This window comes from Pseudopodoces humilis, chromosome 9, assembly GCF_049639895.1.
Source record: "Pseudopodoces humilis isolate 2021_Gansu_Grassland_sample_001 chromosome 9, ASM4963989v1, whole genome shotgun sequence".
In the NCBI taxonomy this organism is placed as follows: domain Eukaryota; kingdom Metazoa; phylum Chordata; class Aves; order Passeriformes; family Paridae; genus Pseudopodoces; species Pseudopodoces humilis.
In genome coordinates, this window is record NC_142208.1 from 21,983,386 (window position 1) to 22,055,474 (window position 72,089).

Sequence of the window (72,089 nt, forward strand, 5' to 3'; positions counted from 1 at the left end):
GCATAATTCACAAAACAGATTTGGTGCAGACTTGTTTTGCAAGATTTCCCATAATTGACAAGAGCACATGAACAATAAATAACTTAATTAAACCACTCTGATCTGCTTAAAGTTTTGGTCTGCATTAACTTCCCATTTTGCTGCCCTCTGACCAGAATTAGTCTCTGTTTTCTTTGGCGATAGGAATTTTTGTGGAAATCTTCATTACATTGACTAAAAAAGTAGTTCTATGCTGAGGGATTTTACTACTTGCCCCTCAACCTGTAGTGCAAGGTACCTAGTCTGCATTCAACCTATAAAAGTGTGAAGAATAGTAATAGTAATTCAGAGGGGAAAAGTACTTGTATCTGAACAAGGCAAGTAAAACCATTATAAAGTCTGCTGAGGCTAAGCTAAATAACACGAGTCATTTCTCAGCAGGGACCCAGTGATGTACACGGAGCACGGGGAGGCTCAGGCCAAGAAAGCTCCTTGAAAATACCTGGGCTCAGAACTGCTGCAAGGCAGACCTTTACTAAATATATCATCAGTTAAAAAAATAACAAGACAAAACACCACCATCAAGCAATGCAAACCAAGGAAGCAGAATGATGGCTGATGAATGTCCTCATCAGGCTATGGCTGTGAATCACCAGTGGCACCAGGACTCCTTCCTGGAGGCTCATGAGAATACTTTGGTCACCTGGGGCTGGACTTTGGGTTTTCAGCTTCTAAACCCAAATAAAATATAGCATAAACAGGATGAAGTATGGCCCTGTTGCTGTGATTCTGGCAGCCCCCAGCACAACCACCAGGGAGAGAAGAGAGGACAGCCCACACCTGGGGGGTGCAGGAGCTCTGGCTCTGGTCTGCAGCCTTTGGGGCAGGCACGTAGCTCAATCTGTTTGCTACCTCTGAAAAACCTGCCTGTTTCAAAAATTAATGGTATCAAGTGACAAGATCCTGTTGCAAGACAAAATATTTATGCCACTAAAATTTTATATATTATATATATTATTTATATATGACAAATATTTTTATCACTGTTGTAATTAATAAAAAATATAATAAATATTTTCCTTGAAATTAAGGTAATTGCTTTATCAGAATTGCATGCCCTTCTGATGTATGTGCAATAACATTAATTAATATTGACTAAACTTTGCATTGAAGATAAAGTTTAAAAAATAAACAAAAAACCCCCACTAATACAGGACAATTTATGGTTTTGTATTTGATAGAGGGATAGTGCAGTAAAACAGGAGCCCGTCTGAATAGTTCATGAGACCAATAACAAGGAAACAACAGCTCCACAGAATCCTGCCAAATAAAAATAACATGGAATTCTAATGCTGTACAAGAAGTTCACCTATAAAAAATGTTCTGTGCTTTCTAAAGGAATTGAACTGAGCATCTACAGCTTGAACTTTAGTTGGTAAAGGCTAGCTAGAACTTGTTAGTATGGACAACCAGACCTCAAATAGCACTGACAGTGCAGAAGGGGTGGGTGGTTTGTAGGTTGTCTTGGAGCTGAGCAGTGACTTCTGATGGATTTGTCACATATAAATCCATCAGAATTTTGATCTTTTGACAAAGATAAGAATCTTTGTCTTTTTTGTTAAGAGAGTAGAATTGAGGAAGAAAAACAACATAGGAGGATACACTGAGCATGAAGAAATTTTGGGTTATTCTTATCTTTATCTTGCATTTTCTGTGGGCCTCAAAGCACAGATAAACTTCAGGAGCTCTGCTGTGACTGCCCAGGTATATCCTTGCACAGTAAAAAATTCAAGGTTATTTGAGATAGAGGGAAAACCTTTTGAAGAGAGAAACTCTGAGAAGTCTTCTTTCCACCCACATAAACTATACTCCTGTGTCAGCTAATTTGTGGAAAATTATAGTTACCAAGTGCTGGGTAAATTTGTCCCAGATTTATGGATTTAAAGTCACATCTCAGCATTAAAACAAATTTATACAAGTCCTTGAAATTAATCTTATCTTTAAAATTTATCAGTGGTATATTTAAACACAAAGTGGTTCTGTAAATTTATTAGGCTGTACTGGTATGAGTACTCCTATGTATGATAATCTGGTGTTTATGTAAATAGAAAAGAGATTTAATAGCTTATTTTTACTCTGTCCTTTAAAGCAGAGATAAAAGCAATCATTTCAGGGATTCTGAATTTACTCACCAAAGCCCAAGGACATCCTGTGATGTTCCATCATAGCCTTTCTTGAAATGGGGAAATTGGAAATGGGAAAACCTATGGAAGATTCTGGTGTCTTCTCAATAAGGTTTCTGACCAAACATGCTAGGGATTCAGTAATGCAAAAAGAAAAGAAAAAGTCTGAAATTCCTCTGTAACGAATTAATCATGAACATTATAAGCTAAAAACTCACTTTCCAGTGTGAACCAATTGTACCTGCTCTTTAAAGCCCACACACACCCTGCAAACTGGTGTTCAGGCACTCTGCAAAGAGTATTTTTGGTGTGCATCTTGTTTCCCTCTGAAATAGTCCAGCTAAAGGAGTCCAGCTAAAGTGACATGATCCCTCAAGTACTTCTTACATGCACACAACAGTGAATTACTTGAAGACTGAACTTTGAGCTAGATTCCTTCAAGCCTTTGTAAGCAGTGATCTTGTATTGCTCACAGAGCACCCACTGTGGACTCGTTGCAGGAAAGCTGAACAGTGATGCCATGTGAAACCCCACAGCCCAGTGGGGTAAGGTCTCATTAAATTAAATGGCATCACAAACATGATTAATACCCACACCACCTAAAGCCATCAAGATACTGATCATTTGGGAAAACCAGAAGTTAGTCAATTCTGCTGAACTTTCAAGTTCTTATTTTTGATTATGGCAAGATACTAAAACAAATATTTTTGGAGTATCTGAATTATTTCATGAGGATCATTTATCTATGAAACATGCTATAATTAGATGTTCATGCCTAATTGCAGAAGAGAAAATGTGTTACACCTGTGGATGTGCAGACTCTGGGAGGGGTGCCTTAACTCATATCCCTTCACCTTTTGATGCAAGGCTACCTGGATTTTCCAATCCATCAGAAAACATCACTGCATTATTGCTCATCCTTTGCAAGTTCCAAAGGCTAAGTCCAAGGAATTAATCTGAAAATTTGCCTTAATGATATTTCTGCCAGCCTGAGCAGATACAAGAAATGAGAAGATTTCATACATTTCAAGCTCAAGCAAGCAGGAATACACATTTCCTCTATATTCAGTTATACATGCAGATTTGCCCAAATGCTACTTCTCATTGTCTATCAAAATTGAAAAAATGCCTCACAGGTTTGATTTCCTCAGTGAGTTAATTAGCATTTGGAAACTAACAGACATTTATCAGTGGAACACATTATTGGGATAAAAAACAGCTATTTCCTTTGGCACAGAGGCAAAGAATGACAGAACCTGAGTATATAAGAACGGTAAGTCGCATTTTGACCACTACTAATAAAATTGGGTAAGAGATGGACAACAGAAGAGTTTCAGAGCCAGTGGGATGTGCAGCACTCACTCTCAATGTCAACAGATTTGTGTGCCATAATTAAAAAGTGATAAACCCAGGTCCATGAAGCTTTCTGTTGAGAACATTTCATATTCAGTGGTGTGTTTGGGGAATAAATTGAGAGCAAGCCCCGCATGGAAGTCTTGAGGTCATGAAGAATGATTTACAGCATGGCTGTCCTCATGTCAGTCTCTGCACATGGGCAGAAAGGGTGCTAAGCCCATCTTCCTCAGCTGTGTTTAGATGCCATTAGTAAGTAATCCTCACATGCCTAGTTTTGTTTTACAAACCTAGTTACTATGAAAGTAGGTTTTAGCTCAGGAAAATGTTTCGCTATTCTCACTCCTGATTGCCGTCATTTGTAACTCAATAGGCAAATCACAAGTAGTGGAAAAAAATATCTCCCTGTATACTGAAGGATGTACAAATTTGTCTTCTCAAATCACTGTTATCCATCTGGAAAACAAGTAAATTTTGATCAGTCTATCAGACATACTTAGTAACATCTGTTTATTGCAGGCATTTCAGATCTTAAGTTTAGGCAAGAGTTTGTTCATTCACCTTAACACACTCCTTCCACATTGGTTAATTTGCCTGGAGGCTTGTGAGTCTGACAAAACTTCAATTGAAGTCAAACAAAAATTTTTCATTACCTCTATTGGAAAATTAATCAGGTAGTTGGTCTGCAAATAACATGGATCTAGACATAATCAGTCATTTTTCTTCAAATTGCTATTTACCATGTCCTGTGACTAACGTTTAAATTACTTGAGAAACAATATTTGAAAAGGTTGTGATATAATAAGCCAGACTATTGACATTTTTCTGGAATGTTATTGAGCTCAGTGGTTTTCAATTAAGAGTATGGTCTATACCAGCTCAGTAAATACACCGAGTCACATACATTAGGAGATTATTTGGATATTAAGCAGTGAGCATCCCATAGAAAGGGTCCTCTTAACACCAAAGTGGGTTGCAAAGATTTAAGAGCCTTAGGACACACCAAATACATACACAGAGAAGAACAGTGACATAGATCAGTGGTCCAAACGCTTCCTTAAGCAGACATTGCTGTAGATCTACCCTTTCTCCTCCTCAGCTCCCTGTGTAACCTGCCAGGCACTTTGCTATTTTCCCCCACCCAAAACAGCCAGACAACTCCTGCATGCAGCAACACAACATCAACAACAAAAAAAAAAAGTGAAATTCTAATGTTTAATAGCTCATTGGTATCTGAAAATTCCATTCATGAAGTGTTGGTGGAACCCTCTCCTGAGCCACCTATGGCTGGAGGGGAGAGGAATGGATACCTGGGGTTTACTATGACAAATCTCTGCTCCACACCTCCTTCTTGGGCAGACGGACACCAAACAGCCCTGCCCCTACAATCCTTACCCACTGTGCAGGGCCAGCCTGAGCTCAGGATCAAGGGACAGCTGAGCCTATAATACAATCTTGAGAAACCCAGAAAAAGAGAATAAAGTCATTCATGAGTATAATGCAAAACAGCACTACTTTCTTTCCCAAGAAGAGCAAAGTTTAACTTACGCTTTCAGCGTAAGAAATCCTTGCATAGCAAAGAGGAATATACCATTACACATCCCTGTCAGAGCTGTTTGCAGTCTGGACACCAGCACAGAGAGAGCCAGAGGCAGCATTCTTGGGAAACATCTGTCCTAAAGGACTGGGCTTGTTATCTAGAGCAGCCCTCTCCCTGCCCAATTAGTTAGCTGCAGTGAAACATGCATCCATCTCCAAACTGGAACCTACTAAATGGCATCAATTGCATACAATATGCAGTTGTCTGCTGTTGCTAGGGGCTTATTTATATTTTAATACTGTCAATTAAATCATTAACAACAAAAGATATTAAACCATCACACATTCCAAATCAATATTGAAATTCAGAGAAAAATATCACCTGCTTCTGCAGCTTGTAATTTGGAAAAAATAACACATGATCACTAACCAAGCAGCATAACCAAAATTATAGATGAGTAAGACTGAAATCCCCACAGCATCATCGTTCTGTCAGCCTTTCCCCAAGACTTCTGAGATGTCTGCCAGAGAATTAACACAAAATGCTCCAACACAAGTAAACAAAAAACAGTTATTCCACCTAAAAGTTTGGATATGTTTTTCTTCTTTTTAAAGTACTGCTTATATGTGTGTGTGTATATACAAACACACACACACACACACGTACATATATGTATCTTGGCTCAGTTCTTCTTAATCATCTTCATTTTGTGTTATCCCCCTGCTTCTTTGGTTTATCCAGCTAGGCAAAACTTCAAGGAAAGAAAGGGAGTCTGCAATTCAGTCACAGACCACAGCTATCCCTGCACTATCTTTCCATAGGCCTTTTCTCAGATGCTAGCTAAAAGGTTTCAGGTCCTGCTTCACACCCAATCACAGAAATTATTTCTCTTGAAAAAAATAGAATTGTGAAAAAAATCAACCATTTTCCGTTTTGGAAAATGCTTCATTTTCTGAAGCATCCAACTTGTATATCAGTATTGAAGAAAGGGAGAGGAATGAGCTGTAGATAGGTAGCCAATACGCAAACGTAAGGAAAAGCCTTTTTTCCATTTGTGCAAAGATTAAAGTATAACTTAATAATCTTAATTCTGTAGGGTCTCAAACAATCATAGCAGCTGAATGGCATCTTTTCAAACTCTAAATTTTCGATCTGTGCTTCCAGAGGCATTATCAGTATTAGATACTGGTTTTACTAGCAAACTAAACCAGCAAGGTAACACTTCTTTCACCTGGCAGTAGACTCAGGCTCACTTCTCTCACTGGCAGGATTTCAGGAGAAATATTTGCACGTGGACAGAAAGTACATTTTAAACTTGCATTACTGCTCTTCTTCAAATAAAGCAGCTAAGCACAGGAATCAGCCTTCAATCCTCCACTTAGACAAAATTCCCCAAAGTGCATCACACAGAGGTTTTTAAGTCTTTGGAAAGTCAGTGTTAAAGACATAGACCTTAAACAGATCTCAAATGTGAAAAAAAGTGGTACATATGTATTGTTAAATACAGGACTGTTGTAAAGTTTTATAGACAAAATAACTTACTGATGAAGAGAGCCCCAAAACAATCCCATGAATAGCTGCAATCTCTGTGTCAGTGTGGGGCAAGATTTTGCAAACCTTCATTCAGTCATTTATTCCCTTTCCTCCAGCTGTGATAATTCTGAAAAGGATTGAATTCACATGGTATTGAATAGTTCTCTGTCCTATAGAAATGTCTGTGGGTTATCTGAAGCAATACAATTACAGTCATTGAAATGAGGAAATAACTTTGTGGTTGTTTATACATAAATGAACTTTAACTGTAAAACATCCATTGCATTTTTTGTTGTCATTGGAGAAAAGAAAATCAACTTTTACAAATGCTTGTTTTAAATCAAGACCCAGCTGCAGCTGGTTTTAGTTTCATTTTCCCCAATTTAAAAATCCTGAGATGAATCCCCACTGACTTTACCAAGAAGGGGTAAAAGATGCATAATCAGTCATACATGCTTTGCTTTAGTTTTATTGCAAAAATCCATCCTGATTTGACTTTTTTTTAACATGTATGAAAGTCGGAATTCTGCTCAAGGATTTCTATATTTTTCTTGCTTATGTTTTCCTCAGAGGTCCAAAATTGCCCTGGTAAGCCCTCGTGCTGGCTGTTCATAGAAGCAGGATATATTCTAGCTGTTGTGTTGATACCCCACCTGCAGCAAAGTGGGAGTCACTCAGGAGCAGGTGATTAAGAATTGATCAAAAAGTAGAATCCAGAAAATAAATACACCAGTGGTCATTTTTTTAATGTCAAATCATTGCAAATCGATGGAGGCCAGTTGGCTTAGCAGCAGCTTTCAGAGCCTGGCCCTTTATGCATAGTAAAAATATTTAGCAGTGAACAATAAAAGCTATTCAAAAATTTCAGGAGGTTAAATCATTAGCTGAACAGCAATTGCCAACAAATAAAGCTCTACATTGTACCTGTAATCAGGTCAGGTTTTCAGGGACAGCCAAAATAAGAATACAAGCCAAAAGAAAAGAGAATATTCAAAAATATGCACATCCATAGCAATTTACAGATTGTTGCTCCCTCAGATAGTGGAGCTAGAGGAGCAACTATTTACAGTTCGTTTGCTAGCTCTGAATGTGCTGGTGAAGTTAAAGACAAACCAAGACGAACAGAAATATTGAATATAAATTCTTTGTTGTGAACTATAAAAAACAACCCATTGCTCTTTGATATTTTCAGTAGTGGAATGATTCAGATCACTCTTTGTAGGCTGAGGCATCAAACAGAGAAAATGCTAAGATGACTTCTTGTGAAAAGCAATCAACTCTTTCCACTGAAGTAGAAAACTAGTTTTTTGGAACATTTTATTTAAATTTGCCTTAAAAACAAGGTATTTTTTTGTTGCAGAATAGTTTGCATATAATTGTTTTATGTAATATACACTCATGCTTTTTAGCCTTACACATCCAAAAAGCTGTGATTCAGAGCTCATGAGGATGAACTGTCTGCTTTTGATTAACACTGGTTTTTATTAAGAAATATTTCAAATCCAAGCAGTTATCTTCACCATATGACTTAGCACATGTCTTTGTGCTGCCCTTGCCCTGGCAATAAAGGTCATCATAGAGACAAAGAAATGAGAGCTAAAAGATATCCCAAAATCCAGTTCTCCCTTTTCTGCATTTCAGAAGAGTAGGATGCCCAAAGTCCTACTCAGAATCTGCTCTCTTAATTTAAGAGTAATATGTAAGTGCCGACAATAGTTCGGTTTATTAGACAGAGCACTTTAATGTGAAATGTTAATAAGAGAGGAGTTCCCAGCTGTAAAAGGACACCAACAGAGCTGGGACTATCACTAAAGTCTCAGAAAATCTCAAGCCAGTGCTCTGTGACACTACAATGCTCCTTTTGCTGGTTTATCAGTGGGAAGTAAAATCTATTGAAAATCAAATCTTCAGACTCCTCTTTTGTTCAGCCTACACCTCAACAAATGCAAAGGCAATCAGACAGGGAAATTGTGGTGTTCTGGGATGGGATTATCTATCTCCTTTCTTACTACAGTAGCCCCATTTTGGGTAGGAAGTTCTCTTGGAAGCAGGTGAAATTGATTGATACTTTTCAAAGTGTCATTTTATGGGGCTCTCATTACACTTCTGCCAGTTTTCTTACAGGCATTTAGCAGCTGAGTGATTGTTGCTAACATCGTTTTTTCCCTCAGCCAAATCTGACTGAATTTGCCAGGCAGCAAAGGAAGCAGCATGTTAACAGCTCTCAGGTCATGCTGTACACACATTTGTATCTGTAATACTTGCTAGATCTTAAGGGCAAAACCCTGTTCTCCTGTCTGCAATGCAGTGTTTTAGCTGCAGTGCAGATCATTTGTATCTATGCTCCCTGTCCAAGTCTCAGGGAGGTCAGCTGTAATTTTGTGAACATCCCTCTGCAATTTATTTCCACATTTTAGTGTCTCTTCCACAATCAGTGTGATTAGCGGGTGTGTGTGGCCTTTCTGTGTGTGCTGGCTCCTTGCTGACCTGATGGCTCTGTCCCTGCTTTTTCCTGTCACTCCTTAATGCACACTCACTGCTGACCCTCCCGACACTCTCCCAGCCTAAGCAGCTGCAAGGGTGACCTGTGGTCCCTGACTTCATTTCTTCAGTATGTTGTTGATATCAAATAATTCATGTTTTGTTCTCTGATGTGCATTCGGTTCCCACTTTATAACTAAAGCATTTGAGGCCAGAAATGAGCTTCTCTCCTGACAGCTGGGACAGTGCTGCCCAGCCACGGGGTTCCTTCATTTTTTACCTGTCGTGTTGAGGAGTGCAGGGACAGCAGGGACCTGGATGGAAATTGCTAGAATAGCAGTGACAGCTTACCTCCTTGTAATATGATGCTTTCACATAAACTTTACATAAGAAAACTCATTTTTGTGTGTGTGTGTTTTCTCCCTTTGATTTCTTCCCTTTCTTCTGTAAAAAAATGGAAGTGTAAACCTATGTCTAAAATGGTGGAAGATATTTCCTTAATCAGAGTCCTAGCAAACAACAGCCATTTTCCCCCAGATATAACAGACAAGGTGAGGCAGAGATGCTGTTTTTCCCTCTGCTTCCTTTCTTAACTTTTTTCCACAAGGCCACTCTGATGAGGAGCCCCTCTCTGCACATGGACCTGCAGGAGCCCTGTTTATTACTTGGCTCGATGTTTGACCTGACCATTGATGCACATAATTGAAAAGCAGTGTCTAAAGTGCAGAAGAAATCCATTAATAAAATCGTGCCTTTTCAAGACACATTTGAACAACTTGTATATAAACATACATATATATATATATATATGTACACAGCACATTAGACATAGATAAATACATGTACACGGGCACAAAGGGTGATAATCCTTTCGCAATCCATTCCAATCACTGCTGTTCAATACAAGAAGCATGACTCTCCCTCTCCAGGCAGTTTTGGTATGTGCCTATAAAAGATAGCTACACAGTATTTTATATAGGTACCAGTATTGCTAGAAAAAGTGCAATAGTGGGGAATCAGAGTCAGAGAGATTTCTTCCATGAGCAGGCTGGACCAGAGCTAAATGCTGCATTGCACCAACTAAAAGACAGTGCCTTCCTTCTCCCTGAATTTACCCTGTGCTTCCCCACTTCAGACAAGGAAAGAGAGCTTGCAAACATCTAGGATTATAGCCATCACTTATTCTTGTGTTCCAGGGCTGTGTGCACAGCACAGTTTCGTCACCTTAAAAGACTGGTGATCCAAAAAATGGAAAAATTGCACCCATATATCAACTAAATTCTAAAAGGCTTATTTTTATCCATGACATCAGCGCTGCTTTAATAAAACTTAACAAATGTCAGGTATTTTCTGATATATCATGCTCCCTGAAGTGAACTCTGTGATCAAATGCTTTGCTAAAAATCTCACTAGCAGCATAAGTTTTTATTAAATTCTTCCCTAACCATGAACTAATGAATTTTTTTTGTGAATACTTCAATATGTGGGATGTTTCAATCATCGGAAATTGATCACTTGTTTCTTTTTCATGCCTGGTAAAAATGCAATTGATATTGGAATTAGTTGCTGTTCTTGCAATTTTTAAAGTTTTCCACAGGAGCAGTCATGGGTGCTAGGAAATCAGTTCCTATAAAGGCTAATTTCAACAGAGTATGACAGCATGAGAACATAAACATAACATATAAAATCGTGGGAGCCCAGACACAAAGCTGATTGTGAAATAACTTCAGCTAATATTACAGAAAGCTTTCTAAAGCATATAGAAAAATCTGGGATCAAAAAGTTAGCCCGTGTTTTGCACATGGTGCAGTAAGAGGAGGGATCTATTTAGTGAAAAATCCCAGAAAATATATTACAAAGAGACCTTTTATTAATATCAACAAAGAGAGAAGAAAATTCTGCGGAATTCCACCAGAATGTTCAAAACAGAACCAAAAGAACATGAGCTGAGAGCACCCTCTTCTGATCATTATTTTCTTCTTCAAGTTCTAGGTAAAATATCTTCTGCATATGTTGTAAAATTCCAGTGACCTGCTCTTTATCAGAATCACAAATACATAAGGTGCTTGGGAGATGAATACAATAAATTTGTTTCAGCTACAAACGAATATTTTTACTTTAGTTGTTCTTTTTTATTTTTTTTTTGTGCAAACATGAAGCCAGTTCTTCCAGTAACTCTTCCCCTTTGTATGTTCCAGTTTGGTTTCCATGAGGCCACCCAGAGCCAGAGGTGCAAGGGACAGGCTGATTTTTTGCTTAATTCATACCACTAAGAGTGATTTAAATTCAGGTTAAAAAAAACCCTGATTCTAAAAGAGTGTGTTTACAAAGATTTATAAAGATGAAGGAAGGAGCAGAGGATGGGGAGAGAGTAAGAGCAAGAGGAATATTAGGAATATCAATTTTTTCTATAACTATACCAGCGTTGTTTTTACAGTATTCTTACAGAGACCAAGCTGAAGATGTACATTTTAAATCCCACTGTAATTCAGAGGAAAAAAAGAAGAAAAGAGAGCAGTGCCTCTAACCTTGTACCTCACTTTCAGTCTCTGAGGATTTGAGAAGTAATTCATGAATATTAGAGCTAATGAAGCTTGATTTTCTCCAGATTTTTGGTTCAGTGTTGATTGACTCTCCTGTCTGGAAGATGTAAATTGTGACAGAAGCTTGTTCTGCATTTGAGACATTTTGATGTGCCCTCTTCAGTGTGTATTCTCTGGGATTTAAAAAGACTCCAGCTCATGCTGTAATGTTTTTCTCAGTGGGTACCTCTCAGATGTGTCTCTGACCTGGACATCTATCTACAGAAATCTTGTAGGAACATCCTGTCTCTGAGGTTTCTGTTCCTTTATCATATTTCATAGAAATACAACAATGGGTTCAAAGAACTAGATAGCATGGGCTAGGGGGCAGATATGTATTGAAACATCTAACTTTTAATTAATTCTCTGAAGATTTTCACTAGAGAACTCTTCATAGGCAGAGGTGTAGAGAGTGGTTCCCTTTGGTGTAGGGAGTGATTCAAATCAGAGGTGAAGCCCAAAGAAGCAAAGGCAGTGATCAGCCAAGAGTCTCCCGCAGTGCAGATGAGGCATTTCGGGGTGAGTGATCCCATCTCTCAGCAGGAGAGGCTGATGGACCAGCACACACTGCCAGCATCACACAGATTGGAAACCAATAGAAATGAAATTGGAAGATACAGGCACAATCCTATTATGTGATAAGGAAACCGGGCTGGACAGAGACAGCACAGAGATAAGAGAGTCATGAAAACTAACAGAGCAATTTGGATCTGAGAAAGTGGATGCACTATTAACCAGATGCACTCAGCTTCACTGGATTGCCAGATGAGGCTTGTCCTTGTCAAAATACAATAAATTGGCCTCTTCAGCTTTCTCCACATTTAAGGTTCTGGCATGAACCACTTTAGACAAACATAGATTGATGGCTGAAGTAAACACCGGGATGACACAGGACCGGGATGATGCTGAAATATCATTAAAATTGATGATTTTGGCTTGTTCGTCTGTCATTTTTAGTACAGCATGGCAGTGCATCTGGAGTCCTGACATTATCACAGAGCAGTGTAGAGCCTTCTGGGAAGGGAATGCTAAAACTGGAAGAAAGGCATATGCAGAGATGCAAAACATCAAGGAGCAGCTTTTGATCCTGCTGGTAAAGAGCTGTGTTGTAATTCCAGGTGTCTGACAGGACTGAAATCCAGCTCAGGCCATTGTGTGCACTTACTTACAGAAACAGTAACCTACAGCTGGGCTGTGGAAACAAAGGTTCAGGGACTGTTCAAGTCTCCTTAGAAAGGTAACCCAAGGCAAATGCAACTTTGAGTTATTGACCCAGAAGTGGTAATTTAGAAATGGGAAATTTAGGTTTTTAGAATAGAATTAAAGGAACTGGCCATTTGTAACACCTGAAATAAGAACAGTAGCCCATGTAAGAATATGTGGGTTTGAAATGGTGCAGGGTCAGCTGTGTATTTAGCATCCCTGAGGGGTCCTGTATGGAAATTATGGGAGTCTCCAGAGTTATCAGCTCTTATTATCAGGCTTTGCAAAAAAAGTGGACCAGCACTACATGAAAAGGTTGCTCAGTAGAATTAAAATTATCCTGGGGCATAGCAAGCCTCCGACTTCAAAGTTTCTAGTTATTTGCACATCATACTTTAGGTTTCTTCTTTTAATGAAAAAAAATTACAAGGCTGTCAGAATATTTCATTATGAAAGAACCTCAAAAAGTAATGACACTTGAGCACAATATCTTATCTTCCTGGTAAAGAAGCAGAGAACAAGGCTGGATTTATATTTACCTAGTTAAAAATTTTCTTCTGACTTAATCTGCTATATTATTATGTTGAGGTCAACATTGTCAGTTCTGTTCTCCAAAATACACTTAAGGGTTATCAAGGTGAGCTGCTTTTGCAAGGTAAGCAAGGATGGGATTGAATCCCTGCAGCCAACTCATATATTGAGCACAAGGCTATAGATCTTTTCTTCACAAGCATGGAAAATACCACCAAAAAAAAAACACAATAAAAAGCCCCAAAAAACCCCTATAAAAATCCACACAAAAATGACAATTGTATTCATTAGATATCATCCAAAATATTGCTGTGAGTGGAAAGCACTTTGATTAGGACTGACTTAGCAACATGCACAGCATAGTCTGGCATAGGAGTCTAATGGATCAGCATTCAAAGGCATATAATGAACAGATGGTTCCTGCAGAAGAGACTAATGCAGTGGTTTTGGTCACCTTGCACTGGCACTCATTCAAAGCAGGTGCTCCACAAACCAAGACTGGAGGTGGACCAAAATGAACTGGCTGAATAAAACTGGGACATTGAAAAGGAGGAGACAATCCCTGCTTCTCTCTTTTCCAAGAATATATGAGTGCATGCGATGCCAGCTTTGCCCACAGTGACCAATCTCACATGTTTGCAACTGTTTCTGAGACTCAACATCAATAACTTTAACATGAGGACCTGGGGCACTGATGAGCTGAGCATATCAATATGTAATTCAGGTTTGAACTCCATTTTATACTCTCTTGTTAATTTTTTCTGATTTTGTCAGCTTGTTCTGTGTCCAAAGTGGCCAAGACCCAACTAGAACCAAAGCTGCTATTGTGAATCCATTCCTGATCTGATTTTAAAGCAGAAAGATTAAATTCCTTGCCTTTAGGAGAAATCAAATATACCTGGCATCAAACCCTTTCACTGTCTAGGTTCCAAAATTATCTGCTACAGCAAGGAAAACAGCAGTAGTGGAGATATGTGTTTTTACTGATGAAGTTATCCAGTGGTTAAATCTGGATCAAACTTCAGAGCAGAATTTCAAAATTAATCAGGGTCATGGTTCATGCACACATGTGATGGTGCTAAAATCTTCTGGGGTTTCTTGTCTTCTGAAGTTTTGTCTGTGTTTGATCTAGAATAGGAAAATAGGGTCCATTCCAATTTGGAAAGAAACCCAGAACCCAAATTATCTGAGTAAACTCACATCATGAGACTGAAATACCCCCTTATCCTTCTCTCTCTGAGGATGGAAACTTTGACAGTCAGATGGGACTGGGGAAGAAAGATGTCTCCAGATGGAAAATGATGAAAAGCTGAATTTGGCAATATTATTAAAGTGGACCCCTGGTTTTAATTATAAAGTTATAGAACAAGTGATGGCAAATCCATTACAGAGTTTGAAATTATGTCCAGCTTAGCTGCTTTTAAACACTGCCAAGCACCCACTACTCTACAAGCAGAATCCCCTCCAGTTTTCAGCTCTCAGGTTGAGATGGCTTGTTCTTGCAGTGACCTGTTAATCTGCCCAGAAGACTCTCACAGCTCATCTTCCCACCTTTTCAACCAGCCCCCTCTCAAGGGACATTTTCTTTATTGAAACTGGCTTTAAAAATTATCTTGCTCTTTGTGACAATTTTTAGCAGTATTCCAGTGAATTACCTGGGAACATTTATTTAGTTTTCATAAATGGTTATAGGGAAACTGTTAATAGAGCCACTATTCTGCTTGCCTTGAAATATTGAGGTGCTGCAATGCTTTGATTTGAAACAATATAACCTGCAGGAGAATGTGGCCCTGGGAATCAGGCTTTTCGATATTGTTTGCATAATTTCTAGCCACTTTCCCAGGATAGAAACCATAAACATAGGTATTTATACATTCCATTAAAGATATGCCTTTTGATGGACGTTTCTCACGGCCAGTGTAGTTGGGAAGGTGGTAACCTGACTATGCAATCCCTGGTCGTTGTCAAAAACCTATAAATACTGAAAGAACAAATAAACTTTTCTTCTTTTTTCACCACACTTGGAGCTGTGTTTGTGTGAATCATTTCATGTCTGACAGTGACAGGAGAAAACCTTGAAAGAAGGATAGAAAATTCACACTTTAAACACAAGGTATTGCAGTTGTGAAGTTACTTTGTGGACTGGCAGAGTATGTCAGATTTCAGTGGCTAAAATGGTGGAAACAACAATCGGGCTTTGAGAAGCCTGAATTCAGCGTGAAAAATAGTCCACCTGACAGTGCTGTCCTGCCTGACTTTAATTAATGTGTAGCTACAAACATGACCTAGTTACCACAGTACAAATGTCAGCTTGTAATGGCTTTTCCCTAGAGCCCTTCTTAGCTAGCATTTGCCATTTACATTTGCTCGTTGAAGGATGAAGAGCAGTTAATGAGCTCCATCTACTGCTGCACGGAGTGAATTGTACCAGCAGCACCAGCTCCTCTGCACCTCCCCAGGCTGCGCTGGGACAGGTGCTCAGGCACTCTGCTGCACCTCTCCACTGGCAAGGGCTCTTATTCACCTCTTTGTAGCCACCAGCTTTACTCTATGTAGGTTTTCTTTACTCTATAATCTTTTATGTAATTTCATTTTGAGTTACAGGGTGACAGCCTTTTTTTTTTTTTAATACATTTTCCCATGCAAAAATGCGTAACAGTTCTCAAAATAATTAGCACAAAAACCCAAAGAGGCTCACAAAGCAGGAAAGTTTATTTAAGTTACTGTTGCATTCTTAATAAACAAGGCCACTGTGTTGAAAATCCGTACTCAGATCAACAGATGGATCCCCATCTCTTATGCTTGCCATATGTGTTGACTGGAGTATTCAGATGGGATATTTAGTTCTTCATGTCTTAAAAGAAATTATCTGATAGTGATTTAAAGTACCTTCTCTAGTTTATGAGGGGGTTAATGAATACCTGTTCTAAAATATCACCTTCCTTAGTATTTCCCTCTTGATTTAGGTGAAATATTTCAAATACTCTCAAAGTATCACATCTGGCATCACAGGAAGCAGGCTGCAGGAGATATTTACCTAAAGCATGGCTGAATTAGAAAAACGTTATATAATTGATGAAGAGAAAAGGTAGCAATAATACCTTTATGTCTAAAATCTAAAATCTAAAAAAGAATAAAATATCTGATTAAATATCTCAGCACAGGATTCTATTTTCATAATAATTTTCCATTAAGAAAGAAAACAATATCAAATATCTCGCTAAGGTCAGAGGTGTTTTTCTAGTCTGCACAATGCTTAAACACCTATGTGATGGCTGCTGAATCAATTAAAAGACCAGGCTTGGAGATTCCACAGAGGAAGGAAAGTTCTTCCTCAGGCTGGCTGCTGCCTTTGGATCCATGGAAAGCAGGGCACATCCTGCTGACAGCAAAGCAAACTATGTGAGGATACATCATCAGTTCTCTAATGTAACCCCTTCACTGCCTCGGGTCCCTCATTGTACATCTGCCCCCAGCGGTCCCAAAATACAACATTCCTGAATTATGAGTCGGAGAAGGACTCTGATTGGAAAACATTAAAATCAAAGAAACTCAACTATCAACCAGAAACTGGTTGCCAAAAGTCCAAGGTCTTTTCATTAGATATGAAACCAAGGTAATTTTCATCCCCTCAGACTCAGCTTTGGCCCCTGGTCTTAGCACTGAAAGAGACTCCCCCTCTCAAATTTTCCTCTGAGTTGTAGCACTCAGTGAATTGCTCATGAATGCTCCTTACTTCAGGGAGCCTTTCTGACTAACTCCAAGGGATTTGGGAGTTTCCAGGGACAGAAACTATGTTTGAACAGGATAATTCAAATGATCTTCTTCATTCTTCATACACCACACTGGAAATCTATTGGGAACATCAAACCAAGTTTTATTTCTGAAATTAGCAATTAATGCAGAATTATGCAAAGCAAAATAATGAATAATCTGTCTGTGCAGTCAATTCTTTCATGAAAACATGGGGGACTTCAGAGTATAACACTACTTACAATTAGCACATCAGTGGGAGAACAGACCCTGTTTTCAGCTAGTTCATTGTAAATAAAGATGCTCAGACTTTCAACAACTTTTAAAAATAATATTTAAGGTGAATTGTCACCAAATTAATTGGAAGCTACAAAACTCAAAATGCTTACTTTATGCTTGCAGTAAATGTTAATCCCAAATTTAGTGTTAGCATGATGGGTAACTGTTTGAAAAGATTCAGGAACAATGTAAACTTCAAATTTAAGAAACTAACACAAAGATTTAATATCTGTCTTCTGTGAATTTTATGGGGGTAAGAACTGGAAAGAGATCGAAGAGTCCAGTTTTACACCTCCAAGAAAAAATGTCATACAGCCTGTTCCTGAATAAAGGGTTTAAGGTAAAATATTCAGTAGCAGAATGTTAAATAAAATAATTGGCAGCCTTAGTTTGATTTCTTGAATGTATTTAATTTCATATGAAAGTTAGAATAGCCACAATGTACCAAAAGGCACGAGACTGTTCTTGAAGTTGCATTGCCTCAATAAGCTTTGCAAAAGGCATTACTGATAACAGCAGAGAAACAAATTTTCAGTAGTCAACCTTTAGAAAATAAAAATACTGAGGGGATTTTAGTGACTTCATAATTGTCTACCAGTGTGCAATGATTCTTGTGGATTTAGATGGGAGCAAGGGCAAATCTGTCTCGCTCTGGTATTTTGCACTTTCTTCCTCCTCATGTAATGGTGCTCTTCACGGGCAGCACCCCGGTGACAAGGTGTGTCCAAGCCTGTCCATGTTAGGGGAGATGTTTAATTCATTTAAATATTTCATGTGTGCAGTGAGTCTGATCACCAGAAATGCCAAGATGCACAGTGCACAACAGCACATGCACACATTTTTACCAGTGTATGCAGCAGATACCTGTGTTACAGTCAGGAAAAAGATGTGATAATAATTGCCTTTAAACTTCCATGCTTGCAGTGGAGGGAACAGGCTTGTAATAGCTGTCAGTGAAGTAACCACCTGGAAAGACAGTTATGGTTTTTCACCACCTGTAGCCATTCTCTCATGTGGGATAGCTCTCATCATTTTATCTGTGTTAAACTTTTCCTATTTTATCACGAGCTATCACACACACAGGGTTTTCTTTTCTATTCAAGAAGTTTTCCACCTTTATGTGAATTTTTTTTAACAGCATCTAGTTCAAGAGGATTTACCAAGCTGAAAATTAAGCATATCAAATTTTTCCTCTGCATAGTAGTTACCCAGGCAGCTGTGACTGAGCAGAGTTCAGAGTATAAACGTCAGGATAAATTGCCATTTTCCATTAAGGATTGGTGAACAACTAAATCCTCACTCAGGGAAATGCATCTCGCTGGATGTGAACCTTTTGGCTCCAGTTCATTTCTTTCTTTCTTGCTGAGAAAAGCCATTGATGACTATGGGAGCTCTGTCTAAAGGTATAGAGGGATCCTGACACATATCTGTGACCTTACAAAAATGAAGATTGTTTGGTTTGTGTTGGTAGCTCATGTCTTCAAAGCTGCTTCTTGCTACGTAGCAAAACCACTTTGATCTGCAATTAAACATTTTCTTATATAATCTGGAAAATGTATGCATTATTGGCAAAGCTAGAAGGAACTGAGTACAGAAAACAGAAAAGGAAAACAGCATTTCATTTTTACATTTATTCAATGGAGTTCAGAAACAAGTATAATATAATTTATTTTACAAAGTTGAGCATTAAATATTAAAAAAATTACTTATTGGCCTTTGATAAGTAGTTTCATATGGGACATGCATGTTAATATGAAGCCATTTTTGGATGACAGACATTTAAATGCAGAAAAGTGAGTTAACAAAATTTTTAGACACACTTGAAAAGGTGGCACGTCCTTTTATATTCCTCTATCCACATGTAACTCCATTTTTCTGCAACTTCCCCTCCCATGTCAATTTTCTAAACTTTAAACTAATATTACAAAATAAAATATTTAGAAATACAAATAATACACCCAATAAAGTACATTAATTATGATGAATGATAAGGGGAAAGAGAATCTGGCGTAGTTGTCTATGTGGTAAGGATTTTTAACATGGAAGCAATCAAAGATACAGAAAAGTCTTTTCATTACCGACATTGCTGAGCTACACCCACTGTGTTGACTTCTCTCCCTTTTTCTGTCAGTGCTGGTTTGTTTGCTTTTGTTTGTATCGGTCTTGTTTGTATTGTCAGGGGTGCTGCAACTGTTGGCCACTGCTGCCAGGACTCCATTCTTCTCTTCTTCATCATCATCATCATCAATAATCTGGGAGGGAACAAAACAGCAGGTACTTAAGTGTATGTTTCATCACCTGCATACTTTAGAGCTGCAGCAAATGGGATTTTTCTTATGTCTCCTCCTCTGTTTCACTCCTCGACTTTAAGGACAAGCACTTACATGTACCAGGAGCTCCTTTCAGCTCTCAAAGCCTCCATTTAGGGAGAAAACTTTGACTTAAACAACACCGTACAGCAAAAACTTTGGAAGGACTGTCAAGCAAATCTGGGTTTGTTCAAACATGGACAAGGAACTTTACTTAAGATAGCAGCAAATCCCTGAAATGCACAACAGTAAACTGTCTTCTGCTCAGGGCAAATGCTAGCAAAGGTTAGTGCCCAGAAAGTGTGAGGGCAAAGGTTAGTGCCCAGAAAGTGTGAGGACAAAGGTTAGTGCCCAGAAAGTGTGAGGACAAAGGTTAGTGCCCAGAAAGTGTGAGGACAAAGGTTAGTGCCCAGAAAGTGTGAGGGCAAAGGTTAGTGCCCAGAAAGTGTGAGGACAAAGGTTAGTGCCCAGAAAGTGTGAGGGCAAAGGTTAGTGCCCAGAAAGTGTGAGGGCAAAGGTTAGTGCCCAGAAAGTGTGAGGGCAAAGGCCCAGCCTGGAGATGGGGAAGGTGGGGGAGATGCCCGACCAGACCAGCCAGCCAATCTGCTTGCACCCCAAACTGAGCACCCCAGGATGCAAGACACCCTCCTTGCGTGCAACTGGCTCAGCTTCATCCTGGTCCTTTGTGATAAAAATCAAGTTACTTTAAAAATAAAGAGGGACAAGGCCCCACCCACAGCTGATTTAATACTGAATAGCTTGGGATACTTCTGTCAAGTCCTGGAAGCTGTGCTTTAAGTTCAAAGTTATGCTAGGGTTAAGAATATTTTCATGTGCTTTGCTGCATCAAGACAGGTCTTTGGAGAACGTTGTATAAGCCTGCTGGTGGGTTTTGTTTCTTTGATTAGAAAGGGCTCAGAGCCATAAAGTTCATGTATGAAATTTTCACCCTTTGAAGTCAGTGGCTTTTCTGTTACTGACTCAGAGGACACAGGATTAGACATCAGCTGCAGCTTCAGCTCTGAAACTTCCTTGGAATTTCTGGGGTATTTAGTTTGGCTTGGGATATTGCAGAGACACCAGCAGAAACAAGCTACAAAGACTGGCTCTAATTTTGTATCTAAACTAAACCTTATTATGTATACTTTGAGGAGGGGTCATTTTAATTCAGGTAGGCACACATACATTTTTAATTTTCTCCTGATAATTTTATTACATCCCAAATCAGTAGGTGACATAAATGTAAGACAAGCCTAAAAAAATTATTTGTGAAGTGTAGAATGCAGAATCTCATTCTTCTGACCAACTTGCTTTTTTTTCCATTTGCATCATGAGAAGAAACAGTTTACACAAGGACAATATTTCAAAAGGTTAATATGTACATCCCCATCTGCAGCCAGACAAAAAGCTCATTTAGGTATATCCCAGCTATTAAAGTCAAAGAAAGCTCATTAAGGCACTAAGTGGTCTCCATGCCAGTCCAGAATTGCTCTTCTGCCCAGGGTGCACGTGTACAGCACGAGCCCTGAGTGAGTCCTCTTCATCTAAAATTACTGACACCCTTGAAAATTAAAGTGGAGTCTGGACAACGTCCTCAAACTGCTGTGAATCAGTGAAGCAGAACAAATGGTGGTAGAAAAGGGATTTTTACTGCTTTCCACCTTCAATTAAAAAAATAACAAACAACAAAAAACCTGGGATATTTTATTTGAGAGATAAACGTAGTTCAACAACACTTATCATCCTAAAAATACACTGACCAAAAAAACCTTGGTCATCCTCCACCTGGCCTCCCACAGCTCTGTGAAAGGCTGGGATAAAAATCTGCCTATAAAGCATTAAGAGGATCAATCCATAAAACTCCAGTCTGAACCTTAAATAATCCCCAGGGTAGTACTAAAATTCAAACCTCGAGTTTTTACTTGAGGCCAGACTGTTATAAATATCTCTCTCTTCTGCTTCAAAAAGCTCAGGCAGCTGAGGAGAGTGTTGGGGATGGCAGAGAAGCCTTTGTCAGCAGTGCCTGGCACTGGAAATGAGGCACTGGAGCCACAGCTTAATGAATGCACTCAGCACTTTAAAAGTTAATAAAATAAAGGAACCTGACACAAGAGTCCTGACTTTTTCTCCCTGCTTTCGTTTTTCATTACAACATCTGTACTTCAAAACCATCAGGATATGGGGCATTGCTCTGTTTAAGAGTCTATTTTTCTCTCAGGTAGGGCTGGCTACAAGTTGTTTAGAATTAGTTTTATTTCAGAGCATGAAAGGGCATTGTGTACGTGCCACTTTTCCTTTCTCACAACTGCATGTGAGTGATTCCCAGGAGGCTGATGTGTTATTAGGCTGCTCTTGACTCCTTTCAGCTCCCCAAGGGCCAGTTCTCACTTAAGCAGAAAATACCGTAAGCAGTGCATATGTACAGGATTCTCTTTGCACTGCAACAAGGCAGGGCTCTTGCAAAACAGAGGGGAGTTTACAGCAAAAGTGCTGTACCACATAGCTTGGAAAGGAGAGAGCTCATCTAGAAGAGAACCACACCTCCTCATTTATTAAAAACTGCAGTCTTATAGAGTGAGTTTATAAAGGGACTTTTCCAGATTGTTATAGATAACTGAGCATGATGAAAGACTGAGCTGGTTTACATTATATCAGAAAAAGAAATTGTGCTGTGAGTGTTCAGCTGTGGCTCTAATTTTAAATGTCATACTAAGCTTTTTTCTGGATTGCAAGCTGCCAATGAGGAAATGGCAGCTGACACTAAGGGCTCTGTTTAGGTACCAAACCAGTACCATCCAGGAAAGATGCTGTGCATCACCCAAAAAGCACTGTCCATGACACCTGATACTGTGGCTGCTGTTTACTAAGTGTTTGTTGACATCCAAGAGCCAACAGAGTTGAGGAAAATTGTCACTTTCACTGGAAAATAAAGCTGCTCAAGTTTAAAAATATTTCAACCCAGAGTGCTGCACACCTGGAGCTTATGTGGTGCTCATAAAAACTGCATGAGGCTTGCACAGAAATACCACAGAGGCTGAACATCACACTTACAAAATTATTTTCAGTTTTCAAACTGTTCTCCATTCTGCCTTAAAGGTGGAGGTTTAGGTAAAAGACAGAGGAAACACGAGGAATATTTCTGTGCTTCATAAGAGGGTACAGTTAATGCCTTTGTGCAAAAAAGAAACTCATGAGAGGCAACCTCTCCCTTTAAGCATCCTGTTGTTCTGGAGCTGATGTGAATGGCACATTCTGCCTGACCTGCCTTGCAGCAGGGGGCTCCTCTGCTTTTGCCATTAGCTTTGAAGGTGTCTCTGTGGGTCCACATGATGTGAAACATTGCAAGAGCATGGATATGACGAGCTCTTTCACCAGTTTATGTTCTAAATTGGAGATCTCAGGGGCTTCAGAAGGGTTTGATATGTGGGTGCCCAACTTCTCCAAAGAGCAAAGCGGGAAGTGAGTACAACTAATTCCTATACAAGAGAGAGGGTGACATTTCCATTTCACCTCCTACATTTATTTACATAATTCTGAGTGCAAATTTTCTATCAGCTCACATATGGGAATAACAAACTGGGATGTGAGATTTCCAATTAACCTGTGTCCACAAGAGAATACGCTAATGAGGACAACACATTTACAGTGACGATACTCACACATAAATTGCTAAGTAGCTGCTAGACAGTGACATGAAATTTTAGGTGGTGTTTTTGCCCTTGTGATGTTTTTGTTTTTACAACAAGGAATGAGAAATACAGGTCAGGTGTGCTCTCCATGACACCCTGTTCAGTAAGCAGTTCTTGCCCTTGGCTACAGTAGGAAAAGGACATGACACACATTTTCCTTATTCTACAGAGTTGCAAGTTGATCTAGGACCAAACAACTCTTTCTTCTCTTATATCCTTATCTTTGTGCAGGCAAGAATTATGTTTGGCTTTCTTGCTCACTTCCTGATGCCCAGCAGAAGGCAGGAAACATGCCTGAAATGAAAGACTATCTATTCCTCTTGATCATTAAGTTCATCACAGAACTTTCCTTTCTCATTTTACAGCTGTATCTCCATGTATTTCCATGCACATTTTTGAAGACTACAATTTCCCATGTCCACCCTACCTGCAAGCATGAGTACCTGCTCCAGATGAAAGGGAATCTGAAAGAGGCAGGTGAAGGCAAGGGCAGTATAAGTGCCCTTCACAGCTCCAAAGATGCTTAATCATCCGAGCACTGAAACACTTCACTTTCTTGCCCGAACCTCCAAGCAGCGTTTTTTTCCCCTTACACTATGAGCAAAATGACAACCACTTACTTCATAAGATGGATATGCTCACAGGGAATTGTCACTGATGTAACCTTACCAGCAAAAATTACTTGCAGGCTTTCCACTCAAATCCTCATTGGAAATGAGTGTTTTCCCATTTGCAGACAATCCCCAATAGATGCTATCTCACACTGTCCACTGCGGAGGCTCTGCTTCTGGCCACTTTGCAGTCTTCCTCCCCACACAACAGGGTTGGTTCTCCCTAACCCAACAACAGCTTTTAACATATTCTTGTGCATTTACAGGACCTACCTTTCATCCAAACAACAAAAATCTCATATAAATTGATGAACTATCTAGACATAACCACACACACACACACACATACTGCCTGATCTTCAAAAGGTTTTGAAGCTTCTCCACTTGAGCTCAATATCCTGTTTCTTGAGTATGTTGGGGAGCTTTGCTTAGACATTTGTGATGCTCTGTTCTAATTTGGCTTAAACAGTTAACAATCTTCTTCTGGACATTTATCCCTACAGCACTCAACCAAACTTCTTTCTGCCTTTTATTTTTCTTCCTGTTATTCCCATTTTCCATGTTTTACTTTTTGCTATTAATCCAGAAATTTCATAAGCTGCTTAAAAATTTCTTTTTTATCATGCATATTAGGTTCAGTCCCATAATTAAAAGCTGCAAGAAAATCATCTTTCAGCTTCCTTGTGATTTCTTTTCCTTTGCTTATGAAAGCACTGCTATACACTGGAGATGGAAGATGTGACAAAACTTCTTCATGAACCTGTCCTCTTTATTTCAGCAACCACCAGTCTCAAAAATACCTATGCTGATTTCATCCATTTTTATTTTAAGTATATTTCACAATATTTCAGGGTTATGAGAAACTCTTTAATGCCACAAAAAGCACTGTTACAATAATGATGCAGAAGGGAAAATGGATCCCAGTCTGATTTCAGGTGCAGCTGTTGAAGGAGAAGGTGGGAACAGAAGGCTCCAGGGACTTGATACATCCAGCACATGAAGACATCTGCCAGAAGACTGACTCATGTTTTATGCTTGTGCAGGTTTCATAAATGGAATGTGATAAAATCCTTTTTTCCATATTGCAGTAGGATCAAGTCACCAAGCTCAACCTAATTTTTGAACAATTAGTGACTAAATGCTATTGCCTGGGAGACAAGCAGTGCCTGTGATTTTTGTAAGACACCCAGAACATTGATAAATGGTCAAAAAGCTCATTCCAAAAGAGAGAAGAGTGCTTCAGTTTGTTTGGTCTCTTCCAAAAAAGCTCCAGGTATACAAATATTTTTTTTCTTTTTCTCAAGATTATTATGTTTCCCTGTCCTAATTCTAAAAAAGAAACTACCTTAAATACATTTACCATTAGTGCTAAGAGAATTCATTCTTTTTCAGGGCAACACATGCTAAAAAGAAGGTTATTTTAAATCCATTTTGTAGGACTACAACCAAATAATTAAAATACCTTTGGAAGCTCCTTTGAGCTGAGTTGGTGCAGAGTGCAGAAATGAGTCACAGCATACTCTAACAGTGCTCCGAAGATGAAGCTGAAGCAGATACCAAGGTAGACATCAATTGCCTTAATAAAGCAATTAGCATTTGGGAGTGAAGTCCTGGCTCCCATCATCAGTGTTGTCATGGTAAGGACTGTGGTGACACCTGTGGAGTGGAAAAATATATGTTCTAGTCTAACACAGATGGCACTGAGGGCTTCGACTGCAAGGGCCCTACTGCAGGAGAGTTCTCCCTGGACCTGAAACTCCTAGGACACCATAGCATTTAATAGGTCATGTTTTAGGAAGAAGAGTTTAAATTTAACTTACAGCTCTTAAGTGCTGAAAAACAGAAACAGAAAATGCTAACAAGGCTGAGAGACTAGAAATGAAAATGAGAAAGGTTTTGGTGTCATGGAATGTATATTTATGATTAACGCATTATTATTGCAAATCTATGCAGAAGGTCCATTTAAAATATTCAGATATCATTTTGCTCAGTGGTTGCCCACTGGCCTCATTCAATGTGAAATCCTTCTTTATTCCCTGTTCTGTAGGAGTGTTTTTTCCATCCCACCTGCAGCCTGATCAAACCTGATTTGAATTTTTTCCCTTTCAGAATATCCTTTATTTGAAATTAATTATATTTAATCTCTTATAATTCTCTTGTTATTCATGTGTTAATTAGTGTGTATCATTAGACCTCACAAAAGCCTCACAATTGTCTGTGCATGCCATGTATTTGAATATGTTTAAACTATTTCCAAAATGACAGTTTTTTGCTGTGCTTTCAGCAGCCTCCCCTGCCTGTAAGTCTCCTTCCTGTAGCTGCCAAAGGCATTTTTCTTAGTTAAAGAATAGCAAGGCTTTAAGGGCAATCCACATGATGTACTGAGTATGGCAAACCCAAAAAGTAATTCCATAAAACTCAGAAGCATTTTCAGCTTCAGGAAATGGATGCCCAGCACGTGCAATAGAGAAGGTGTCTGGATGACCCAACCCTTGGTCTGGGTTGGTTTATCAGCTTCTCACCTATGCAGATTCTGGCTGGAACCGACGACTGGCTGATCCAAAATGACACCCAGGAGAGCACCACCAGAAGGATTGATGGTACATATGTCTCTAATATGAAATACAAGATGTTTCTCTTGAGTTCAAAGTGAAACACAAGTTTTGGGTAACGTCCTGTGGAAGGAACAGGGAAAAAAACATTGTGAAGGTGCAATTCATGAAAAGATCTTTGAAACAGCAACCTGTATTAGTCTGGTGTATTGCAATGCAGTAAAAGCTCAACAAACAAGCTTGTAAAAATTAAACACGGCACTGAAAAATTCAGATTGAAGATGCTGAACTGAAGGAAACAATCAAATATGTAACATTCAGTCACCATATCCAGAATTTTATTAAAGACACCTTGAATTGGAAATTAAATAAGGATTAGTGAAGGAAAAAATAAATCCATCAATGCGTGAAGAGAATGTTTCATTATATAACACAAGGCAAGGATATTTGAAATCTCATATGGATTTAGCTGTTGCTATTCTTAACAATGAATGAGCTACTATATAACTAGAATAGTAAGGATTGTCATTTCATGAAGGTGGCACAGATTCTTACTTTTAACTATCTCACCTATTCAGTTTATTTTTCTTTTCATTTACTATTGCTCAAGATGTGGATTGAGGGTACCTGTTCTGGAAGTGCTGACCTACCTCTCATAATCCACTTAAACCCAAGCAGTGTCTTTGCATCTCACAATCTATTTTTCCTTTTTATTAGTGCATTAGAGTGTTTGTGTACCTCTGAGTAGTGCCACTGCTGTGGCACAAATTATTTGCTTCTAAGTGAGTGATGTCCAGGAGATGAACTTTGGGGATCACAGAGTCAAATACAGAACTGTGTTCCATGAGGGCACAGCACACCCACAATCAAAGCCTGAATTTCTTATCCAGCTCACTAACTGAACAAAATTTGGCTGTGTTGAAGCTCACGGTCTGAAATTGTTACCAGTTCAGTGCTTTACAGGAAAACAAAATCTTGCTTTTTAAATGGGCAGAAAAGGCTTCTTGTTCTGAAGTTCCAGGTTATAAATTAAGTAGTGTTAAGTTTTTGCAAAATCATTTTAACACCATTTGCATGTCAGTGAAATATCAGTGAAAGACTAATGTTCTGTAGTCAGACAGTTTTGGCTTCCACTATTTTAACACAAAACCTATTTTCTGGCACCAATGTTTGCTTCTACTGCTGCCTGCTGTGAGTCAGGACAGAACTACAGAATAATGAATTCACTTTAGCAACAATATAGGCACAGACAGGCTATTTGTGTGACCCTCAGGTGTGCTGTGAGACACAAAGAAGAGCACTTTTAAAAGATTGAAGTGAAAGCAGTGGATGCCAAGAGATGTATTATTGCTCCCAGATGAGAAAATGGATGGCTACATTTCCATTTTTAAAAGCATTGTATATATTGCATCAAGAGAACAATAACAGGATTTTTAAAACAGAAAGAATTGCAAGATTTTGTAGTCTGACCCTAATCACAAGCCACTAAGTTTCCTTAATGATCCCTTGCTTGAACTAAATATTTTTGGTTGGACTAGAGCCCACCTTCTACACAGACATGAAGACTTAGCCTGAGGATATCTAGACACACAGCATCCACCATTCCTCTCAGTAAATAATTCTGTTTGCTAAGAATGAGTTCCTACTTTCTAACATTAACTTGTTTTCAGTTTTCTGCCACATTGACCATCTCTTCTCTACTGAACTAAATAGTCCTCTGGTAGTCAGTTCTTGCTCCTCACAGGGGTAAAAATACACTGTATTTAGTGTTCTTCTTTGTAAATTCAGTATATTGAGATCTTCAAGTGTCCAGCTGGAAGAAAGGGTACAAATATTAAACTATCTTGATGAGGCAAGAGATACAAATATGTTTTATACCATTATCATTTTTACATGAAAAGAGGGATATTACACCAGTGTACCTCTACTGTATTGACTTTTATCAATGTATTGTTATCAAATGTATTGACTTTTATCAATACATTTGTTTCAATAAATGTCATTTTTCTCACCAAAACTGATTTTAAGTGTATGCAGGCCAAAGTAAAGTACTCAAAAGGCAGGGAGTGAAAACCTGACAGATGACTGTGAAACCTTACTTTCTCTATCTGCACTCATCCGTGCTCTGAAATGAGAGCAGTGCTATGGAAAAGCACTGAGCCTGGACAACAAAAGCACAAAGCACATTTAGGGAATGGAAACGGGATACTCCACAAAAGCTGTTTGTGTTGTGCTTCTGTGCTGACCACAGGGAAGGATGTGTTGCCACGTGCCCAGCAAAGGGGAGTGGAGAGATCAGACCGTCCTTCCTGCAGTGTGTCACAGGCACCTGGGATTTCCTGTGGTCCAGCCTCAGAAGAACTCGTTGTTAAGAAGGAAACCTCTGGAACACAGAGGTATCTTTCAATACAGCCATTCAATAACACCCTTTCCTCATTAGTGCCCTACAACTTTATTTACCTCAGCATAAAAGTCATGTGTGTACATGGGAAGTTAGTTCAAAATATCAAATTTAAAAGCCACAGTCTGCAATTTTCAAGTTTAGATGAGTCCTTTGAATATTCTGGTGTTACTATTTTTTCTGATGCCAGAAATTTCTGAAGTAATGTGAACAAAGAAATATAGAGATGTAACAGCTTATAGCTGAGTGGCTCTTTGGGTAGCAAAAAAGAGGTATTTCTTTAACCTTAAGGCTTTCTTCTTTCTGGAATCCAAGACATATCATGGACATGATAATAATAGTGTCAGCATTTCTCTAAAGAGTTCAGAAGAGCTTTTATAATGGAAATTTTGAAGCAACCTATATATAGAATTCATCAGAGCTCCTCCTGTAATAAACTGAAGGAAGCAGTAGTCGAGAAAAAGTATTCAGTGCATACTTATCATGCTAAAGAAATGAACAATGGGATAAAATTAAGATAGGGAAATATTGCAGTCCCTTTTTCATCTATGCCACACATGTACCAAAAATTATCATCTTTAAAAAGAACAGATTTGCTGCTGCTGTTGTGTGAGCTGCATATGAGAGAGTAATGCTGTATCTCATTGCCTTTGACTGGCACATCTGAGACCATGGTGCCATCAGCCAGATCAAAATTGAAACATGTTCATGAAATCCTAGTCTTGACTTTACCAGAGTTAACTCAAGTACAGCTCAAATTAACTCCTCAAAACTGTCACAAGTTTGCCACTTATATGACAACAAAATATTTGCATTAAAATGAAAATATGTTTTTTTCTTTTGAGTTTCTGGTCCATGATGAATGTCACCTCAGTGTGAGACTGCTCTGATTTAAATTTGTTAACATGACAGAAATAATTTCTGTGCAGATATCTAACCGCAGCAAAGGCACAGCATTAGCACTTACCAAAGTATTGAATTACTCTGTGTAACACTTTATCAGATAAACCTGAAAACTTAAATTACTGTTAATATATACACTCTAAACACACCCCTAGGTGAGTTGTGCTACTTAGGTGACCCCACAGCAAAAGAACATTAAGCTGAGTAATTTGGGTTTTATAGAATTTACAAGAGAACAGAAGTACAGAAGTAGCTCTAACTTGTAGATGAAGAACAAACCCAAATAGCAGATGACAGTCTCCATACCCACTCTAACCCTCTCTACTGCTAAGTACCCTAAAATGTACAAAAAGGTCCAGCTGACTACTGTTGTTAAAGTTTTATAAAAATTATACTTGCATGGGCTCTTTCTCAGTAGCTGAGCAGGCCTGGGTCTAGGTCTGGGACAGATCTTTCTGAAGGCAATAAAAACTAGTTTATGTCATTTTATAACTTGCCATTGAAGTTTGGCTTTTGGCTTTTAAAATTATATTCTAATTTATGGTTCTGATTATCAGACACTTTGTATAGACTTGCCACTGATGAGTCTAACAACAATGACTGTTGCTGCACTGCTTGAGAAATACATAAACCTAAACAAGATTCTTTTTCACCCTAGGTCATTCATTTCCTGATTATCCCATTTTTCTGTGGCACCTGTTCCCAGCTGATGGCAGAATGCTGCATCTTTGGTCTTTCCTGCAACATCTCTGACCAGTGAATGGTCCCAGCAGAGGTAACTAAGGAAGGGGTGATTCTCTGTGAGTACTGTCAGCAGTTCCTCATTTCCACTCTGTTTGGGGACAGGACTGTTTTCCCCACAGCCACTTCCTGTGGACCTTCTGCTGAACTCCACTCCAGGAAAAGACTGCTGCACATCACCCTTTATGTAAGAATCACTTTGGTGTCCTGCACAGAGGTGTGCAGTCAGGGACAAAGAGCATCTTTTTCTCTCTCATGAATTATTTATGCTAACCCCTTGGGTGTCTGTTAAAATGTGTGATGTACAACTCACACAAGCACATCAGTGTAGTTCTACCAATGCATCATTTCCTTCTCATCTGCATCTTTCAAGGACAGAGGACAGAAATGCTTAAAATAGATTTTACTGGCTTAACTATACACTGAAAATGTAGTTTTCAGTATGAAATTTTGTTATTGCTTGTTTACAATGAACACGGGCAGTGAGTAATCAGAATGTCCCCACTTTTACACAATAAATAAGTTGTTCAACTGAAATGCAATTCTCTGACTGCTGCAGGATGCTAATGGTGCCAATATAAATTGCTAGTATGTTATTACAGCTTATTTGCCCCTTCCTCAGAGACAAAACAGTCTTCTGTCCTTCATAGTCTAGATCTTACAAACTACCTCTTTTCATATTTGCTTTTCAGAGGTGAACCAAAGGAAATGAAAGTTCAGGCCGGGCTTCTCAACATGTGTTTCATCTTCATAAAAATGCTTTACAAAAAATAAGTTTAAAATTCAGATTTCCTAAGAATGAAACAAACCCTTTTATGTAGTGCATGTGTGCATATATATTTATCCAAAATTGTTTTCTTTATAAACTGTTCTACATTGCAGAAGTATCTCAGCAACAGCTCATGATGGAAAACATCAACTCAACTCAAGTGGAAAAGCTTGTTTACAAAGAGGGATGCTGTGAGCACAGAAGAGTAAATTGTATATGATAACAGATAGATACACATAGGTAATTGCTTGAATCTTAGGTGAGGTGGACTGAAGACTCACCAAATCAGATTATTACTGAATACAGCTCTGGGATTCTTTGTGAGACCTCTATGGCAAAGAATATGTTCTCAGAAGTAACAATTGGAGAGCAATTACAGGCAATAAATAACTGATAAAGGGAACAGAAGTTATTCAGTGCAACATACCTCAAAAGGAAAAGTACTGAAAAACCTAGAAAAACCTGATTACTAACTAAATGATCTCCTGAACCTTTGGAAATTGCAGATGAGCCTGTAGGGCAAAGCAAGGCAGTGCTTCTGTTTAGAAAGGGACCTTGACTGATGAACATACATTCTTACACAATCTTTATATGTCTATATGTCGTTTGCACACATTTTTATTTCAGATCACCAATTATAAATGAGAGCAGATCCTCACTGGCTTAGCTGTGACATCCCCCCTGAGAAGCTGATAACAGGCAGTGGCCAGGGGCCCACAGAGCTTCAGCACTGCACAGCCACACAAGGGCTGATGGGCCTCTAGCCCAAGGAGGCTAAAGCAGGATTTGAGATAGACATCAAAACCCTGGCAGCGACTGCACACAAGAGCAGCAGCCAGCTCCCTTTGCAGTCTTTTTAACAGAGCAAATATCTTGTCTTTGTGCATCAAGGAGCAGAGATTTAATTTATGCTTCTGTCTCTTCTTTCCTTCTGTTCTGCCAAAATAATACCATTTGAATATGCCAATTTGTTGACTTGACATTTCGTAAGTGGGGATGTGCACTGAGAGCCCTGCCTGCCATCTCCCCCTGCCTTCTGGGCTGAACACTCAGTGTTGGACCAGACCTGGGCAAGCTGAGCCTCTTCATTCCTGCTGCTGCCAAGGACTTGACAGGAGGGCTAAGCTGTGAGTGCAAGACTTAAGGAAAGATGCTGGGAAAAAAGCTATCAACAGCCAATTAGCGTGAAGTTTTAAATTATGTTTTTGTTATGATTTTGGTTTTTTCTCCAACTAAAAATGGAAATTGAGATTAATTACCTATTGCTTGCTGTGAAAATAGAATCATTTATCAAGTGGGAGCACACAGGGTCTGTCCTGTGCCCAAAACTGTTCCCTAACATGATGACATACCATGAGTGTGTTAGGAGTGGAGTTAGCACATTGGACAACAGGATTAGAGTTCAATAATATCTCACCAAGTATTAAAACCCAAGTAAAACAATGGAATTCAACAAGTATGAAGTCCTGCACTCAGATGGGAATCACCAGCTCCCAGAGCTCAGGGAATATGTGGCTATAGGGCAAAAAAGGAGTCAGAGAACTAGGGGGAATCACCAGCTGAACAAGGTCAAAAATGCATGATAATTTTCAGCAAGAAAGGCAAATATCAGCCTAGAACGGATAAAGAGGAATAGATTTCATGGAACATATTAAGTAAGCCCTTCCATCCTCAGAGGATATCTAATGGGAACCCATTTTTGGGTGCTGCATATCAGCAAAGAGATGAGAATTCAATGGGAGAACAATAGAAAAGACAGTATATCTAAAAATGCTTATATGAATTTAAAAAGAGGAAAATTGTTGGTCTAAGAAAATAGATATCAGTCTTGAAACAGTGAAAAGGCTGCTGAAAAATAGCAGGATATTTGTCTTCAATATCCACATAATAGGTTTGAAATGCAGCAAGGGAGATGAAGATTAGACACAAGGAAAATATGCGTGTAATAAACACCAGGAAAGAAGTCATCTAGGGAGGCTGTGAACACAGACACTTCAGAGTTTGTCTGACTTACTCTGGAAACATCTGTCAGGAAGTAGGCTGCAGATATAGATGACCTTGTGACATGAGAATAGATTAAATGAATTTTTAAAATGCATTTCAGCCTTATTTCCATGATTATTTATACAAAAAGCTACACTGTAACCGTCTTTCATTGCTTTTATGTTTTTCCAGTAAGAAAAACAAGCTTTTTACATTAGTATTTATTACTCTGAGAATGCAGGTGGTGTTGGCTGGACACCCACAGCACCCACTGATGCAGATAATATGGTTTGGGAGTCCAAGAGTTTATCAGTGTATGAAGAATGAGGACTATAGTTAAAGACATGGAGGAAATGGTTCTAACAATTAAATTTCCCGTGTCCAAAATGAAATTGTTCTGTACCAAAACAAGAGCAACACCAAACCCTAGCCAGAAATCTAGCTAACATTATTCAAAGTGACTTACTATTATGTGATTACTATTATGTAATGCATGCTGTTCTACAAACAAGATTAATCTACAGAGTCCTTTTCTTAAATTTACTGAAGTTATTTATGCAGGAATTTTGCTGACTGCATTTTAAATTTGGCTCTGTCAGTGGCTGTACGTGAGCTTGGGTTTTGCACTGCTGTACAATATTTCACTTGCACAGCAGCTGTACTCTCTGTTCAAGTTCACAGAGTATCAAACCCTGATTGCTTTTTTTGCTGTGTTAGGAAATACAGCACACATCTCTTCTCTCATAACTTCAGATTTAGCCCTTTGAATTGTAGTGGTTATAAATAGCTGTTATTTATAACATAATTGTTATTTATAAGCTACTCTCATATCTATTAATGGCGCTGAAGAAATGCAAAGCATTATTTTTCATTTCAAAATTGATTACACAGCTCCATAATCTGGTTGTTTTTTTCTTTTAATATGGTCTACAGTAGGCACTGCTTTCCAAAAAAAAATATGTGGAAAATAGCACCTAGTTCAGAATGACTCGATAGAAAATTAAGAGGATTAGGAGATTAAATTTTAAAATACTGTATAGCACTTGATAACATGGCTTTCTTGAACAGGAGAACAAGCAGGTGTGAGAAATTTGAATCAAACTAATTTGTGTGTCTTAAAATGTATAATTAAAACAAGAAATGGCTTTTGACTAAGTACATATGATTCCTGCCAACACAAAGGGAGGAAGACAGCATCATTTACTGGAAGAAGAGTGCAGTTCATCTGATCATGCCTCTTCAACTCCAATTGGAGATTGGCTTTAGTCTACTTAGTTAAACAACAAATAAACCCAAAAACCAACCAAACAAAACAACCAAACTTTTTTGTCTTTAAACTCCTCATTCTGTGATAGAAGGTGAAAGGAATTAAGCAGGTTTCCTCTTCCACTTTCCTGTATGGGGAACAGGTCCTAATACCCTTCTGGGCAGAACAGCAGTAAAGGATAATTCTTCTTTGATTGAATAATATTCTGATGCTGCTTACCCAGAAGCAGTAAAGAGGAGGAAGGCAAACAGATGTCTCTTACATAAGTAGCAAGAAACTCTGTGATCCTAGAGCCTACTGGTATGTATTTAATTTCTGCTTTTACATCCATTTAGAGAACTTTGACTTTTTAGCCCAAATTAATACCTGAAATTAGATCACAAGTTCCTCTGTTGTGTTATTAAAGCAGAAATACCCAATAATGGAGTAGAGAAACTATATTTCTGTGATTCAGAATTAAAACCACATCCTCTGGTGAAACTGCAGTTTTGAAGGATGTGTGTGTCTTGATTTAAAGTCACACCCTTGCGAGGGTGTGCTGACTTGAGCAGAAGAGAAACTGCACACACAGTGAAGAGCAGCAATGAGGGACCTGAGAGTAATCCAAAGAACAAAAAGGTTTGGCAGGTCTTGAACTCTCTGAAATCCCTTTCAAAATCTCTGGAAAATAAACAAGAGCACACTGTTCCCTGAGGTTAAGTGCTGCAGTTAGAGGAAACTCTCTACAGCAGTTTCCTAGGCTCACAGACGAGCAGGTCTGTGGAAACGCTCCCAACCCTTCCCTGGGCAGAGGAACCTCAGGTGGAGCACTCTGCTCCCTGCTGCCCACCAGGCCAGGCAGAGGCTGCCACAGAAACAGAGCAATTCCTACAAGCAGTAGCCATGAAACTCAAATTCCTGCAGCTGTGAAAGCACCCAGCATATTCTTGGAATTTCCACGTGTGAATAGAGGCTTTTGACTTGCCTTATAAATCCAGAATGGCTGATGTGAGCTGGGTACCCTGAGGTCCCTGGTCTGTCTCCAATTTAAATGCTCAATTACATGCTCCTCTTCCTTGAGAGCTCTCCCTAACATTATATGGAAGGAACAGTAGATTCCTCTTTATAATTCTTTAGATAATGTGCAATCTCCAAGAAAAATCTGCATCTTTCCATTAGCTCCATCTCTTGTTACTTGAAAATTATTTATGGCTTCAAGAATGTAATTATTAGAACATGAAAACGGTAATCCTAACAGAAAGCAATGTGCTCAGTTCCTTAATGCTGTTGTTTCCAAAGCCACAGTTCAAACTGTGCCTAGAAAATGTTATAAGGGTGTTTTTACCTGTCTCATACACAGCTTCAGTTACAGAGGTAAAGTGGTCTTCTACTGTGTACTGTGCCAGCTGGAGTGTGTCCAGACCTCGAACCGAATCATTTCCTCTGGTCCAATAAAATATGACATCATTGATGTTATAACCCCCTGTAGCAAGACACAAGCCAACAATAGTGTTTATTTTACACAATAATTAATTTGTGTTGAGCACACTTACGGTTCAGCTGTTTCTTATTTCTGTGCCTGAAAGTACAATTGGACAAACAATGATGGGGTTTGGCAGATTGTAATGCCTGTTCATGGCAAAATTTCCAATAACATGCAAAGTCTTGTAAGTTAAAAACTGACTTTTTGGAAGTGGTCTTTTTTTATCTTCTATTTCAGTATAAGTGACAAACTAATAAAATAGCCTAGTATCACTGGTATTCTAAAGGCAAAAGCTACTAGGCTCTAAGAAAATAGAGCTTTCATGAACTACTGCACTTGTCAGCATTTTGACTACACATGAAATGTGCCATGTGTTGCATCCCAAGATGGTGTTTCTCAGTGCAGTGAGTTCTCCCCATCCCCACAGAGATGAAGGGATGAGGAGAGCAGCAGAACTGCTCTCACTGCTGCTGTGCTCCAACCTGAGCTTCAATCATCACTTGGGACAGGCTTTAGGCTGAGGAGCTCGGATACTTGCCAAGGACACCAGAAGCTGATGTTTCTGCAGGCTCAACAGCATGGCATGCTTCAGGGGCTCCAGGAGGTTCCCTCTTAACCTTCAAGTAGTAATTAGGAGCTGGATGAATCATCTATCAGAAGGCAACTGTGTTTTGCACACACTTGTCAATGTGCAGCACAATCATAGCTAAAATACCTCTGTAGCTTCTCCCCATTATATAAAAGGCAGCCACTTTACAGACTAGCGTATATGATTAATTCAAGATTATGTTAATGTAATTTACATGTTAACAGGCAGCATTTCAACATCTTTTTTCTTTAGCTTGCTTAGATCAATCATTCTTGTATTTGACAGATTTATATTGTGCGAGTTAATAGCTCAGCTTAGGGAACAGAAACATGAGCTGATGATTATTTTTAGACCTCGGTCAACTGTAAGTAAATTACAGTGAGACAATAATGCGATACATTGTACAAGGGTATATGCTGCAAAAAGAACAAAGCTCTAGAATCACATGAAAAAAAAGAGGTGTATTAAAATGAAACAAAAAAAAAAATTTGCCTTTTAATCTTTTTAAGTTATTGGGGTTTTTCCTTGCAGTGACAAAACAGAACTGATTTCTCCAGCTAGCTCATGTAGGAAAAATAGGAGTTAATATTTTATTGTAAGGAAACACTGTGCTGGTTACCTATTAAATGACAATTTCACCTGAAAATTCTTCCTCTACTCATTCTTTAAATGTAAATTTTGTTTTCACTATCACTGGCAGTTATATGAAAAGGTACCATGGCCTGGAATCTCTGCTCACATTATCACATTTATAGCAATTAAAGCTAAAACACTTTTGTGTCAAAAGACTAAGCCAAAAGCATATGTATCCAAGCTAAGTTTTCAATTCCCTAAAACCACATGCTGGGAAATTTCCCAGATTGTGGGATGTAAAATAGAAGTAACATTTTCTATAAACAAACGATAGCATTGTTCTTAGTCAAAACAAGGCGGCTCATAGAACCAGTTCTTATGCATGATTCAGGCCATGGATTCGTTTTACTTCCTTTCAGTATAAATGAAATGCAGACATTTAAATAAAGTCCAAAGTACTAGAGAGCACCACAGTAAATTCCTTTTTGTTTTTATAACATATTCAGCCTTACAAGTTGTGTGAGTCAGAAGTTCTTGGTGCCCACGTGAATGATAGTGAGCATATCTTGAAACAGAGGTTATTTTGCTTTTGTTCCAAAATATTCTCATTAGTGCAACAATTAGTAGGTTTGAGTGATCCTTCCTATCAAAATTCTTTGAGTATAATAATTCCAAAACTCTTAAGAAGAATTTTTACTGAGAGAGCCTTCCCAATAGTCAGTAAAGTTAAATAGTAGTGCTCCCTCTGTGCAAAGTTGTTCTTTGTTCAAGGGATTAATATTTTACTAATTATAAAACATTTCAAAAGTTTATAGAGACAAAATCCTTAAGCCCATGTTATTTGGCTTTTACAAGTAATCTCTACTCTCTTTATGTGACACTGAGTTTTTATCCTAGCTAATTCCTCAAGCCCAGGATGTCTCATTCCTGTACATTGTTGATAGAGTATGAGCTGCTAATGTCAACAGGGTTAACTACAGGAATAGTAAATTTGGGATTAAACATTCATAATGCCTAATACAAATTAGTTTCTTTACCTTTCTGTTGCTAATTTTAATTTTCACTGATTGTCAAGCACAAGTTAAGTGCCTTCACATGGCTCTTCACTGAATGGTAAAGGACAAGTTCAAAAAGAAAATTTCAGAGATGGGCCCAAGACATGAATATGTATTTGGACTGGGGGTCTGTGTGTGAGAGAAATGTGAGTACAAACCCTTCAGCCCAGCAAGGATGAGTGGTGGTGTTCCCTGCCACATGGCAGAGAGCAGGAAACCAGCCAGGACAGAAACCCTTCACTTTCCCAAATGTCACAGCACCCATAACAGCAAAGACCCAGAGTAACAAGTCTCTGTTTCCTAACATATGCCAGCATCACCTTCTAAAGTGTTGCAATAAGGGGGCAAAAACCCAATAGGCATGCTGGCCAGAATGTGTTTTGCTGTGTAGGAAGTACAAGACAATTAAAGCTACTAACTAGCAATAGCAGAAAATTCTGTTGGAAAGGTCACTTTTTGCTTTTTTGAATAAAGACATTACTACATAATATCATGACATATTTGTCCTTATATTAACAATCACTTAATAAAAGCCTAACTCTTTGTTTCAGCTCAAATATTTGCTACAGATTTTACATTTTATTTATAAGCATCAATATTTGTGCAGGTGTGTGTGTACGTCTGCATCCACAATTCTTAAGCCCAGGTAATGGTCTTGGCAAGCAGTATGTTAGGAGGATGGTGACATTTTTCATCTATAAATTAACACAGCTTATCACATGGGGAAACAAACCCCATTTCCAGCCTACCCAAAAGAAAGGATTGCAGTGCATTGATGAAAAAAAGGCCACAGCCCAAGGCACACTCTTTCCTATTTGTATTTATTGCTTCTGTCTGTTCTCCTCAAAGCTAAACATCGATGTAATGGGAGCATTTGTTGTGACATGGCTGGGTTTTCCCCTTGGACAGAAGACACTTGTGTGCTGTTGAAAAAGCAGATGGAATCAATCTGAAAAATGCTTGGTTTTAATTATATGGGGAATTCTCCTTTTTATTTTTTTTAATCCTGTCAAATAAATTGTAAATTCCTGTGGGATATATCTTTCATTCTGCAACTAGAGAAAATACTAAATGACTCATTAGGCACTGCTGTTGATTTAAATCCATATACATTGATTTACCAATATGCTCTTCCAAAGGAATATAAAGATAAATCCCAATTCCAATTCAAATCACTGCTGGTTAAACAGATCTCATAAAACTGCTTATTCTGGAGGGACGCTTGTGTGAAGAAGATTTTGGGTTAATTTCCTTTGTGTCTCTGTCTAAAATGACACTTTGTGGCAATCCAGTTTGTCATTAACAACAAGAGATGAACAGCGAACACACACACACACACACATTTCTGAAAAATACAGAGTAAAACTTGAAAAGTACTGAAAAGCCTTCCAAAAAGATTTTGAGCACATATTGACACATTTTAAATATATATTTTCATCTTACAGAACTGCTTATTCTTCTACATTATCCCATGCAAAAATTATTTTCTAGAGTCTTGTCATATTAATAATAGCAAACATTTAACTACAAAAGTGCATGTTTTTGTGTTTGCAAAGTAACCTTGTCTACAAAGTATTAGAGAACCTATTTCAAATAAAACATGAGGATATTGATTGATAAAATGGAAAAAATATATTTACTCTTGTCCATCAATTGATGACATTTTTTACCAGGGCACTGACACACAGACAACTAAATATGTCAGAGCAAGATCTAAAACCAGTAAATTATTAAATATTAACTATATGCCTCACAAATAAGCCTTATTCTGAATTATTTCTTTCCTAAAGGAATTATATCTCAGGGTGAAAAAATTACATACTCTGAGAGGGAAAAAAACCTATTTCATTTGTGCTAGAAAATGCCTGTTCCCAGAACTCCCTCTGAAGACCAAGACAGTAACTGCAGGATGCACTGCAAAACCAAGCCTGTTTCAGAGAATCTCCTGGGATTTTGCTCAATCATTAATTATCACTGCAGCATTTCAGTACTGCCAGGCTAGCTCCAGTGATGTCATGTGCACGTATGTGCACACATCTTTGCACACAGATACTGCTCTAATTCAGCTGGGACTGGCCACATAATGTCCCTTGCCTTCTATGAAAATTCCAGCCACTCTGCTAATATCTAACAGAAAAAGATCACAGATATTTTTCTTATTGTATAAAAATAATAAGGATTAAGTGTCTTACAGCTCTCCAGTTGCAAAGTACATGTCTGCTTATCCATTGGATATTTAGTCAGATCCATGCTGCATGAAACAGTTGTGGTGATCCTTGGGGGAAAAAAACAGTTTTCTAAGTATTAATGGGACAAAATTTTTCATCAGTAAAAGTAAAAAATGCCATGTATCCTTCTTGAAATAGTATTTTCAGACTAATATCTATTGTGAGGGGGAAAAAATAAATCTATTCTTTACGGGTATCTAATGTACAAAAGTAATACAATCCCAAACAGAGTTCAGTGACAGTCTAAAGAAGCCATCCTTTGTTCCCTTCTCATTCACATTTTCCTTTGTTATTTGCAATATATTTTAAGATTTTGTTTTAATTATCAAAACCTTTCACAAAGAGTAATTCACCACAAATTGTGTAAGCCAATCATCACAGCTTGTTCTCCCCTGTGATGGTTTCATTGCAAACTGGAATGGCAACACGCAATTCCTGTGTTCAGTCTGCATGAAAGCAGAAGGGTCTATTTAGGGAAGAAGATCTATTACTAAATTTAAGAATCTATTCATATTGATCAAGAATATTACATATTCATAAAACCACAAGAGCCTACTTTTACAAACAGACCCATTTTCTTAAGCAGAACCTGACCAGTAGATGCAGCCATGAAGGCTGACAGGTGGTATTTACATACCTTATAGCATACAAGACTGTTCCATTAGGGTATATCCTTATAAGACGATTCTCAACAGTGACATCATGAAGAAAAGACCTTTTGGAATCAACTATAAAGGTATCTGGTACCCAAAGCATTTCCACAAGTCGACCATCTAAGCTCAAACTCTTATTTCCATCGAAACAAAGTCTCTCATCAGTCCATCGCTGCCTTAGAAATATGGTAGCTGTGTAGTCCTGAAAGAGAAAAAACAGAATTATCAAACAAAGGGAGCCTGTGTTGTATTCTCTTTTACAGAACTCTATGGAAACAGCTGCTGGGCACAAAGTGTGACTCTCCATGTCCCTGGCGCTCCAAGAGCAGCTGTACTGAATCTTGTTCTGCCAAATTTTCTGGCACTCGATGTGAGGTTGGTAGATTTTGTTCTTATGGTCATTTACAGTAAAAGCTGATGGCCTAAGTCTGGGGCTATAAATCAGCTGAAGTCATTGGAGCTTTGTAAGCAGATAATCTGGCTCTGTAAACCTTTAAGTTTTCGAATGATTTATGGAAGTGGTTCCAAATCTCATTTTGTTCGCATAAGCTAATAAATGAAGAATTTTTTAAGAACACATTGGAAAAAGCTGAATAAATTCAGATAGACAAAAGAAGTTAGTGAAACAGAAAAGGAATCTTTTAGCACAATTTCTCCTTTTAGCATCTCAAAGGAAACAGTGGTACCAAATTTATCAAGACCTTGAACATAGCACTCAGTCCAATTCCCCTTCAATTTAGATATGCCTTGCAGTCCTACATTAAGATCACACTATTTCTTTACACTTTTAAAACAACTGTTGATTTTTTGTGTGTTTTTATCAATATTATAAAATCATCTGAAGTTCTGATCTTATTTCCCCTTTCTAAATAGTAACTAATAATTACCAATTACTAATACATTCATATTTAATATCTGATTAATTATTTTCTCTTTTTATTTGTCTACCAATGAAGGATCTTTAAGTAGAAAAGTACATTCCATTTCGTAGTTTGTTCAAAAACAAATGATACAAATTAAATGAAACACAGCTGGAATAAATTAATGTGTGACAGCAACAATAGAAGAGAAAAACAGTCGGAGTTCAGCTGTGTCTAATCATAGGGAAAGAGAATGGCTTCAAAGGCACATGAATATATCTTTATTTTTCTGAAATGCATGAAGATTTAGACAGTTCAGCTGGAAAATAAGTACTGATCCATATGCTTCTCATTAAGATTAATACTCAGTAGCAGATTTCTGTTTGTATCTGAGAGAGGTGGGATTCGCAGCTGCATTTCTATGCTTATTATAGTGTTATAAACACTATGTGTAGTGAAAAAGAAAATTCCATCTCCTAACCCATATTGACTTCACAAGGAGACAAGCCCAAAGTTGAATTGCCAGCAGCTGTAAGCACAAGGCATCAACAAGCAAAAAAAAAGACTGCAAAAACGACAATACCATATTTATTTCTGATATTGTATCAATGCTTGCAATATCCATACTCATTCCAACTGACACAGGACCATCTGAAAAAAAAAAAAAAGGAGAAAGTCAGAATGTAGCTCATAATTCTGTTCAGGAGAGCTGTCTACAAAATTTTTCCAATTTTTTTCTAAATGTTTAGAAGCCATCTTAAATATTCCTCAAACACAGATTATGCAAGAATTTTCACATTCTTAACCAAAATGTCATACTTCTCTGCTAAAACTATATTAGTTTTCAGAAAAAGGCTTTATTTCTTAAATATTTCCTGGTTTATATGATTTTTTTACCCCAGAAAAAAAGGGCTGGGGAAAATGTTACACAATAAGATGTGGAAGGCACAATCCCCACGGTACATCACACTCTTCTGCTCTGAGGTGCAGAGCAGTGGAAAGAATTCTTCCAGTTGCAACATCTGGTCAGATGCAGGTGAAGGAAGAAGTTTTACCTGGCAATGTCACATGGTTAATATCCAGATGGCATAGCTGAGTGACTTTCTTTACTGCCCATTTAAGGATTTATGCTATGTATTGTATCACTGAGATTTTAGTATCTTGCCTTTGACCACTAGCAGGAAACTTGTGATTTAAATACTTACATTTATAAAGGAAAACTTGTCATAAGCTGAAGGCTTATTCGGTATAGTTATACACCTTACCTGAGTAGGTGTTACTGTAATGTCAGTATGCTCAGATTCCCATTTCCTTCTGAATGTGCATTTCACACTGTTGGAAGGAAGATCACTAGCTGTGTATTTTAAAATGCAGGATTGTGCAGAGCTTTGATGGAAACACGACATTATTCCTGGTTGAATATGTGCAGAATAATTAACAGAGCGCTTGTACAAGGAAATTAATATTAAATCAGTGCATTTTCCCATGCAATTGAGAAGAAGAGAACACAGAGCTGAGGAATGCAGAAATACTTTAGGGAAGATCTCTGTAGCTGGAAGTGTCCCTGTCTCACAGGCACATGGCTGAAAGCCCCTCTTGTCTCCTTGCAATACATTTTGTAGAAATCTCCTAGACGGCCCCAAATGGCATCCAGAGGAACACAGAGGAACTCCACCCCACTGAGTAACACTTAAGAAAAAATGTGTCATTGTAAGATGTATAAATTTATTAGTATTTTTATTTTTTCCAAACTATTTTCTATTTCTAATGCACATGTTAAACCATTACACATCTGTCACTCCTGGAAAAAACCTGTAAGTCCTTCACTCTGGACTCAATTAGAAGTTTAAATATAAAGCTCCACCTTAAAACAGAATTTCAGGTTTGCAGCATGTCCTGCTGGTAATAATGTATTTATTATATACTATTAAATTATCCATTGGGTTTAGAAACAATTGCTCAGATATTGAAAGAAGACTTTGGAGATTAAATTTGGAATAAAATTGACTGAAAAACTCTCAGATAACTAACAGGTTGTTCTTCTGTTTCTTTCTATTCTTTTCATATTTTGGTACTCCATTAATAAATCTATGTTTTCTCTCTCCAGGATGAAAAGCTCAACCCCTAGGAAACTCATCCCCAGCTCCCTGGGGTGCAACAATTAATACTTACACTTACCATTGTACTATATCATTATTGCTGATACAATACTGCCAGCCTCAAAAGATATGTCAGACCCCCAAAGACCACTGAATTTTAAAATAATGTGATTTATAATCCATATTCTGAATTTTTCTATGTCTTCCTAGAGATTCCCATGTATGACTGTAACAGACCATATTATTGCCAACTATCACATTTGGGAGAGCTCCATCCAGCAAGGCACCTGCTTAATGATGGGCCATCCCAAGGAGAGCACAACGCAGTGTTCAGATGATAATGCAGGAATCATGGCTGGGAATAATCAGGCCCTTTTTACTATATTATGATTTATTAGTAGGAACAACACCTGATCCTTGACTAGTAAGGTGATACAGATGAGGGAAAATGTCCCTTAGCAGCATTTCAGTATCATCAGTGATGGGTTGTTACTCATATGAAGGGAAAAGGTGACTTTCCAGAAAGATTACTGAAATTAAGCAGGGGGTCATTTCTCTGGAATCAGACAAACAAGACTTTGTAGATCCTTTTTTCTCTCCTGCTGAAGTATTTTTCGAAACATTACTGAGTAACACAACAGCACTGCAGTGCTGGGTGACTCCCAAGCAGCACAAGACATCTAGCTCAGGTTAAGATGTACTTCAAGCTCAAACTGCCTGAACACAGATCTGCCTTGGGGTTCAAGGACAGGCAGGACAAAACCATCCCTGCTCCACTCACCCCAGCCAGCAGCTCTCACTGCCCAAGTGCTCCCAGCCTGTCCAGCCCAGCAACCACAAAAACTCAGCAGAGAAGAAATACATCACCCCAGATACAGAAATGTGCTGTCTGGGAGGAGTTGTGCAGGAAAACAACAGTTATGGAAAGGATCTTTATCAACACAGTACAAGATGCTAAGAAGAGCTTTGCTCCAGCAGTTAATTAAATTAGGACAACATTAATAGTTAAATGCTACTTTATTTCTTGCATGTGAGGATAAATGTTTCTTTAGTAAGGCACCATAAATTGTAAAGTATTAATAACAGAATGAGTCTGCTCATAATTATTCACCAGGGTTTCCTCTGAACTTCCTCTGAAAGGTCTCCTGTTGACAGTGTCAAAAACTGGGCAGCAAACCAGATGAGGCAGTCAGTTCCTACATTTCCATATGTTTGGCAGAAATTGTATGTATAATGACAACATCAGAAGAAATCTACCGATCTTCAGAAGAAAACTGAAGTCAGTTTGTCCTGCATTATTGAAGGGAATCTTCAAAGCATGGCAGAGGATTGCCAAAGGGAGCGCCTTGTTACAGCAGTGGCTGTGCACTAAGCAGCACACGTTTTAATTTCACTGCAATTTATGTACACTGCTCCTCTGTGCCCTTTATGGATATTCAGTGATGCCAAATGGGAAAGCAGCCAGAAGAGTGGCAGATAATGTACCTAAAAATTAACTTTTCACTGCAATGATCCCAGTGTGTAGCAGCACAATAAACCATCACTGTGTGATGTGCTCCTGTTACTGCAATGGATCAGCACAATCAATAACTTCCAGTGCTGAGCTGTTAGCATGAGCCCTTGTTCATGTAGTTTAAGAAAACTCAAAACAATTCTGACTTTCAGAAAGGCTTTCAAAGGAATGACTTTTTGGAAGAACGTCTCATCTTTTCAGCAATACTGGATGAAAGATTGCAAGTAAACATAGAAGGAAAATTGTCACTAGAATAATTCATTATAACTTCCTGAAAACCTCATTTTGTCTCTCTGATTGCCAGCTTTGCTTTGGAGTATGACAGAATTCTTACATAATGACATATATTATGCTTAGATTTTTTTCAGTGCATTTAACTTCCCGCCACAAGACATCTTTCTTGACAAATGGTTACATGAAGAAAGTGGACAGGATAAGACAGGTCTTCTGGCAGAGCTCAACTCTAAGTCTTGATTTGAAGGCATCAGAAGACAGATGCATTTCTAGCACAAATCAGTTTCAATCCTATTAGTTTGCATCAATAATTTTTAGACCTTGGTGTTGCTTTGCTGGTACAGTTTGTAGAGAAGGCAAAAATTGGTGGGAACCATATTAACAACAGCTTGTTAAATCATTTGTCAAAACCCCCATGTTTCCATACAGCCAAATGCAAGCAATTTTTGTGGGGACAAACAAGACAAGCAGCATATACAGGATAGGAAACCAAGAGGCAAGCAGTGCCTTTGAGAAGGATTTAGAGGCTGTCACACATAATCATTTTAACATGCTCTTTCCATCTTATGCTTTGGCAGCAACATTATTGCAACGGGGAATAATGCACAGAATTAAGTTATCTTGCAATCTATTCTGTATTGGCAAGACTGTTATGACTGTGACAAGATTTGTTTTCCACATTTAAATAAAATGTGCAAACAGCAGACACAGTGTGGTTAAGAGAAAGAGAAATATTTCAAAAGGCAAAAAAAACCTGGAAGCTTAATATCAAATCTTGTAACAAAAATCAAGGAGCGTTGTTTACTCAGTCCTCAAAGAGAAGTCAGGAAGGTGGCTTGTCCAATGTCAGAAAATGCATGTAGTAGTTAGTTGTGCACATTTTTTGGCAAAGCGAAGATCCCAGTTTATGGATGCAGGAGACAACAGGAAACTTCCATTAAATTGGTCTTTTTACTATCTGAACATAACCACAGTTTATAATTTAGAGTCTCTGGAGCTAAGCCTTGGGAGAGGTTGGAGAGGCAAGGGAGAACTCAGAAACCAAAACCCCAACTGTCCTGCACACAGGACAGGCTGGGTTTGGTGGCAGTCAGATGCTCACAGTGACTCTTGGTTCCCTGGGACAGGAAGGAAATCTCCATTACCATGTGTATGCTGAAGTTTACATTTCTGGGCTTTTTGTTTTTCTGTAAAGGATTAGATATTGACTAGCTAAAATAGTCTTTAGATAATGGTTATTTGGTATTTCTTTCTCATGCACCCTGAGAGTTTGGCTCACTAAACCAAAGGATGTTAGACACAGCTAACATTCTGATATCTCTCTGTCTCTTTTGTACACTTCTGAAGACTAAAATGCCTTAATCTAATTAAATTAATAGAACTTAATATAAACAAAATTTGAAAGGAAAAAACCCCATGATGGCAGGTCTTAGACTTGAAGACATTGAAGACATTGAAGGTTGGACCCAAAATTTTTAGTTTTAATTTAAAACTTAAGTCTATGAAATTTATAACTCATTATGAAGCTAAGGAAAATGATCTTTTAAATGTGATTTAGAATAACTGATTTAAGCATGACACTTTTCTGTACCACTTGAAAGCAGCTTCCATATTCAAATATACTTAGCTGTGACCTTTTCCTAGTCTCTCTCTTTTTAATTAGAACACTTAAATTATCACATTCAATCACAGAACAAAATCTATTTGTATAAAATTATTTACAAGATTTTATGCAACCCTTAACAACCCTATGAACCTGATCCAACGCTCAGTGAAGTCTGCAGGAATTACTCATTAATTCAGAGAGTTTGGCACAGCACATAAAGTTATAAAATTGATCTACATGGTTCCAGCAGAAAACCTGAGGTGGAAATCAACTTGTATTGCTGAGATAAAGTGTTGCAGTAACGTAGCACATTTAAGGGGAATAACTGTTGATTTTTAAATCCCTTATGCCAGCTTTTCTATTGAAGTATTCCATATAGATCTGTAAGGGTAGGATAGATATCATTACACTGAGGAGTAATATCAACTAACATTAGTATAAGAGTATTTTGCATTCCAGTCCAAAGAATGGCTACAATCTTTCCAGATTAGGGCTTTGGGGTTTTTTTTAATTCTTTGTTGCACCTATCTGCTTAATTTATGAAGACTTGCTTGATGAACCTCCCTAAAAGAGGGACCTTAAAGTGTTATAGGTAAGGAAAGAGAGCATTCTTAATAGCAGCATTCAGATGAGGGCAGGGCTAAAGAACCAGTCCAGCTGAGATTCCTCTGTGCTAACAGCGTCTAAAATACCCTCACAATTTGGCAACTGGTCCATGCCACCCACCCTGGACAAATCTAAAACACTCAGCCAGTTTAACTTGTCTGCAGACTTCTGGCATACTAAGGCTGGCTCCAAGTGATCCAGCTTTGGGGACCCCATTTATGTGCTTAGAGATGGGAGGGACAGCCTGTGTTACACAGGAGCAGCAGCGTTTGTGCAGCCAGGGTCTGGAGGGGTGACCTGTGCAGGAGGACATGACCAAAGCAAGGTGAGATAAACCCAGAATTAAAATCTAGAAAAGCAGTAGATTCAACCCAAGCAAGAATAGGAGAAGACAGCTTTTATGTTGTTAAGCAGTCATTGGACTCGCATGAAAAAAGATCTTCATGGTCCCCTTGTTAATGACACTACCCGAGCTGGGGTATGTGCTTGGGACATTTCCAGTCATCTGCCAATCCTAGCACAAAGACCAACAAATTAATAAGAAATGAAGGGCTTGTTAAACTAAAAATATATGAGCTGCCATAAATTTTACTCGACTAGTAAATATTTCTGGTTTTTCTGGCTTTAGGAGAAAGGAACTGTCTTTTAATGAACATTTTTTTGTACCTAACTTTCTTTTCAGGACTAAAACCCCATTTTGTTAAATACTAAGGAGTTCAGTGTCACTGATTTTGCAAGCATATGACTGTATCTTGGCAGCAATCATCACTTCAAAAATTGCCATTTCCTGCCTGAAGAAAGTTTTCAAGGACAAGTAACTTTGAAATTACTTTAAATGTTATTCTAAAATTTAAGCTCACCTCTGGCCCTCTCACACTTGATAAAAATCACATTTCAGAGTTCCATTATGACTCACTAACGTTAAGCTTAAAGCACTGCATATGCCAACAAATAATACCATCTAGTTTTATGACAAATTTCTTCATGCATATTTATGAGTGTGTATCTAACTGGGCTAATAAACAGAAATACACATATTTTTGAAAGCAAAAGAATCTTGGCCAAAACTAAAGGAAAGGAAGCCAAGTGTCTTAAAAAGGCTGGCTTCAGCATATTTTGGGGAGATATTTCTGCATATTAACATACACATACAAGGTTCCCATTTATACAAATCCTTTTGTTCAAGACAGCCAACATAGATTGTCAGGTGCATATCCATCATTTTCTGTTCATATTTCTAGAAATACAAGTTTCTTTCTCAGAGTATATCACCACTGACAGGTTGCACAATCAAGACTGTGCAGGCTTTTACAGTAGCTGATGATCTCTGCCAGAATACCCCAGTTTATGTTTTTAATGTGCATTTGTTCATTAGCCTACTCGAGTCTAATCAGCTACTTGACCTGTCAAAAGGTCAAAAGCAGATCTGTCTCTAGCTGGTCAGTCTCTCACTATCAACATGAATATATAATCCCAAAGAAACTAAGGATTTGGGAGGAGCAGAGCAGGGAAAAGAGGTGCCAATGACTAATTGCTGCTCTGGGTTCATCAGCTCTCTGCCAGCTGTGCTGCAGCCATTGATGTTATCCTGAGTAAAGCCAGGTACCAAGAACAGACACAAGGTACATCAGCTGCAGGCAAAAAAACACCATATCAATCAGGAAAATCAGGAACAGAGCTAGCATAGCTGTGGTCACACAGATAAATCTATTCCAGAGGTTTGTTAAGCTGAGGGTTTAGGTGGTTTGCTAGCTCTGCTTCTGAGCAGAGCAATAGCTTCTCCTGGGCCTGACAAGGCATGCCCTCATGCAAAGTGTAGCCCGCCCTGCCACCCCAGAGAGGGGTCAGAAATAGGCTGATACCCCTCCCCAGCCCAAGCACACACTCCTCTATAACAGGGAAAGTGTTCCCAAATGATCTCACAAAAAGCTACAGGTCCAAAAATCAGGAGAAGCATAGCCTGAGTCATCCTAACTCAAATTATCCCTACAAAGAAAGTAATTTCTCACAAAACCACCAACCCTACATTTAGAAGTGGCATCAATAAAATGTGTATTTTTTTTCAGAGTGTCATCTCATTCCTTCAGCACTAGAGCTAATAAAGATCCATCAGAGATTTCTGAGGCAGTGCTTGCATGCCTGAGCTGCAGTGAGCATGTGCAGCGATGCTGGAGCTGTCTGGAGGTGCGAGACTGGCTTTGTGTGTGACACAGACTCAATCTGTGCCTGAGCTCCTCTGGGATTTCTGGGCACACCCAGAGAGGCCTCAGCATCCCTCTGAACAAAATACCCAGACAAAAATTTATAGCCTTGCTGTGATACAACAGCTAAGGAAAAAGAGATGGAGAAAATTAAAAGGAGATTTGTAACTCAAGTACGATTTACGGTAGGTCTTAATTGCTATTATAAGACTTTGAAATGAGACTCTGTTGTCTGCTCAAGCTCACTCATCATGGCACTGCCAACATATCCCTAGTACTAACATGAGGTAATGAATAAAATATATTAATTGCCACTGAACACAGTTATTTTACATTATGCATCATCTCCAATGAGGAAGGGTTAATTTATTTATTAAAGTTACTTTAATTTTGCTGAAAATCTCCTTAGACTGTTAAATATTTTGTAGCACTTTTATCATCAGCTAAGATAATTACAATAAAAACAGACAGGTGAAATAGTTTTCCCCTTTTTCTTCAACCTAAAATACAGGTATATCTTAAAATTATGGATTCAGAAATGAAACATGATGTGGAGCATCCATATTGAACCAGGTATTTGGCTGACAGGATTCCAGCAGTATGACCTTAGAAACTCATTATTCAGTCATTTCTTAAGCAGGATATAAAGGGATATAAATATTTCATTTGACATTCATACCCCTAACATTTCCCAACCTCAAGCCTAAGAGCTATTGCCTAGCATTCATGCTACAAGTTTATTTTCTGACAGACACATGGTGTTGAGCTTCTTCTCAACATTCAGAATATTTTCTTCTTCAGTGTTCTGCACTTTCTCCAGGACAAGCTCTTCCTGCCACTTTGTAACTCCTCAGTACTTCTGGCATATGCAGTAGCCTGACTCAAATTAGGGATTTCAGGTGCCTGACTGCACTGCAGGGCAGTAAAATCACCCTTGATGCAGTAGACTATGTGTGCCTTCCAATCTGGTGACCATTAGCTTCTGATGCCAGGAACTGACATTTTTGATTCATTTTCCCTTTTCAATTCATTTCCCCCCTACAATTCTCAATAAATCTATTCAGTGACCTTTAAGACCTGAGGCAAGAATTATTTATTAAATAATTCTCTTGCAATCTTACAGTTGAGGCACATAGTACTTTGCATAGTAACAAGATTTGCCTGTGCTGTTATGAACAGCTTGATATATAAAGCTTTCAAATCTTTAATCAAAGCTTTTTATAGTTATTATTTAGGAAATTAGAGGAAATTATGCTTTTAAATAGGTTAAGATGTTACAGCTTATTTCATGAAGACACTCATACAATGCTAGTCAATTTTTCTAACAGTCTGAAAGTTTAGCTTTCAAATGCTTGGAATACACAAGTTTCACCTTGGGCAACAAAAGCTATTAAATTCTATCTTATTATATCACAGAACATGTATAATCAGATCAGTGGCTGTCAGCAGAGGAAAAAAGTACAGAAAAAACCCATTTGTTTTCACTGCTGAAATTTAGACACCACATTATGTTATGGCTCAGTCTTACTAACAGAGCTTTTCTACTTACTATCAAAAAACGGACGTAGATACTTGTTGTACCCTTTCACTATTTTTTGTATTGTTGGAGGTAGAATTTCAGTTTTCCCTTCAGCTTCAGGAATTTGCATGGACCTAAAAGGAATTGAAAATGAGGATGCTTTAAAAGGACATAATAAAAAAGACAATATTCAAAAAAATATCAGATTTCATAATCTGTATTAGTCTCTTATTGGGAAAAAAAATCCCTTTTATACCTTAAAGTTTATTATTTCTTGTTATACCTTAAAGTCTAATTCTATTTCTTTTTAGACATTGAGGTCTATTATTTCTTAACACTCCATCTGAGAAACAATCTTCTTTAATACTTAATCTGTAAACAAGGCATTATGGTTATAATCTAGGAATGTGGAGGGGATGCTGATTGTTTATTTCAGCATTTAAAATTAATTTAATTTTTTCTTTTTACATGATGAAATACATTATATTTAGGTCTCAGAGACAGAAAGCAACCTCAGAGACAAGTGCATAAAAACACTCTTCAAATCCTGCTTTCACAACACAGCTTTTAAACAGGTTACAGAAATAATCCTGTTGAGCAAAACCGGCGAAGCGTAATGAGAATTCAAGTACATCCTTTGTTCAGAAACAGCTACAAATACAATCCACAGAAGTTATATATAAATAATTACAAACCTTTTCTGCCTAACCCTGAAGGTGAGCACCCCAAGACTGTGAGCAGGGCGTGCTCTTCAGAAATTAAAGCACAGATTTGATTGCGGCTACTTGTTCCCAGTGATTTGAGAAAGGTGGGGTATGAATTATGAAGGTGAGAAGCAAATAATTAATCGACTTAGTGAGCCCAGATGGGAGAGGCATTGTCTCTGTTGATGGAGAGCAGACACCTATATAAACAGCAGGAGAAGGGTCTGTAGTTTTTAATCCTTGCTCTGGGAATTACTGGCCCCTAAAAGTGACCAGCTCTCCTGCAGGAGGTGCAAGAGCTGCAGCTGTGGTGATTTGCTCCTAGGGAGAAGCATCTAAGTACAAACCATTGGGTAAGGGGCTACCACTGTTTTGGGGTCCTTCCTTATAGTGCTAAATCCTCACTGCATTTCTTAGTCTCAGTTCTTTCTGGAGCTGCTCCTGAAAACTCTGCTTCTTCTTCTGCATTATATGTCTGGGTCTCTTATAGCTTTCCAAAGCTTGCTATTTTGATTTTAATTTTGCTGTTTCTGAGAAAGCCTGAGTTCTTTTGTCAGGACACTGAGAATTTCATCCACTAGGAATGATCCAGTATCTTAAACTGGCAAAGCTTAAGATGATCTCACTGAATGCACATGGCCAAATCATACTGTGGTCTTAAATGTGGTGTCCACTGGCTTGAAAAGCTGCTATTGCTGTATAATTTTTTATTCACCCTATTGAATACAGAAGTAGCTGTTTTTCATTAGCTTCCTTGCAAAACAAATATCTTAGCTATTTGAATGATCTTGTTTTTTTCCTTCAGTTTTTCCCCGTTTTTCATTTCTATATTGCCAAAGAATGATGTTGTTACTTAAGTATACCCTTGAGTAATACCAGCATTGAAATAAGTAAAGTTTGTCCTGGAAGTTTTTCCTAAAGAAACAAGCACAGTCATGTCGAATTGAGATGTGAATATAAATAAGAAGGCCAGTTTTATGTTGAACAGAAGTGTTAAAATTGGAAATGCATTTAAATGTAATTAATTTCTTAAATACAGTACTTGGAATAGATATCTCTCCTTTTGTAATTTACATATAAATTTTAGCTAAGTGTTCAGTGAGCTGCATGAGTTTAATTTCACAGCTTTACTGGATTGTTCTTGAATAAGTTGTACCTGTTGTGAAATCTTAAAGGAAAACTTGTTTCTTTTCTATTGCAAGGATATATCATTGTTCTGCCAATCAGCATGCAATTCTAGTGTGGTCTGGTTCATTATCATTAGCTCCTATTTTCTATGATATATTTTTGAACTTTTTATGGAAGTCCTTCCCTTAAATGACCTGTGGTAACTCATTTTCCTCATTAACACATGACGTGCAGCCTCATATCACTGGTCTTTTGAGTTTTATGGTTACCTAAGCCTGGGAAAGCTGATGTACTGTAACTGAGACTGTGAATTAATGAGGCATGGTCCCCTGTGTGCTGTTTGGCCACAAAACCTTACAGAAGTCCTATCATAGCAAGCCAGCAAGTGAGAGGAACCTGAGGCCTCCCAAACGTGAGTGTGTGGTGTTACCAGCCCTGGGGATACCCAGAGGCAGATGGTCAGAGGTGAAGGATAAGGAATCTACCAAGCTTCTGTGCCTTAAGTAGTCTGGGGGCTCTGTGTTTTAAGGGATGATGCCCTGTTTCCTTTAAAGAGCTCTTTGATTCACGTGCTCCATTCACAGCTCATCCACAGTGAGCTCACGGCTGCGCACGTTCGCAAAGGATAAAGTAAAAGTTGAGGCCTGTTCCACTTACGCATCTGCATCTTCTCATCAATGCACCTAGGCTTCTCTTTTAACCAAATCTGTGCCGTTATATTTAAGTATATTTATATTTAAGGGAAGCTGTTAAAGTTCTTCCATTTTTCTGATGTATGTGAAATACCTTGGCATGCATCTAAGTATGGAATTGCCTTGCAACAGGTGTCCCAGCCACTGAGGAGTGAACAGGCTTTCACAGAAAGAAACTGAGTGTATAATCATTCTTCAGCTGAGAATATCTATCTGTTCTGGGCTGGCAATGCATAATAAATGCTTTAACTCATCAGGTTCAATGCCCTCTGGTTGCTTTTATGAAAGCTGAATTATAATTATTTCTTTTCCCAAGTCATTCTTATGGCTCAAAAACTGAGGATTGTTATGGGTTTGGCTAAACTTGAAAGGTAAAACAACTGCTTTTTATTTAAGGTAATTTCAAGTTAGTGTCTTAACAGAATGGGGTAACTGGAAGGGAAAAAAGGAACATTTGCCCTAAACAGTAGTATATATCATTTATTTAGGCAAAAGTACAGTCTAGACACATGTACGAGAATATTTTTTCTGGCTATTTTTTGTCAGAAGTTATGTATCATGAAAGAGACAGAAACACCTTAGAACTGCAAGAAGATAAACAAAATGCCAGATACAGTCTGAACAATTTTTTGAAACACTCCCCCCAGGAAAACAAGAATAAAAAAAGCTTTTTTTCAGGCAATTCACTGACAGGCGAAGGGCTTAAAGATGCAAATAAAGTTGTTATTTCTGGTTTCATACTTGTTCTCAGTGATATGGGGGTTTATATGGTCTTTGCAGATAAAATGTAGCAAAGTCTACCACATCTCTGATTAAGTCTCTGCTTTGAAACAGACAATATTGTCACCACTTTTTTCATTAAATGGTGAGGTTGAAACTGTAGCATCATGTTAGCAGATGCAAGAACAAACAGTGAAGAACAATAAATGCTCTTAAGTTCAGGCAAAGAAAAAAAAAGAACATTTCATAGAATTTTCTGTCTCTGATTCCACAAACTCAGGCTAGCATTCTTTATGTTGAAAACACCCTATCTGAAACAAATGGGAACCCTTCTTCGGACCAAGAACCCTACATTTACTTAAGCTGATTCCTGGTAAGGAAACATTTTTTTCATTACTACTTTAAAAAAAAAAAATCTGGGAAAGCAATCATCCAAACTCCCCAGATAAAGATTTTAATACTAGAAAGGGGACCATGATGTGACTGTAATGTAATTTAATGTTAAGTGGTGTCCTTCAGGCAAGGAGAGATGGAAAGGAAAGAAACAACCCCATACCATTACTGATAGTAAATTATTCAGTAGAAGAAACACTCTTCACATGTTAGGCAGAGGTTTTCCAAGTGGAATATCTGAGGGACCACTTGGCAAAAAATCATGGTGCTTTGGGTGCACCTCAGTCCTTGGATTTTGTTTAGAAATACTTTTCTATTTCAGTGCCAAGCAGGATAGTTTCTGGTTTAAACAGCACTTTCACAAACCCCTCCTGACTTGTGCACTGGAAAAACATATTTTTGTATCCAAGCATCATCTTGTCTGTGAGATAACCAAGGGCCAGAGCTGCTTCTCAGCTTGTGTCTGGATTTGGGTACATCAGCCCAGCGCTGTGCCCTGGTATCCAGGCACTCGTACAGGTGCTGTACCCTTAACCCCGTGGATGATACTCAGGAATGAACTGCCTCTGCTTCTGGACACTCACTGCCAGATGAAGATGTAAGAGGAATCTTAGCATTCTTATCAGAGTCTGATAATAATGAACTGTGTACCACAGGCTGAGCTCCTGGGGGAATTTTGCCTCCCTGTTACTTGGATGCTTCTGAAATTTCTGGTCTCTTGGCAGTGTGTTATTATGGCTAAGCCATGAATCATCCACTTATTACAGTGTGGCAAGTCACAGCTGACAAGGAAAGAAGGTGGAATTAGAGCAAGTGTGTGTTTTGGACAAAGATCTCTCTATAGGACTGGAGAAGATGGGGTAGGTGGATGTTTTAAACTCACTTTCAGGGGGCTGTTCCACCTGTTCCCACTACCGAGAGAAAGCTTTATCTAAATGAGTGTTTGCACACCCACTTTAGTTAAAGCTCAGACAGAACCTTATCCTGAGGAATTTACTGTGAGATGAAGTAGGGTAGGCAATTCTAGATAAAGAATTGGCTTTAAATACTTCAGTTGAAAGTAGTGATGAGAACATTTAACCTGTCCATGCTTACATTTTCTTATTAGAATTACTTAAAAAATATTTTTTCCCATTTTTATAGAAGGAATATATTTTAAGTGCTCCATTTCTATATGTTCTTGTCAAGGCAGCTGTTAGAAGGATTATGTGTAGCCAGAGGGGATCATTTTCAATTTTCAGCTTAACGCAACTCAGATTTCCTAAAGATTTCACGATTTCACAACAGAGAATGAGAAAACAGTGTTTCAAGTAGGTAATTCTTTTTAAGATACACTCCTTTTAGTGCACAATGATGATTTCACTATCTCAAGCTCGTAGTAAATCTAGGTGGACTGTATGCTTCTGTCCTTGGGCAAGGCACTATGCTCCAGGCAAGGACCATGTGCCCATCTGAATTTGTTAAGCATCTGACACAATATTCACTCTGTACCCAGTAATTCTTTATTTGAGTGTTGATATGCTTCATAAATTCCATTCTTTTTCTCTCTCATCAATCTTTCCAATTAAAAAAAATCTGTTAAGGCAGCTGAGATTCATGAAGCTCAGTCCTGTATTTCTGTTATTAATACCCAGGTTCTTCAATTTTTGTAAGAGGCACGATTCAAATGCCAAGAAGATTTTACTTTTTTACCTGGTCAGATATGTCTCTAACTATAAGTAAGTTTATTATAAACCAACTGATATAATAATATATTGAAGAAATAATATTTTAGCAAATATTTCTTACCTATAGAGCAGCAATAGAAAAAGGGCTCTGAGACTGCAGCACTTAAGACTGCACATTTTCACAAGTTATTTCAGAAGATCTTGTAGCTCCTAAAAAACAAAAGATGCAGAGGTAATGTTTTATAACACATATGCTTTTCTAATGCATTAATTTCCAAAGGTTTTAAACACTAAAGATATTGTATCTTGAATAGCTTCCTCTAATATATTTACTAATACATAATTTTTTCAAAAATAATACATAATACCTATATAATAATTAATACATAAATTTTAAAAAATCTCAAAACTTGAAAAAAAAGAGGTGGCATCAGGATTAATTTAACTAACCATCAGAAGCGGCATTCAAGTATTCTACAGCTCTTTCATTTTTGCCTTTGTCCTTTAAATATTAAATATAGGGAAAGTAACTGCTGTGAAAAATAATGTAATCCTGTGCAGGAGAATTGCAAACACTGAGTTTTGTCTCTGCTATTCATGCTGTGAGTGAGTGCATCTCTGCCATATCAGTGTCTCTTCTTAACGGACAGCACATGACCCCACCTTAGAACACAGAGCTGTTTAAGAGCAATCTCTTTGGTACATGTGTAACAACACCACTGCTATGTAACTTTGACAGTCTTTTTGTTAGTGAGGAAAAAAATGAAATTTTAGGCTTCTACCCCTAGCTATTAAAAAAAAATCCTTTGTATATAAATCGTATATAATCATCCACATTCACAAGAATGTTTGGCTGAGGCAAGATGTCTTTTCTGAATGGGATTTCTTTGCTTTTGTCAATATGATTTACATCCATAATGGTTATTTTAAGAAATCTGTCATCTCTGTAATCCATTTCTGGATGAAAAGATTGTAGATCCATAATATAATGCAGTCATGCAACAGATCTGAAATGCACAGACGGTGCACACTTTTGCTTTATTTCATCAGAGTACACAAACCTTATTTGTAAGCCTTGTTTCAAAACTCTAAAAAACCCCTATGTGTCAGGAATGCTCCCTACCCAGAATCCACAATTGTAATTGTAAAATGCTAATAAATGCAAATGAAATATCTGGTTTAGGTTTCAGGAAGGGACAATCAAACATAATATTTTCAGTGTCCAGACTGAGTATCTTGCAGGAGTATCTTGCATTTTAATTTCTCACTAAATTGCTAAGAGTAAAGAATTTGAAGTTTCACAGCCTGAAACTTTGTTTCACTGCTCTTTAGTGACCAATATAAAATGCCAGGAAGGTTTTTGAAAAACGAAGTAATTTTTCTTTCAGTCTACAGTTCTAGTAAGAGCTGAAGTAGTGGTATTTACCTAAATTAATGCCATGTGAGTGGGATATGACTTTTATGTAACAGTGAAGTGACAAAATAACTTGTTAATGCCTCTAAAGAAAAAGGAAACCCATTTCAATGGGTGTTTAAATGAGAAAACATTCTTAGCATCTTGGCTACTTTAAGCATACACCAGCGTGGTAAATATTAATGTCAAAATAAATCATACACTCCTCCTGACTTCCACAGAAAATCATGCATGAGGCATTAAGAGAGCTGGTAATAGGAAAAAACAGCACAAATGAGCAGATGGTGTTGTCAGAACATTGCTCTCTCCATGCTGATTCTGTAACACTCCTGGTGCAGATCGTGGGATCTCTTTTGCGTATCTCATTTTGGGTTTGGATGCTTTCTACATTCATTATCTTTATCTCACAGGAAAATATGCTAAAAATAAAAAGCCTCTTACTGACTTTATAAGTACTTCATAAAGCTGCTTTTATATTTAGCTTTTGAATTGCTACTATGAGCTCCTAATATGACTGAACATCCTTTATAAACAGATTAAGGAAACCTATGGATATTTCTGTACTTGCTTGGGTTTATTTTTTACAGTACTGAAGATGAAAAGGAGTGGGCTTATTACTGATTTCTTTCTAAAGCAACTGGTTTACCTTCAGTTCTTAACCAGCATCCAAGGTAGCAATTTTATGGGAGGCTGGGGTGGAGAATTTTGGTCTTTAACACATGAAAGGTCAAATCCATCCTGTGGTGCATGGATTACTTTTGTATGCTCAGGAAAAGAGAGCATGGAATTGATAGGAGGGAGAAGATCCCTCACTTCTGTATAAGAAACACTAATCAAGAGCTCTAATTTCCAACTCAACTGGCTTGCCCTCACTGCAAAGGGGCACTGCATGCCAGCCAAGGAATAGAACTGGGTAACTACTGGAGTCTTCAGCTGTTTCACAGATAATGCTTAAGCTGGATATATAAATCTCTGCTGCATGTGTGTACATGCTTGCATGCACGCACACGTTTTGTCTGCTGCCCCTTTTTTGTGGGGCTTACTGAGCTGGTTTGTTGTGCTGAAAAGCCTGCCTCTTGGTGTGTTTGCACATCTGGACCTTTTCTGTCACACATTTCTTTATCAAATACTACACATTCACAGCAAGATTCCTTCCTGCACGCGTGTAGCTATGGAACTGCTGGTATTTAAAACTAGTTCTGCAGAACCCATAATATTTTCCTCCCACCCTGGAAAAATAAGTATAACCTGTTTTCTTTATAGAATATTGAGTCATTTGGTTTAACTAGACAGACTGCATGCTGTCCAGATTATTGCACATCTATTGGCACATCTTGTTCTAAACCTTTAAATGAGGTGAAGGTAACAAATCAGCCCCAGATTCTCATATGATGAGAAAACAACAACTCTTTCTCTACTTTTATTCAGGTCAGATTAGGACTGTAAAATGTCATCCAATGTTTTGATATTTCTCATGGGAATTCAGTTATTTATTATCTTCAGCATGACAGGAAAAGTGACTTATGGAGGTTTCACAAACCTTTGAGGCTGAAACGGGGTGAGGCAGACAGCTGGCAGAGGTAGTAGCAATATCCGCAGATTTCACTGGGAGTGAATTTTGTGTGAATGAATTAAAGGATAAGATGCCTATTATGTTGAAGTGCCTTATGCACAGGAGGATGCATGGAGAAGACTAGAAATTATTAGATAATACACTTTGTCATATGGTAGTGGCCATATGCCTGAATTCCCATGGCTGCTACTGCAGGCATCTAAAACTCTGTGTAGAATTATCTCAGAATAAAAAGCAGATGGTGGGTTTTAGAATATAAACTGAATTAACATTACAGTTGCATTTTACTTCCACATCCAAACTGTTGAATGACAGTGCCTTAAAGTGCTTGACTGAAAGGCAGAGAGAAACTAGGAGGGATTCACCCAGAGTGCCAGAGAACTACAGCTGCCTCCCCTGCTCTGGATTCTCTGCTTGCATTGTCTACTAGAACTGCAAAGTATCCAGTGAGCTTATCTGTCCTTGACTTCATCCTCTGTTTATTAGGTCAAAATGAGCCAGTTGGAGGGGAAATAACAGAAAGCTGGAAGCACTGAGGACTCAGTGGGAGAAAGGGAGTGGGTATATGGAAGGCAGTCACAGGTTAAGATCTGGAAGAAGAGGGGATATACCCCTTGGGTCAGTTGGGGTCAGCTGTCCCAGCTGTGTCCCCTCCCAGTTCCCTTTGCAACACCAGCCCCCTCACTGGTGGGGTGGCACAAGAAGCTCAAAAGGTCTTGACCCTGTGCATGCTCTGCTCAGCAGTAACTAAAACATCCCTGAAATACCAATGCTTGTGTTTGCAGCACAAATCCAAAACACAGCCCCATTCTAGCATTTCTTCACTCTAGAGAAAATTTATGCAGTATGGAAAAGCCAGCTGCATACAACAGATTGACAGTAGTCACTGGCACAATTTTTGTGGAATGAGGTGCCATGATATCTCTCTTTGGGTTAATCTGGATGCCTGTCTACAATGGCTGTAGTTCCATGGTACTTCTTGACCCCCCCTGAAAGAAAGAAATGCAAAATATTCACACATTCAGATATTATTTCTTCATGTTAGGATTAATACTGCAGCAACTGCAGCTTGAGTGAAAAGTACCAAGAAGGGTTTTTTTTAATGCAGCAAATTAAAAGGAAGGAATAAAACCCAGTGGCAGCAAAACTCCAGGTCTAACTGGGGAATTGACTGATGAAAGTGGACAAATACATGTGTCTGCATCCTATTATAAGGGGCACCCTCTTATTTGGCTGACAACTGGCTTTTGGCACACCAGCTAGCTTGTTTCTAGACCCTGGGCACATCTGATCTTGCCTAGCATAGGCAAAACCATGCAAGTCTCCTTGGGCAAGTAATCAAAGTTAGATGCAGTTGGTCCATAGGAAGTAGCTGTCCTGTCATGTTTTCTCTGCAGACAGGCAGTACAGGGGTCATCTGTTATGACAGCGTTATGTCAGCGATTGAAGGGCTCTTAGGTCTCTGCTGCTGCAAATCTGGCAACAGCTCAAAGTGAAACTCTGGATTCCACTTATGACATGATCTTCTGATCAATACAATTGTCACGTGTGCCAGGTAAGAGAAGTGCCATTTTCTCTATGAAAAACTTGGGAAGTTGCTCCAGCCTGAAAGCATCTTCTCAGGTTCTATATTCTGAGATGCTTTTGTCAAAGATATTTTTCAGCAAGAGAAGCTCATACTGTTAAATAAGTAGAATGAATTTAAGATTCACCAGAAATTTAAACTGCCTCTCTGGTATAGCCAAATGAGCTGTAATTGAAACTTCATAATTAGAGATTGCTTATATAGGTATAAACATCATATGAGAGTCTTTAAAATTATCTCAAATAAATCACTATGACAAATATGTTTATTTAAATAAAAATGACCATAGCATGATTTCAGACTATATAAGCAACAACTCGGTGATTTACTTCAATGTCTCAAATAACGTCCCAAGTTTATATGTAAAATCCCCATTCTCAAAATACACTGGAAGGTCAGAATCAAAGTCAAACAAATCAATTGTTGCAGCCTTAAATTTCTTTTTTTTTTTTTTTGTATCACGACTTCTAGCCACCAAAGGAGTAGGGATTAGCAGCATGTTGCTAATACTTACATAATTAAGTGTATGAGAGACATTTGGTGCCCTGGATTGAGGTCTTTATTTCTCACCAAGTTCCCTGTATTATCAATTTCATGAACATCAAAGCCTTAGAGTAAGTTACATAACCTATGATAGGATTATCTTATATGTTTATCTGTTGTTGTTTTCACTCTGTGCATTTTAAATACAGTACATATTGTGGATTAGCTGGGAGATAACTGGCAAGGATGCTGTTAGCATTATACTGTTTTTCTGGAAAATTCATTTCAGATTTATAAAAACTGGGTGCTTAGGATGACAATACAATTCTAGGAGTTACCTTCATAGAGCAAGTGCCAGATGTCCTGCTCCCAACCAGCATAACACTGAACTGAAAGGTTTCAGCAATGGACAGAAATGGATGTAGTGATAAACATTCACAGAATACATTTTAAGAAATGAACATGTTCATGTGACTGCTTAAATGTAGTGCTCATTACAAGCTCTGCTTATATCTACTGAGAAATCTACAGAAAACGTGCCCCACCGGTTATTTTCTAGTTTTAAAAGGCAGGGAGAAAAATAACTTATCTCTACCTTGTTCCTAAATATGATTTTAGATAGCTGACACTCAAAAGTCTGGCATATTAGTGGTGTTTGAGTCATGGCTGATGATTACTGCCATTTGTAATTATCCAAAGAAATCAGAGGTTTATGGGATTGTTAATGGTTGGGTTTATGTGCATACAGACTTTTTAAATTTTTTTCCTCTATGTATCTCAGTTCTGCTATCTGGACAGCTGGACCTCTACATAATTCTGCAAATGTTTGAGTCCTCTTGTACCAAAATCCTAGTCTCAAATCTGAGACCTTTACTGGCTTTTTAAGGTGTTTGTCAATACTCTACGGTCCTCCCACACCCAATCCCACAGAAAAGAGGGGATTGCCTTCTGCCACACCAGTTTTACAGTCACAATTCACAGCCCATCCATATGGCTTCAACAGGCCCAAGAGGCTCAGTTTCTGTGCCATTTAAAGAACGAATATGTTTGAGTTGGGTCAAAGAGGCAGGTAACCTTCAGGGGCTGCGACTGATGGATGGAACCTCAAAGGCACCTTTTAAAGGTTTTGGCTGTGCAGAAAGATGCAAGCAGCTGTAGTGTGGCAAACACTGATGGCTTGGGTGGTCCCCCATGGACCATCTGAGACCTGACAGCTGCCTGGGTGAGCACTTCAGGTCACCACGTTTTTAAAGGGCACCAACAAGTGTGGGCTGAAGGCAGATACAGCGTTCCCTCAGCACTGAAACCTCCACACAGACCAGGATAATGTGGTTTTATCACCTACAGCAAAACTGAGACAGTTTTGTTTGGGCACTATCAGCCTAGATATGATGAAGATAAACAGCTGAAAATCCAGAAAGTTGGACAGGATATGCTGGTTCAGATTAAGAACATAACAACCTGATTCGGAGAGACAAATGAAATCCCGCCTTTGTTGTGCCAGCTTAAATTACTGTTGCTTATGAAAGTTAGCAGATCTAGAATCTTCCAGCCCTTAACCTGGGGCCAAGTCTCCCTGCATGGATAATGATGACTGGGAGCTTTGCTCAGCATTCTCACGTTGTAGAAACTATCCAGGACCCAGCTAAAGTTCCTGCAGCTCCCCTCCATGCAGCCTGGGAGAAGGAGGGTATCTCACTGTCACCACATGAATGAGGCTGTGAGGGAAAAACAAGGGCCCTGCAGGAGCAGATTAGGGTCAGTCATATCCATCTTCTCTCCTCACTGAATGTTGTGCAATGTGCCTTTGAAATATATGACAGTGAACAGCCCCTTGGTCTGCAATTAATTTTATTTTCAGTTCCAAATTCTTGTTAGTTTGGGAGTAAAGGGGAAGAAGGAAAAGAATATACTCCAGCTATGCCCCTTATTTTCCATTCAAGTTATGAATTTGAATCATAGACTTTTCTGGGTTTAATTATTGTTATGCATATCTGAAACCTTCCAGTGAAAACTTTTTCTGTCACCAAATATCTACTTCTCATCTTGGGCCCAAAGTCTTAGACTCAAATTCCTTAGTGAATTGTTAAGTGTCCTGTAGCCAGGTGATTTACAAACTAACCATTCTGAGTAGTGCAGCAGGATGAAAAACTGGGAAGGAGAAAATCAGTTTTCAGAACAGTTTCTTTTTTTTTTTTCAGTCTATGAAGCTTTTGTATTCAAAATTAACCAATACAAATCAATAAAATTAAAATTACTCACTAGAATTACAGATTTTTGCAAATAATAATCACAGGATATAATGCTTCTAATTGTACAGCCATACAAAATTGTGAATGTTGTCCAAGTTGAGGGTCCTGGGCTCAGCTGTAAGCTTTTGTACATGCTAAGGTTGAAGCCAGAGGAGCTATTCCAACTGAGATGTGGCCCTGAGCTCTAAGTAATCAGGAATTTGGCCTAAGAAGAAATGGCATAAGGGGCTTTGAAAGCAAGAGGCATTTTTGCAATAAAATATGCATTTCAGATTTTTTTCCACAGCTACCACATGGAAAGATTAGTTAAATCTGTGTCTGCCTGTTGCAGGATCTTCCTTTTCCTTCAGCACTAACTGCTTTAGCTTTATTCTGTGACAGGTCATTAGAATTACCTGGTGTTCATGATGGAGAGCAACCTTTAAGAATCCTGTTTATAAAGTTTGAATAGCCATTGAAATTGTGTTTATAGGAATTACTTTTTAAATAATTAGAACAAAAGAGCCTCCTAGAGAAATGAAATGCTTTCATTAAATTCAAATATTCACTTTCTTCATTACTTAGTGCTCAATAACAGGTTTAATCAATGCGATCTACTTTAGATTTTGTATACCTTTTTAAGTACTAGTGCATTGTTCATCTATGTATTCATTTGAGGTGAGATGCAGGAATGATGATTTGAATGATGATAAGGAACTGGGGGCAGGGAGGGGAATGGGAAGCTGGCTCTTACATTATCTTCCTTGGAGAAGTTTCTCCACGTGCCACTCACTGTTTCAAAAAGCAAGGTTCTGCATCCTTTTCGGGGAGACCCATCTTCGATTTGACTTACTAATTGAAATTGATTTATTCTGAGTTCTTTTAACCCAGCAGCGTAATGACACGTGGGAGAGGAAATGCTAACACCTATCTAAAAAGCGATCGAGGGGAGAGCAGAGCGGGGAGGGAGGGATGCGATGCCCGAGCGGTGCCTTACCTGGAGCGGCGGCGGGCGCTCCGAGCAGCCTGGCAGCCGGCCGAGCTGTGCCCGCCGCGCCCGGGCTGCGAGCCCGCCCACGGCCGCCTGTGGGCGGCACGACACATGGATGTGACCCTGCTGCTGCTCGCTCGAGCCCCCGCAGGAGCCTCGAAGCTTTGCCCCTTCCCTGCCGCTCTTCCTTTGCTTCATCCCGCGCTCAGCCCTTCTCGGTTTCAAGTGTGTTCCGGAGAAAAGGATGCTAGACAGAGGAGTGGCGAGGGATTCCCGGCAGACAAAAGTCGGGACAACGCTTCCCATGGCTTCTTTTTCTGCCATACCTCCGTAACAGAGCTTGAGTGAAACTTCTTGCTGATTGCCTCTGTTTTTCTTCTTGCAATTGTCACATCCCAGCTGCCCCGGGTAGAAATTTCCATCCTCGTTCTCTATTTGATGTGGAAATGTTCTGTGTGCCTTTGAGTAGCACTGTCCATGTCTTTCCAGAAGCAAAAAGTTCGTTTTGGAGATGCTGCTTTACTGTCTGACCTCTCACTTTAGGAGCTGTTGGCAGACTTTGGAGAGATGAAAGTAGCACTTTCTCTGGGAAAAAATCGTTCCACAACATTTAAGACAAAGGAAACTACACAGGGAATATGATTATCAACAGAGGTTGCATTAGGAAAAGGCACTTCAGACAGAATTCAACATCTCCTGTCAGAAATCATTTCCTGTGACTACATTACTGTGGATGAGAGGGATACACAGGAATACGCCAAACTCTTCCTGATGCCGTCACCAGTAGTAAAATGTTGTGGTATTGATGCAAGGTGTGAAATGGGAAAGAAGATGATTTTGACTATTTCAGTTTCAAATCCTGGTGCTGTTTTTTGGGATTAAGGAGTTAACTTTAGAGGAAGGCAAAGTACAGGCTCAGTCCTCTATCTTCTAGCAGTAAAAACCCTCAGGTTTTTCTTCCTAGAACATGATAGTCTCAGTTCATGTCAGAAGTAAGCATATGTTGTTTGCTTTTTCGCAGAATTATGGAACTGTTTTGGTTGGAAAAAACCTCTAAAGGTCATCAAGCCCAACCCCCTGCCCTGGGCAGGGACATCATCTGCTGTATCAGGTTGCTCAAAACCCCATCCAGCCTGGCCTTGAACACTTCCAGGGATGGGGCATCCACAGCTTCTCTGGGCAATCCGTGCCAGTGTTTCACCAATGACACCAAAACATCATCTTTATCCAGTCTAGATCTATCTCCTTTTACTTTAAAACCTTTGCTCCTTGTCCTTTTTCTTAACTTTGTCACAAAGCTAGTTACAGATATTGCCCTAAGAGGTTATTTGATACCACATATCTGCTGTGACTGCACTGGAAGCTCCCTTCAGGTTACAGAACACTGGAAGATCAGAGGCTCAGACTAGGAGAGGAAACACACATCTCTACATGGCAAAAAAATGGAGCAGATTCCTCTACTGTTTTTTGCCTTTCTATTGTCATTGCTGAAGCTCTTACTGCATCTGTAAGAGGGAGAAATTAAAGAAATGTAAAAACCATTCTTTCCTGCACATGTTGAATGTTGATCCAATTACAAGTCAAGAATATGTGCTGAGTGTGCCTGCCCTGGGATAGTTCCCCCCATATCTCATTTGAACAGTCTGTCTAACTAGATAAAATATGTAGTGTTTATCTTCCATTCATTGGTCAAGCAGAAAGAAGCTGGAAACCCAGTGGGAAAAAAAAAATCCCTGGCTGTTTCTATTGCAGAACAGCTGTAGGTAGGAGAATCAGCAAGATTGGTCTCTTGTGGTCTTTCAAAGCATGAGAAAACAGCTTTAAAGTCAATTCTGTAAGCAACTGGCACAGAAACAATGTTGACTGTTATTCCCAATAGAACTCCAAGCACAGGTTTAGTTAATGCACAATATCAGAAATCCTCAAATTTCTAGGCATCTCTTCCTATTTACTTCTTAAAATACCTTCTATAAGTTCCCACTAATTGCAAGTCATAATTTAATCAGAATGAGAATATTCTGTTTGAAAACGATAATGTGATATTTCCTGTCTCAGTTCACAGTGCCCAGCTGGAGAATGCTAAATTCCCACTTTAAGACATTATTTTTCAGCACCTGTCTGCATTTCAAGGCTCTGAGACAGCTGTGATGCATTTGAAAGTCTGGGGCAGGGCATATTCTTCTCTTCATACCAGAGCCCTTGAGCATCAGTGGTCACTGAGATTTCAGAAGTTTCAGTCACAACTCCTGGGTTGTGACTGCTGGAGACAAGCAAGTAAGTGACAACACTCAAAACTAATTGCTGTGGCCTGTAATGTTAAGGCTGTCAGCAAAACCTGTTAACATAAAACTAAAACTTATGCTGGTTTAGTGTAAAACCTAAACTGGTATTTCGGAGTGCCTACGGAGTGCCCTCTCCGTTTATTAATTTGGTGCTGGGGCTGTTGCAGCCTCAGCAAGTGCTAGCTCAGGAGAAACTGGCTGATATGAGTCTGTCCCCAAGCACAAACCTGCCCCGTCATCTCCTGGAAGCCCTTGTCCCCTTTGTGCTCCCTGCAGCAGTGGGACCTCTGAGGCACCAAACCCTTGTCCTGCCCTTAAGCTACTCCCAGAAGGGAGCAGCTCAATTATTAACTCTTGAGTCTTTCAATGGAGCCATTCATCAGCTGGGAAAATCTGCCAGCTCCATCCTCAGAGTGGTAATGAAATTGTTTTAGAGAACAGCTTGCAGAAAATAGTCTTTGAACACAAAAATCTAGATGTCCACTGTAAGAAATCATTTCACTCCTCTGGGCACGTAGTCCTCTGCATCCGTATTGGAGCCCGTGTTGGGTAAATTGGGTTTTTTAGTATATTTTCCCTACATTTTGTAACCTCAGATGGTTTTTGCAACCTCAGAGGGTGACTGAAACATTTTCAGCACTGATTAAACATTGTAATCTGTAATGGCTTTCAGCAGCTGTAATGCCAAGAGTAAGAGAAAGCACATTGAGCTTTTGGTATTCCAGGGATCCCTGGAGGTATGTTAAATTCTGATCAGCAGTCTGGGTGTGAGGTTTTTTTGATGCTTGAATTGCTCGTCCAATAAAACACAACCCTTACAAATAAGCCAACATTAGCATTACCATTTAGGTATTATATTGATACACAAAATGGGGTGCATCATGAATCAAAATGTCCCCATTTCTAACTTGGTTACATTCACATTTACTGGATATTATTTTGGACATATTAAAGTAATTGGAAATGCTTGGAATGATAATCAAATGAGTACAGAATAAATGCAGTATTGAGTGAGGACCTGAAAATTAGACCAAATAATACAGTATGTATCTAAGCAAAAGGCAGAGTGAGAAAACACCCACTGGTGTATTGTATTGATTTAATTTTTCCCATTTTAATGAGATAACACATAACGTTTAGGACTTTTAAAAACCACTAGTAGTAGAGTATTGATTTGAAATTATTATAACAATTCTATTTCATTATCTGTGTCCCAGAGGATGTAATTGAAAGAATGAAACTAGCACTATAAAATATGTTCCACCTTTAGAATTTAGGAAATAAAGCTTTCTGATTGCTACAAATTCTGTGAAGCGGGGGATGAATCAATTAGCAATCTAGTACAAGGTCTACTTTCTAAAAGAAAGTTCATGAAAGTCTACATTCTTATACTGAATGAATAGTTGCATTTTAAATTATTATAATAATTCTCAGTGACCTGTGGGCTACATGCTCTGCGGCTCTTACAGACTGAGTGGAAAATAATGAACATATAAAATGGCTCAAATTTAAGGTTCATGCCTTTTCTCTTTGCATCAAGTTGCCCAGTCACACAAAAAAACCTTTTAAACATTACCTGTATCAAGAGTCACAGATAAAACATAATCAATTTTTATTAAGTATTTCATGTTTTCATTTTGTTTTAGACCCATCTCAGACTGAATTTTTTTCACCTCTTGGTAAGCCTTTACTTGTCAAGTGAAATTCCTTTCTTATTCACTACTTGCTGCTTTTTTCAATGAAGTGACTGAAGCTTAATGAATTATTTTAATACTCATCTGACATCTTGTAGGATTACTCACGCCAAAATAACTGCATATTTTTGTTGAAATTGGGGTCTCTCACCCTGTATCAATCTGAGGCTCTGTTACCTTGAGAATCGCTGTTGCAGCAGCCAGGCCGCACCTTTAACCTGAACCTCTCCAGCTCAGACTGTGCTCAAGGCACTGCTCCCCTTTACTCTTGCCATGGGGTGACAAAAGCACCTGAGGATGAAACCTCTCTGGGAGCAAGGCACCCTCACCTGACACCACCCTTTCTTTAGAGGTTGTTTGGAGAAGCACATATTTTTGGTTGTACCACCTGTCAGTTTATTTTTAACAGCACGGCTGCATTTGTCAGAGCTTTGTTAGCTCTTGCTACACTATTGAATATGTCCAGGTGGTGCCTTTAATGAAGCACTTTTGTTCCCATTATGCCTGCAATAATGTCAATACTCAAGAATTAGATTAAATGAATGAGAGAGCTGAGATAAAGACAGTGGATTTGATTATCTCGGGTAATTGATTTTCTTTGCATGAAGCTGTCAGTGTCTGAAAGGCCAGGTGGATTAACTGTCAAGAAAAGGCAGGCTTGTGCTAGTCCTGCACCATATACAATTTTGCAGTTTATTTTCAGTAGGACTGTGGAAATGTGAAAGCCTATGGCTGGGATGGCTCCTGGTGTTTCAAAAAAAACTTGGTTTGATAGGATTTGGGTTTTTCACTCACCTGGAATGTTTACCTTTCACCATGATCAGCTGTCAATACAAAAAGCCTTCCAGAAGGGAGCCACAGGGACACCAAGCAGCACTTTGGACAATGCCCCTTGCCACAGGGAGCTGTACAGACATTAACAATGAGTTGTGAGAGTATCACCTGTGGGTATTACATGGAGTAAGAAAAATACACTGGGTATAGTTAGAAAAAGCTGTGGGGCACCAAGCTCCCTCTAACTGCCCAGCCAAACAAATTTGAGTTGCTGTTGTGTAGTCCTGGAGATAAACCTGAAATGCTGGGAGAAGACTGATTTGTTTCCCTCAGAGGGATGCTGGTGTGGGGACTGCACCTTTCCCATATTTCCTCATGGAAGAAGTGGTTCTTGGAAAAGTACCACATGTTCAGTTTGCCTGAAGATGCCACCAGAGTTCATGAATGTAATGATTATCTTTTCATCATCTGTGATTTATCAACTCTTCAGTATATCATAGTTTTGTTTCCTAAGCCCTACCTGCAATCTTAGCAAGACAAAAGTAATTGATGATAGAATACTAAGACTCTGCTTTGATAGAGAAGATGATTTTTCCAGCCAAAATGGAGTCATGTGCTGGGATAGTGTATCACATGGCTACATCTGTTTATGGCTTAGTTTGTTCTGCTATTCTCTATATCAATATATTACATGATGTCAGAGAGCCAAAGCTTAGAGAGATGTTGTAAAACAAACAAATCTATTTTATTTGTAAAAGAAAATTATTTATGTGGCTTCTTCCTTGAATTTTAACCACTACAGTGTTTGCACAAGAGAGTTTCTGCTCTTACGGTACTCTTGACCATTTTCAAAGCTTGCTGAAGAAATTTTTAAAAAAATCTCTTTCTATAGCTGGCTGTGCACTACCCCACAGTCTGACTTGTACTAAATGTGGGCTTCAGTAGTAGCAGTGATATTTGTTAAAGCTTACCAGCTAGTTATAAACAACAAAAAACACACACACACACACAAAAGGCCAATATTTCTTTTAAATATTACATTTAGGTGCAAGCATGGAGAAAGAATTTCTAACAGGCACTTGTCAGGCTTTCAATTACTGTAAAATTATGCAAGGAGAATAATAGCAAGGGATAACAGTCTCTTACATGCCACTTAAATTAAGATGTCTTAAATTTAACCAATTAAAATGTAATATCCACTTCTGCCTTCTAAGTATCCTGTGTATGAACATCATTATGTAGAAATATTAACCCACAAGTAATTACACCATAAGCTGCTGAAGTTAAAATTTCTACAAGCTCATTCTAAGTACATGATGACAATGTTAATTTTTGATTGGAAATTTCTCTCTGTAAGGCTGTCATATTTGAAGGACAAATTTACTCTAACTTGCTCTAACTAAAATTTGCTCTAACTACACACTCACTACAAGCTAAGCATCCTTTTCTGGGAGTATGACAAGGGGGGAAACTGGAAGTATCGGGGTGAAATTAGTGGTGTGCATTTTGTAGTGGCCTCAGCAGCTCTCTGGAGGACACAAGCAATGTACTCAGCATGAAATACCTCCCGGAGTTTGCAGTAAGCAGGAGAATGTCAGACAGGCAGGCTTGGAGAAACACAGCAGTGGCAAAAATCTCAGATCCCTATAAAGAAATGGGTATCCTGATGTTCTGGGCCTCCTCAGCTGACTCTTGCCTAGTGGGTGGAGGTCAAGTGTCTCAATGCCTGTGATTTTGACTTTGAAATTGCAGATTACAGAGCTAGTTGGCAAGAGAATGAAATAAATACAGAATATTGAACTAGGTTTCCAGGCCTAAGCCTGAATATCCATATCGTAAAAAAGTAAAAAGAGGCCAAGAAAGCTATCATACATTAACATATCTGCCATGTGGGTCATGAAAAATATTTTCTCATGTT

At 38.6% G+C, this 72,089-nt stretch overlaps 1 protein-coding gene and 1 long non-coding RNA gene across 5 annotated transcripts in view; both read right to left on the reverse strand.

The window, feature by feature from the left end:
- The window catches only part of LOC148183788 (uncharacterized), a 17,268-nt gene extending 10,581 nt beyond the window's left edge, over positions 1-6,687 (reverse strand). For 3 of the 4 annotated variants that reach the window (XR_015773228.1, XR_015773229.1, XR_015773231.1), the window contains exon 1: positions 6,598-6,687. This is a non-coding gene — a long non-coding RNA (uncharacterized LOC148183788). Of the gene's footprint in view, positions 1-2,171; positions 2,292-6,597 lie in introns of all 4 variants that reach the window. The other variant, XR_015773230.1, reaches the window with a different exon arrangement.
- A 12,667-nt stretch (positions 6,688-19,354) lies between these two features.
- LOC102109890 (gamma-aminobutyric acid receptor subunit pi-like) lies at positions 19,355-57,321 on the reverse strand. Its single transcript, XM_005520646.2, has 9 exons — positions 57,266-57,321; positions 51,871-51,974; positions 42,646-42,713; positions 41,187-41,404; positions 40,514-40,596; positions 35,967-36,104; positions 26,549-26,701; positions 25,489-25,682; positions 19,355-19,669 (listed from the first exon to the last, which is right to left on the reverse strand). The coding sequence occupies exons 1-9, from the start codon at positions 57,319-57,321 to the stop codon at positions 19,355-19,357; spliced, it is 1,329 nt and encodes a 442-aa protein (XP_005520703.2).
- Between the last annotated feature and the right edge of the window lie 14,768 nt (positions 57,322-72,089).

What these genes read in the sequence shown, in the direction of transcription:
- LOC102109890 (XM_005520646.2), bottom strand. Translation starts at nt 57,321, where the DNA reads ATGTGCAGTCTTAAGTGCTGCAGTCTCAGAGCCCTTTTTCTATTGCTG. An exon ending in TTTCTATTGCTGCTCTATAG is followed by an intron (nt 51,975 to 57,265) that starts GTAAGAAATATT and finishes AATTCCTTTTAG; the next exon opens with GTCCATGCAAATTCCTGAAG. An exon ending in CAATATCAGAAATAAATATG is followed by an intron (nt 41,405 to 42,645) that starts GTATTGTCGTTT and finishes TTTCTCTTTCAG; the next exon opens with GACTACACAGCTACCATATT.